Source organism: Eucalyptus grandis, chromosome 3 (genome assembly GCF_016545825.1).
Source record: "Eucalyptus grandis isolate ANBG69807.140 chromosome 3, ASM1654582v1, whole genome shotgun sequence".
NCBI classification, from domain to species: Eukaryota; Viridiplantae; Streptophyta; class Magnoliopsida; order Myrtales; family Myrtaceae; genus Eucalyptus; species Eucalyptus grandis.
The window spans coordinates 43,590,240-43,662,328 of NC_052614.1; the positions used below are offsets into that span (position 1 = coordinate 43,590,240).

Here is a 72,089-nt window from a genome sequence, read left to right on the forward strand (position 1 = left end):
AAAGTTCTCAATGGCACTTCCATTGTTGAAATCAAGAAGACGGCAACGGGCAACCATTTCGTAATTCCTCAACTGCGACCTGATCATTTTCTTTTCCCCATAAATACTGTTTTGGGTACATTGAACCCCTTGCTTCCTCTTTGAGGCAATCGTTTTCATTCTGTTGATTCCAGGATTTGTACAGCAGCAGCTGGCATTGAGCTGATTTTCATTAGGAAGAGAGTATTTAATTCCTTCATTTCTACTTTCTTCTGCTTATTCTCGCAGATTGTTATCCCATCAGGGAAAGAAGTTGAAGAATTTCAGCCCCAGTTTGATGAGATACAGAGATGTCCTGGGAGGGGTATTATCATCACAGGATCGGCTCAGCCAGACTCAGGATTCGATTTTGTCAGTCGATTCTTCGCCCCAAAACTTGGGGTGAATGAGGTATTAAAGTTCATACCTTGGAATGTTTCTTGAAGAATCAATCATAATTAGTTCATCAATTGTCTGATTAGTTGATCATCTGTCGAAAGCTGTTCTATCAACCAATTTTATGCTCTTACCACAAACCCCTGAATGAATGATCTACTTTCCAGGATCCTGTATGTGGCAGTGCACATTGTGCTTTGGCACCTTATTGGAGTGAAAAGCTGGGGAAAAATGATCTCGTTGCCTATGCTGTAACCTCTCTCTCTCTCTCTCTCTCTCTCTCTCTCTCTCTCTCTCTCTCTCTGTGTTCATCCACACATGCTTGTGCCCATGTCTCTGCCCTTGTGAATGCCCATGTGTTTTGCTTCTCTCGTCTCTCAAATGGTATGTAAATGAATGATTTTCGATGGCCTCATCATTTTCACGTCTTGTAGGCATCGCCCAGAGGTGGAGTAGTGAAGGTGCACTTGGACGAGCAGAACCAGAGAGTGATGCTGCGCGGCAAAGCTGTAACTGTAATGAAGGGCTCTCTTCTTGCTTGAATTTCTAGGCGCTTCTTCTCACTTTTGAACTTACAGCGCGTGAAATTCCTGTATGTGAGAAGGAACTGAAATAAGTGGGCTTATGTGGTGGGTTGGATGTTACCGATTGGAATAGGGTGAACTACCTGAGATCATATTTTCCTTTATGAGAGGTTCTCAATCTGCTTGCGTTGGAGAGTGAACTAAAAATTGTAGAATGAATCACATTGTTTCACGCTTAAAGGACTGTCTGTAGAAGAATGCGCATGTTTGATTGAAATAAGGGTTTATCGGCATGTCGGGGAAAATAAACAAGGGACTTAAAGCCTCCGTCGGATGAAGACATCAGCAGTGGACAGTTTCTGCTCGCATGGAAAACTAACTTCCTGCCAATTTTTCCTTCAAGGAGTAGGATGGCCATTCATTTCCTGTACTTGTTGTGGAGTTGGGTTGTGGATTGCAGCTACGCTATCTGTTATATTTCAATGGTACGTCAATGATGGGATGCGATTAAAATGCACTGATTTGTCTTAATGTGACATAATGGAGAGACATATTTTGAAAGAGTGTGAGAGAAGTTAACATTTGGTAGAAAGAATGTTCTAAAACAAAGGGTTCTCTCTTCTTCTCCTCTCTCCATAAAGAACAAAAGGTGTTTCATTTCTACTTCAAGAAGACAATCGGCATTAACTTTGTAGAACGTAATATTTTTCTTGCGATTGTATTCAGACCATTATGAAGCCATATCATTTGTCGTTCCTTCATGATTCAATATACCTTCTTAGGTAATTCATTTATTGCATATCAAAGAGATAAATTGTTTATTCTACCGACTTTCTTCCAACATTGGTATCAAAGCTTTTGTTATGATCTTTGCCTTATTTTTCCGTCAAATTTTCTCACTTGCTATTTGATATGAGGTTCAAGAGGATAAACTTCACATCGTCTAAATGTTCATTACTCAGAAATTGCAACATAAACCGTCAAAGCAAACCAGAAGTGAAGAACGGGTTTGGAAGTCGCGGACGGCAATACTGTTTTGGCAATTTTTCAGAATATTTTTTTGGTCAAAATCAATTTTTGAATAAATAGGATAAAAGTACTAGTCAAGACCATCACAACGGTTGGTATCACGCTGCTTGAAGACCACATGCTAGGCCAGAAGCTATAGCGCATGAGCGCCACACATGCATTAGCCAATCGACACATGTTGACGTTAGTGATGATGTCAACCAAAGGTCAATAACCGTCCCGCTAACGTCATCAATGACATTATCCACCGACACACATGCATTAGCCAATCGACACATGTTGACATTAGTGATGATGTCAACCAACGCAATAAGACTCGTCATCGATTTATCACAAGAGTTTTATATAATGAAAATTCTTGAACGTTTCAATATACAGCATTGTAATCTTATTGATATCTCTATTATGCAAGGCAAAGGCTACTAAGATGTGTTCACAAGAAAAGAAAGAAATGAAAACTATTTCTTATGCTAGTTTAATTTATTTTTTTCTTTTCTTTTTCCTTTTGTTTCTTCTTTTCCTTCTTTGCTGTTTTATTACTGTGGTCGACGAGAGTCACCCCCACCCTTACTGACCACTAGGCAAGGGCAGCAAAGCCCCTACCAGCCACAGTTGAGATGGTCGAGGTAAGACTAGCCTTGCCAACCACAATAAGAAAATAATGAGGAAGGAAAAGAGAAAAAGATTTTTAAAAAATCGAAATAATATTAAGATAATATTAAAAATTATTCATATCAACGATTTCTAGCCAAAATTGACAAGATTGACTCAATGAGTAAAATGTGAAAAGTTTAAGATTTTTTGGACAATTTTTTAATGTCTGCAAGTTCTTTTGAAGAGTTTCATTACTTATACTAAATTGATTCAAAAGGTATTATACTAATTTGATGAAAGTGATTACGATTGAGAGCTAATGAGTACAAGTCTTGTAACTCTAGCTTAAGCAAATGGTTTGGATAAAGATCTATTTTGAAAATTATTTATTAGAAGAATTTATTTTAGGAAAAAAATATTGTATACTTGTGCAACATGTACTAGCAACAATGCATTAGGATTCAGAAGGTATGCGATTAAAACTTCATGTGATGTCGATGTTGATGCCTTCTTTAATGATCCATCAGCGACTACGCGGTGTGAATTGTGACTCGTGACCGAGTTGGTCCCTAGTTGGTCCAGTCAATATTAAGTGTACTTGCAGGCGAGACTGGACCGGGCCCAGTTATAAATATATCCATGTTTACCTCATTGATGTTCTGAAATTATCTAAACAAACCCAAATGTTAGAATTTCTTCATTCTGTTTTTCTTTTTTTTTTTGGCTAAATTATTATTATTTTTTAAGTTGTCCCTAGCTTGTCGCCAACCCCGAAAAGAAATGAAATAGAATAACAATATAATTAATTTTGCAAACATCAATCGACGTGCATGAGATCGGAGGCCATGTGTGAATCTGCACAGTTCACACTAATGGATGGCATCTGCATAGCATATGATTTTCTATTGCTTTTTCTCACATTCTTTGTCCATTCCTCTTTTGCAATTATCAAGAAAAAGCACCCCACGTTGCTTTTGCAACCGCCTACGTTGGCATCTTAAAGAGAAGAAGTATATATCTCGACCAACATAATTTCGCCAAAACAAATAAAGAAGAAAAAGTAAGATGAAATTCGTAAAATTGATGTCCTAATATTTATACTTACTAGCCAACATTAACATTAATCGGGGTGCTTCTTGAAAAATTTATAAAAAAAAAAAAAAAGGAAAAATAATGGTTGGAACTGCAAGATCAATGTGTGCAAGTGGACCTTTTTATAAATAATAAAGACTTCAAGAAAAACAATTCTCGTGAGATGTGGATGGGTCCGTCAGCCTAAGTTGGCTTAATATGCACAAACTTGTTCTTTAATGTTTCCTTCTTCCATTATTTAATTGACCCATCATGTCTACATTACATTAAGATTTGTCCCATGAAAAAGATGTCCACTTCACAATTGTCTATGCCAACCTTACATTAGCGACAACACCACATGATGTGTGGGGGCAAAAAATTATCGAGACTCAAAATCTCGATCTCCAGAAATTGAAAAAATTGTATTACTTAACTCAAAAGGCAATCGACAGTGTATGAATTCAATCATGTATTTGACAAAATTGCTCCGGAGGACAAAAATGCTGACTGAGCTTGGATTGTCTATCCGGGAAAAATGTATTGAACATTTTTTATTGGTTAACATTTCACGGATTTATAAAGCTGACGTGCATATAAGGCAAAATAAATTACAAGTGCTTTTCTCATGCTTACTTGTTAGTCATTTTATAATTAAAATGAGTATATGTGAAGATTATACCATTTGACAATTGACATGGTAATGCAAACCAATTAAAAATGTGCTAATTAGCGTTATTTGTAATTTTACTATCGATTCTTAATTATCGAAAAACAGTGCATGGTTATAGCACTCCAAAGTTCATAGCGATTTTAACAATGTTACACCGCCCAGTAAACTTCATTGCGTTGTAGTTTTAAAGCATTCATTAGCAATCAAACATGTGGCAAGATTTCAAAACGCGACAATAACATAATTACAACTTCACCAAACGGGCTGTAAATAACTCCTAGATTCTTAATTTCCTTGGAAATACTATTCTTTTTTCAAAGAGCAAACCGGTTTCAGCCGTATATTCCCGTCCATTGGGGCGTTCAATTTGAAAAGGATTTTAGAAATCGTTGTTAGCGAAAATGGACCTCCGTTTTAAAAAATGAACTTTCTGCTCGTCTTTCATCAAATATAATCAAAAGAGACTTTTATTAGGAAGATAAAAAAAGTTCCTTGATTATGCTTGAAAAAAATTTTCATGATATTGTAAAATGCATTTTATAAACGGTTTCCATCTCCAAATGAAAATAAAATCGGAAGTCATGTTAAAAACAATAATCGAAGAGCTAACGCTAAACTCATGACTTCCGCCTTACTTTTAAATTTACGAGCTTTTGATTTTAGTTTTGACATTAAAGTGACTTTATCTACATAAAATATCTTCTTCTTTTTTCCTCAAAAAGGTAAAGGAAAAATGACATATGGTCCTCGAACTTTGGTTAAATATGCAATGGCATCCCAAATTTTGAATTTGCTCAATTTGATCTTAAACTTTAGCTTAATGTATAATGTCGCCATTGAACTTTTTACTTTTGGTACACATTTAATTTAGCTCATAAATTATATGAAATTATTCAATGTTGTCATTCCATTAATTTAAATAAACGAAATTTGTTGATTTGACTTCCAATCTGGTACGTTTTAAACAATGGACAAAAATAAAGTTACATAATTATCCAGACATTCAACTCAAATTGGAATGTAAATTTTAAATTCGTTTAGTTTGGAGAATTAATTATTTAGACTTAATATACTTGATTTGAGTTAAATATCTTACGTGGGTAAATCACATGATTTAAGCTAATCGGATTGAAAGCTAAATTCCCAAATTCCGTTATTTTGAAATATAATGATAATATTGGACATTTTCATATAGTCTAGTGAGTAAATTAAATAGATAGGAACCATATTCATCAAATTAAAAATTCAAAGACAATATAGCATATTGAAACAAAGTTTATGGACCATTTATGTAATTACCTCAATAATAAACCGTAGCATTTAGAATCACCTCACGTTTTTTCATAAATTTTTTTACAAATTAAAATAGTATCTCTATTGTTTGCCAACCAGTTCAACATATATACATTAAAATATAAATATCAGAACCCTCCAAAGAGGCATTTTATCAGTGGTTGACTTTGGAATTGAGCCTCATTCTTGTTGTCTGGCCTTGGAATCCAAAACCTATCTCATGGCCCAAATCTGCCGCGATTGGCATGACCTTATCCGACCTCATGTAGGAAAGGACAATGACAAAAAATTTGAAGTACAAAACGACATCATGTGCGTGTGTAAGCTTGAGTTCAGCACCATGCTTTAGGATTTATCTGCGTAAAAATTTGGCTTGATCGACACGTCTAAAGTACAAGGGAAGAAAGGAGAAGATACAAGTCTTCTCTTTGCTTGAATCACAATCTCGACAATACATGTCGTAATATACATTGTCGGTCTGTTTTTTTTTTTTTTCTTTTTCTTTTTTTTAGGTTCTGGGTTGTGAATATGACGAAGTCGATATCAAAAAACAAGTCGAGAGTTTGATCTTAACAGGCTTGTGCGCCACTTCTTTCGTGATGCTCTATTGTCGCTTGCCCTTCTTGTAATCATATATGGTTCAAATTACACATCAAGAGCACATTCAAAAGTTCTCTAAGTCATGGGTGAAGTCTTACGCTGAGCACATGGAAAAGAAAGGGCACAGTAACTCCCTGAAAATGAAGTTCGGTAAATTCATTTCTCTTTGGCAAATCGAAGGGACAGAAATGAATTTTTACTCGTTTTCCAGGAATGATTCAAACTTTCAAAGAAGCAAGGTGGGGTAACATTAGAATAGTGACAATCGAATGAAACCAAAAGGCGAGTTAGGTGGCACGTAATACAAAAACCAAGACAGTGGCCCTCAACTGTTCCTGCGAACTTATTAACATCGGCCATTAATGTCTGTAGCCCCTCGATGCTTTTGGTGATGACCATGACTCCATTCAATGGCCTCCTCTGCTTTTTGCCAACCCTGCTCTCCCTTCTTTTCATTCGGCAGCTGTTGTAAGCTTTCGAAATCAAGCCCAATTAAGAGCACTTCAATTTGAATTTGAATTCTTCTTCTCCCCATTTATTACGCCACATAACAGTGTGAGTAACTACAAGACCTAACACTTGTTGAGAATTTACTGAAGTTTAGTTCCCGAATGACTCGATTATATCGCGAAATTCGATCATTACTTGCCCACAAACGCGGGGCCAAACATACAGGGGTTGGCTTTGTCTAGTTCGCAATCAAAGCAGCTCGATGATCTCGGGTCAACTCATAAGCAACTTCGAAGAAACGTTTTGCTGCTGTAACATGCTTCTAAGCAAAAATGGAAGAGCTGAAATCGCCCTTTAATAACATTATTAATATCTGAAAGCAATTCTGATTATTCTAGTAAGCACATGGGAGCTCCGAGGTATCAGCCGGTGCTCCACTGATGGGATATATAGTATAGAGATGACGGACCTTTTAACGATATTGATGGGCAGTCTATATTATATATTTTCTACATTATTAAATGTTTCTGCAGATCTAATTACGTATTACGAAGACGGGAAGATGATGGCAACGATGCATAATAATAAAAAGAAGAAGAAGAATATTGTCAGATGCAAAAGGTTTGATTCTTCGTCCAATAGAATATATACCCCGTCTTCTAAAGCAGCTAGCTCCATCGTATGAATTCTCTAATGAATCTGGTTCAGCCTCAGAAAGGTTGATATTGTACACAAAGCTAGAGCAGAGGAATCAAAAAGCAAAGGATTTGAAACGAATCATATAGCCTGACAAACACCCTGTTTGAAGCGAAACTCTAAACTCTGTATTTAGGTTTTTTTAATGGAACGTTCTTCTTCTTCTTCTTCTTCTTCTGTTTAGCTCTTTTGAGACAAATTCCAGTTTTTCAGCCTCCCACAATGAAGAGATCAAAAGTGAAGCAAAGAAAAAAAAGAAAAAGAGCTAAAAGATCAGAAAAGTTTGAATGGGGAATTTGCAAGCAGACTAGACGTCTTGCGAGGAAGATGAGTGTCCAACCTTGTTCTGCCTTCCCATGAGCCAAAGCAGAGTCCTCCTTGTGAAAGATGGTGGATTGTGAGCCAAAGAATCCAAACTGTTGCAGCTCTCGATCTCCTCATCATGGCCCAACTCACTCCCTCCATTTTCCCACCTCCCAATTTCAGCCCCAGTTTCTTTTTTGTCTTTGGCATCACTCCCACCCACCACCACATTCCGGTTAATCGGAAACCGGAAAGAGACTGCCCGCCTCGACGAATCCTCAGCCCCCGGATGGTCCGCCTTCTCCCTCTTCCCTCGTAGCCAAATCTTCGATATGGAGAAGCTCTCTTTCCGGATGCTCGAGCCATCGTTCTCATTCCTCTCTTGAGGATTATTAACTTTGCCATTAGAGTTCAAATTCTTGATCGCTTCAAGGCCAATGAACTCTCTCCTTGACTCGGACCCGCATTCCGACATGGCCATCCGGTGCCCTGGAGTCAGCGGCAAGTGAGACTTCTTGCTGGGCTGCTTCTTCTTCGGGGTCGTGATCGGCACTCGCAATGTGGAAGCCTCATCCATCACGTAAGCAAAGGATCCCATGGAGAAGCACCTCCTAGAGTCCACATTGCTGCTTATGCTACTGCTACTCCCTTCACCACCCTCCACATTCCTGAACTTCCCAAGCTTCACCGGCACGACCCGCTCGCCCGAACCTGCCACCACCGATAGGCCCTCTTCGTCCTTCGAGTCGAATTCGCCCGATTTCTGCGGCAATTCAAAGCGGACCGAGCCCAATTCAGACCCTCCACGAAAACCCAGATGGGAATCGGTCCTCAACGCCGAATTAGCCCTTCCAAGGCCGGAATTCGCACGGCCGAGCTCCCTCGAGCTCTCACTCCCGGATTCAAGAAGGAGAACAATGGGGGAACCAATGTGAGCGGGAGAGAAATCAGACAGCAGATTGCCCCTGCACAGAGGGCAAGTGGAGTGGGACAAGAGCCATGTGTCTATGCACTCCATGTGAAAGGCATGGCTACACTTGGGGAGCAGTCTCAGCTTGTCCTCAGGCTCAAACTCACAGAGGCACACTGCACAGTCGAAGGGGTTCTTGAGCCCGATGATGGCTTTGTAGAAGAAGACAGGGAGGGTGTCGATGAAGGACTGGTCGACCCCTGCGTCGTGGAGGTGGAAGAGCTGCTGGAGCTGGCCTTGAAGGGCGGTGACGTCGTCCGGGTCCTCCGGGTCCCTGAGCGTACTCGGTGGCCGCATGAGGAACCTCACCAGGAGGTGAAGGAGGCCGGACAAGAAGAAGATGACGGCGAGGATGATGATGATCAGGAGGATGCTTGGGCTGACTCTGTTGCTCGAGCTCAGGTCATGAGGCAGCGGCGGTGGCTGCTGGAGAAGAGAGTAGGCCCGTTGAGGGGAAGAAGAAGATGATGATGATGATTCATGGAGTACCCAATCCATGATTTCTTAAGGTAAAACTTTCCAAGAAAATTTCTAGATTCCCATCAAAACTGCTGGGAAAATCTAATGAAAATTGGCAAAGGAAAAAAGGGAGTCTTTTTTCTCTCCCCCTCTATCTCTCTAAAAAAGGGTCTTTGCGCTTGTGTGGACATGGAAGAAATGAGGAGGGCTTGTGAGGCTGACTCTCCGTGATTTACCTCTCCCGGGGGGGAAGACCTGCAAGTCAAATAAGAAAGAGAGAGAGAGAGAGGAGAGAGAGAGAGAGAGAGAAATAAATGTGGGGGAGAAGTGGAAGAAATAAATGGTGACAGGGAGGGGAGATTTCAAAAAGAGTGACCAAAAATCTACAAAAACAGCAGAGAATAAATGAGGGAGATTTTTCTTGGCTGTTGCCCTTTATATAGCTCCTTTTCTAGATGAAATCTTTATAAGCATATTAAATTTCTGGGAAATGACTTTATGGGGATTTTCATCAAATGCAAATGCAAGGGCAAGGGATCTTGCTCAGGGTTGACTTCCAAGGGAAAAACCCTGCTCTGCATCAAGCCCCGGGTCCATTAATTTTATCCATGGATGCTCATCATAATGAACAAAGTTAAAATAAAAAGAAGAGCTGCATATCTGTTTGTGCTTGGAAATGTAAAAAACTTCATGTGGGGGCGATTCTCACCGCTTTTCTTTACGTTTGCCGTCCTCAGCGCTTGGGCGCCTCTGATCAAATCCCAAAGCTCCTTCTATTCCAACTCTGATGTGGTAGTATATTTAGGTAGGACAAGAAACACGGTTGGAAAGTCAAATCTCTCTCTCTCTCTCTGCTTGGGTTCTAGATAGAGAGAGGGAGATCTGGAACTGGTGGGAGTGGAAGCATCGGATGCTTTCTATCAGGAGACACATTTTTAAAAGAAGAGAAAAGCCTCTTTTGCTTTTCATCTTTTTTGGAGTCTTCTTTTCGACCTTTTTCCATAGATTTTTCTGCTTGCTTTTCGTGCTGCTTAAAGCAACGTCATGAACGGGGAGACACCCGCGTAAAGAAAAGGGGGGTCCTTTCTTCACCTTTTCGTGCCTCCCTTGTTCTGTAGAGAATGCTGGGAAAGCAGATGGAGTCAAATTTTCCCTTCAGTCAATGGAATGAGACATGATTAGGTTTCAGCCTCATGCTGCGTTTTCAATGGGGTTGGCGCGGATCCTGGCCTACGTGGGAGGCTTCTGTTTTGACAGAGACGATCTCCTCCAATCATTGCCGATGTCCAAAGGGGAAGTCCCTGGATCCTGTGTAGTCTTGTCAAGGACAAGCGCATGCTTCCTGTGTTGCTGTGGCTACATAGTCAAGAACAGTCTTCATTTTCCCTCGGATGAAGTTTATATCTTTATTTGCTCAATGCTGACATGAAATCTCTTTTTTTCTTAAGAAAATGACAAAAATAATTCTTAAACTTTAATTAAATGTGTGATGTATTATCTGAATTTTTTTATTTTTTTCATTGCGATTCCTGAATTTTAACCAATGTGTAATATTGTCTCTAAAATTTGTTCAATATAATTCTTTAACTTTTTGTACATATTCAATTTAATTTTTAGACTATACGAAAATATTTAATGTTGCTCTTCTATTAATTTAAGTTCAAAAACAACATTAAAAACTTTAACATAGTTCAGTGACTAATTGAACATAAACCAAAAGTTTATAGATAACATTAAATAAATTAAAAGTTCAGAGATAACATTACATGTTAAAATAAAGTTCAGAAACTACGTTGCACATGAACCAAAGTTCAATGACCGTTTATGTCATTTTCCCTTTCCTTTTTCTCTTGGTTACAAGAGATTCTGCTTAAGACTATATGCATATTTAGAGCGACTAATTGACAAAAGCTAAGCTGCTTGTGTATCTACACATTGTTTTAGCTTTGACAGATTACTGTTTGAATGCATGAATTGAGTTATGAATGTGAAATGGAGGGTACTCCGCTTCGACATTCATTTTGTCAAATTTGGGTTGTCTCTAAGACATCTGTACTATATGGCCTTTGCATCAATTTAGGAAAAAAAATCTCAAACCTATTGCAATTTTTCCAATTCAATTATAAATATATATTTTTTCAATTCAATCCTAAATCTTTTATAATTGTCTCAATTCAGTCCATCCGATCAATTTTGATTGGCTAATGCTAACATGGACACCGAGCACAATTGACACTAACATGAACAATATTTTGATAATATTTTTATGTTTTCGAATTTTTTTATTAATTTTTTAACATGGACGTCAAGTAACACTAGCTGTCTAGCTAATGTTGACATGGAAAATATTATAATAATATATTTTTCAATTTTTTTCTAATTTTTCCTTTTTTCTACTTTTCCTTTTCTTTTTTAATTTCCTCCCTTCCTCTGGCCGATGGCAATCAGCCACTAGCAAGGGCAAACCTCACCTAATGACAGCGAGGCCGCCCTCGCCATGGTTGAGCAAGGCTTCACTAGATCTGGCAAGGCTCAACCTTGCCTAGCCATAGTGAAGCTACAACCTACCCATGCTTGATGAGGCTTGCCCAAGCCAGAGATTGTGGGGTCACCTTCGACCTAGCGGCCTTTGGCAAAGTTGGGCATCGCCATGGCCGATGAGACTCAACCCTCGCCAAAGGCAACCCGAGGTTACGGTCTTCAACCTCGTAGCTTTTAGCGAGGTTAGGGCTCACCCATGGCCAGTGAGGCTTCATCCTTGCTAGCCTAGCAGGTGGCTTGGGCGAGGTCGCCCAGCCAGACTAGGCTTCCTCGAGGTTGATGAGGGACCCAACCATGACCAAGCTTCCTCAAGGCCGGCGAGGGACTCAGCCACGACCAAGCTTCCTTAAGGCTGGTGAGGGCCAGTTGGCGGAAGGAGGAGGAAGTGAAGAAAAAAAGAAAGACAAAGACAAAAAAGGAAAAAAGAAATTTTTTTATAAAAAAATAGAAAATTAAAATATTATTAAACTATTGTCCACGTATGCACCAAATAAGCACCGCATCTATAATTAAAAAAAAAAAGTAAGCAAAATATTAAAGAAAACCGTAGAGGGAAAAGGGAGGGACCGCCCCCTTAGCCCTAGCAAGAGTCCGGCGACCCTCATTAAGTGAAGAAGATGTATGACAACCACTGTCATGAGAGAGAGTACCAGCACGCCCACGGCAGAGGCGTCACCATTCATATAGCCCTCGACCAGAGTCCCCTGACCCTTGCTGGGGCGAGCAATGCCAATGTCCTGGGCGACCTTCACCTGCAAAAAGCGAGGATCTCGCGACCTTTGCCTTTTGTAAGCAGAGTTATGTGACCCTTGCTGAGCCATTGCCCATTTGTTGCGAGGGTCAAGCAATGCCAATCAACAATTGTGGGGGAAGCGACACTCTCCCTCCCTCCCTCCCCATCTTTTTTCTTTTTGCGCACTCCATCTTTTATACGCGGCATCACAGAGAATAACGCGTCCATTTTGTGTCACCTCCATGATGTTTCATCACCACTTCAGTAATGCTAGTAAAGATAATTGACGTGAGAACTTACTTGCACAAACAAAAGATATTGAGGATTTAAGTACATAGAAAAAAGAAGTTAAAAGGATCAAATTCCACCAATAATGAAACGCAGAGGGTAAAACTGTTCTTAGCCCCATTCTTTATTTCTACAACTACAACTTTGCCATCTCAAATTCTATATTGGTTTTTCATTTCATAAAAACCACATAAAATTTATAATCCAAAATCACCCATAACCTCCTGCAGCAATCAAACCTTAAGCTATCTTTGGTTGTCTACATTTCTAGTTGAGACAAGATTAGTGTGTCCCATCAATTGCCCGATGAATCACAATAATAAAGCAATATATCTTCATTGCTATTATGTCAATTATTTGGTATGAACTATATATATATAAATGCCCTTATATGCTACCCATGAAACAATACCATCATTATCATCATTACCTCCCAGATTCAATAAAAAGAAAAAATCAATGTTTCTTTTTTCTTTAAACTTCATTCTTGACATTAATAAGAAAACTATTTAAAAAGTCATAAACCTATTGTACGTTAGTCAATTAAGCCCTAAATTTTTCATTGTGCTACTTTTTTCCTAAACCTTTTAATAATTTACCAATTCAATCATAAGCCTTTTAATTGTATCAATTTAGTCTTAAGCTTTTTTAGGGATTGCTAATTTAGTTCTAAATTGTCCCAATAATAGTAATTCTCCCAATTAGTTAACTAAAATGATGGCCTAATTTTGTAAGAAAGAAAATTATCAGCTTTAGGTCCAATTCTAATTCTACGTTGAACTTTTTTTGTCTAAAAGAATCTCAAACTTCCATTGCAATGCCAAATCTGCTCATGTGTCCAAAAATCTTCACTAATTTCTTTAAGATTATCACCATCGGGAGGTTGTTGTTAGTCCATACAAAAGCGACGGCATGATGAAGATGCGGGTTCTGATAATGAACATCTAATTATCCCCGATGTTGATAATTTTGAAGAACTAGTGACTATTTTTATAAGCATTGACATGTTTGGGATTATAGTGAAGGTTAAGGATTTTTTTTAGATAAAAAAAGTTTGGGCCAAAATTGAAATTGGATATAAAATTGGGAGGGTTTTTAAGGAATTAGCCCCCATAATGATTAGAAAGAATAGTGTCCTTGAGAATGTAGTGAAGTTGTATTCTGTCCTTCTGAGAAACTGGCCGTTATTTAAGGCTATGGCAGTTAAATTCCCAAGTTCAGGGATAAAAGTGAAACTCCACTTTTATGATGGCGCAAACAGTATGGTCTTTTAAATTTGGTTTGAACATGAACCCCAAATTCAAAACTTGGAATAGAAAAGGGGGTCGGGAGACACCAAATACAAACTCCACAAAATTGATGCAAAAGGGAGGCAAGGCAATGGGGAACCCGCCTTCCTAGCGGTAATGTCTGAATGTTGGGCAACTTTCTCGATTCGAGGCGCAATTTCATGGACCATCAAGACCAAGAAAAGTTTCGATTGTTGAGATGTGGAGGATAACGTTAAGAGGCATTCATCAGCTAGACAACAGATGACATGAATCCCCACGCTCCAACTTTTTAAAATACCTTGGAGGACTTCTCCTGGATTTGACTTGAAGAGCTCATTGCTCGGGGAAGTAGAACTAGACATTCACACATGACTTCCCTTCCCAAATTTGAAAATGAAAAAAAAAAAAAAAAATGGTAGATTGTGAAAAACTATGAAACAAATTATACACAATTCTTCATGTTGACTTTAACGACTTTCTAAAGATTTTCCGATGTTTCGTATTTAATAAAAGTCAAAGTGGGTTTGCCACAAAATTTATAGAGAAATCTAAAGTAAAGAGAGAAGTTGTACCAAATAGTATGAATAAAAGTGTCTTGACTCGTGCACTTATCTAGCCGAGACCATTAGTCGATTCAAGTAGAGCCAGAAGTGGTCAGAATTATTGACAAATTTGCTTTGAAGTGGTCGGAGTTGCTGACATTGTTCTGGTCCTATAGCTGACGAGGAGGATTTTGGGGTCGTCGGCAGTGTAGAGATGTCAACAATTGCTTGTGTTGTTTATGTTGTTCTTGGCTAAAAGGTTTGAGACTTGAGTGTTGTTTGAATAAAGTAACTTGGACAAAAATCCTCTAGAGCAGGCCTAGTTGGTTGAGGAACGAGAGAATTCCTTACTCACAAACTGAATGTCTATTCAAATCCCTGTCAATTGTGCGCAAATTATACAGGGCAAAGTGACATTTATAGGCTAAAGAACTGGACTTAAATGATTATGAGGTTTGTGAGATCATGAACTTCCAAGTAATTTATTTTTTACGATCGCGTCCCTAGATTATAGGGGAAAAAAAATCACTCTAACCAATATAGGCCTTCTGTCTATGGGAAGTAGTTTGTTCAATTGATAGCAATTTCTTATCTTATTCTCGAGGTTGACTAGTTTTGCTAAGATGTGTATTATGCTAGGTGAAGTGTATCGGTGTGAGTTTTAGCCGGTTCTAAGATGAAAGAATTAATTTTTTTGATTGATTCTCTGATTTTTGTAATTAGCGCAAACTCAGTCTTTTAATATCTTAGTAGAGCACCGACACATGATTAATCGATATTCGCTTTAACCAATGGCAATGCCCGCATCTCTTAGTCCATCCGATTCGCATTACAAAATGCCTGTAATCACGGATCTAGTCAACATTTATCATAACAAAAAAAAATTGGCATGTTTATTTCTCCAAGACGAAGCTATTTTGACTTTTAACCATTAATTCTCCCATGCATTAGGGATCCGTGCGTCTTCTTCATCCCCCACATTTATGGTCACATTTCCCCAACAGTTTATCAAGTAAAATGCAAAGGGCTTTCTTAAAAAAATTAGATATTTAACAATCAATTAAATAAAGAAGTATTGTAATCTGTAGCACTGCATTGTTCTTGTAATATGTCCATCAATACTTTGAAAATAGAATATTTACTCTTTAAAGTATGCTTGATAAGTGACCTAGAATGCATGTTAACAAGACCCGATGCAAAAAGAACAGACCGATATCTTACTTTTGATCCTTTAACCAAACGCATCTCTGAATATATTTGGTCACAAAGAAAATCTTAAGAAACAGGAACGACTAATCAGCTTTTACGTTTGTGTTCTAACCTCTTAGATATGTAAAGCTTAGGCAAAACGAGCTAGGGTTTGACAATCTTGTGCCCTGGCTCAGTAACCGAGAAGAGTGTACGTTTCAAGTACCTAACCACGACCTCCAGTCTTGTCTTTGCCAAAACACGTGGAAATTTCAAGGTATGAGGTGGTGTAGACGACGACCCAACAAAGAGCTGTCGTCGGTAGCGGTGGGAACAGTATTTGCCAACCAAGACTTCAGGATCCGGCGGGACATTAGAGACAATATATGGTTTTTCAAAGGGGCAAAGTCTTGATTAGTGCATGCAAGAGATTGACTAGCGTGATTTCTTTCTTTGAAAAAGAGCGTGGACGATTGAGATCTCCAATGCCCCTTTTTGATCCGGATTTACTTGCAAAATATTATTAAAAAACTTTAGGACTACTACTTACAAGGGACACTACATTTAAGGAAGGATAATAGTGTCATAACTTTACCATCAAATAGTTCACTAAACCTTATCGTTGTTAACACAAGAGTTGGCCACCATTGACGTCCTCGAGCCTCCAAATTAGGGGAGAGCATGATTTCAAAGCAGAACCAAAAACCCAACGATCGAACTTGTGGGAACTGGTCTGGTTCCCTGTTCTAGGAACCTATGGGAACTAATTCAGTTCCCTGTTCCAAATTCCAAAAACTGGAGAACTTGGATCTAGGTGGAATCGGAAACCTGAAACCTATAATCTAAAACAAGTCTTTGTATTTTTCTTGTTCTAGGTCTTTGCGCGATCCTGCACATTTCATGGGTTCAATGATTGAGTATATAATTTATAACCACTAGTTTAAACTGCAATTTTCAATAATATTCATAACTGAGATTTTTACTATTTTTGTATGTCTAAATATGAGCTGTGATTAGTGAATTAGATTGTAGCAAATTGTAGTCATTAGATGTAATGATACACTGCAATTGTTCAATTATAATTATACGTAGAACCTAAATAGATCCTAAAATTAATCTTGGAACCTGTGACAAAATAGATTTTAAATTCTAAAAATTAAAGAACTTGCTCCAATTGGTATGTTTTAGATTTCAAACGAAATATAAGACCGCTCTCCTCTGCTCCAATCCCAATCCCATCTCTTTGAGTTGATGTAAAATGAGTTATTTTAGGAAGAACGGAATATGGAGAGGCCGGCGTAGGCCCAGATCAACACAAATGAGTCGTCCAATTAAAGCTAAGAAAGTAGGTAATAGTGAATAAGTTTTAATAAAGCGACACCTGCCATCATGGTACAAAGGAGAGAGGCATGATTTGACATGTTTTGAAAGTGTCGTATGTAGTGTGAATTTGAGCTATTCGGAAGTCGCAATCTTCAATACACTTATAAGAGGAATGAGGAAACGCCTCCTAACAGGAAAAATGAAAATGAAGGCAAACAAGAAATGTAAACTCATCTCCTAAGTTCAGATGATAGTCCCATGAAAATTCGTTTATAATTCGTCAGAACTCAGAGTTCGATGTTGCGCTACCAAAGAAAAAGAGAGTAATTTAACAATTCAAATTGATTTTGATTTCTTTTTACTTTTATTATGCTTTGGTTTTTGCTCGAGTGACCCAAGAGGATTAGAAATTTCTATGCCTTCGGCCGTATTACTTAGTGGATCTAAACCTAGTAACCTACGAATTTAAGTAGCCAATAAAATCTTGTCCACGCATGTTCTACTTGTAGACAGACAAAAGTAATTAATTTGGCCAGATATTATATCTTTAAGGAGATGGTCACAAAATAAATTATTAGGAAATTATAATCTTCTGTTTATAATTTATAATTGTATTATTGGAACAAATCTTGGATCCTTCCACTAAACATACTGCATGTAATTAATTATTTGCTATTGCATGATAGTTGTCTACATCTCATCGCCTCTTTGTGTAGAAAGCTAAAGAAGATTTTAGACAGACCCTAAGTTTTAAACTTACGTGCAGGTTAAATAAGCAAATAAATTGAAATGAAAAGCATATTATAATAAGAATATTTTAAAAATCTTGTAAATTTTGAAATGAATAAAATGGGAGGGTTATATTATAATAAGAATATAAAATCTTTAACAAACAATTTTTTACCGAAAGATGCATTTGATTTTTCCGGAAATAAAAAATGAATAGAAACATGTTTGGTAAATTTTATTCTTTTTTGTTTCTTTTAATTTTTTAATATTCTAATTTTATTTTTCTTTATTTTTTTATAAAATGGAGGGTGAGGTTCGTGTACTTTGGACCCTAAATGAATTGGACAAAAAAACAAAAAAAGAACAAAAACGCAACCAAACGCGTTTCTATTCTTTTTTTTGTTGCACTTTACTCTTTACTCTCTCATATTTTGAATTGTTTGGAATGCAGCTCCTCCTGATAATACAATTTTCAGTTAAATTAGGAAGATGGGTAACATTTTTCCCTGTGAACTTTCCAATTTGCAAGGCATTTTGATGAGAAACCTGAATGTTACACAATGGGAAAGTTGAGGGGAGTGAAGCGCAAGATCTTAAAAGTTTATGGAGAGAAGAGTATTCGCATTCCCATTAAAAAGTCTAGCTAATTAGACATTATTATTACCATTTTAGAGGTAGAGATAATTATACAAATAGTATATAAACTTTGATACAATGTGCAATTTTGCTTCTAAAGTATTTGTAAATGTTCAATCTAGTCTCTAAAATATATAAAAATATTCAATATCTTCTTTTGTTAATTTAAGTTAATGAAATTTGTTGATGTGAGTTTCAATTCATTAAATTTGTATGTTGGACAACAAAATAAGTGAATTACATGTGGATTATTAAATGAGATATTCATCTCAAATCAATACATGATAATCCATGACATCAAAAATAACAATGGACAAAAAGATGACACATTAACTCATCAATTTTAAAATCCACTTTGGCATATAATAATTTACATCATCAAATAATATTTAATTTGTCATTTAAGCAAATAGAATAATTACATTGAATTTTTACCAATAGTTAAGATGGGTTCTTGTTGTAAAATTAAGGGAAAAGACCACCAAAAACTCCAAACTTTGTCTAAAGTGACAAATGTACCAAAAACTTTTTTTTTGTGAGATGAAAAACCCCAAATTTTGCCAACCGTGACACATTTACCCTAAAAATTTTCTCATAATACAAAAAACCCTAAGCTTGTATCCGTGTGATATATTTATCCTAAACTATAGGGCATTTTTTTCTTTTACTTTTTCTTTTTTTTCTTCTTCTTTCTTTCCTCCGCCAACCATGGCAGAGGGAAGCCGGACTCAGGTGAGGGCTGCCCTTGCCGACATCGGGCAAAGGTCGCCCTTGCCTGGGTTGGCTAGGATCGCCCTCGCTAGCATCGGGTGAGGGCTACCCTCGGTTGGGTCGGGCGAGGCACCCGCCCAACCGTTGAGCAAGGGTAGTCCTTGCGAGGGCAACCCTCCCTCCGCCATGGCCAACGGAGGAAAGAGAGAAGAAGAAAAAATGAAAAAAAAAAAAAAAAAAAAAATGACAAAAATATTTTAATGGTGTAAATGTGTCACAGTTAGCAAAGTTTGGAGTTTTTCATATCACAAAAAAAGGTTTGGGACAAATTTGCACTTTGAGCAAAAGTTTGGGTTTTTGGTGGTTTTTCCCTAAAATTAAAAGTGTTTTTGGTTTTATGATCGGCGGCTTATCTATCTCCAAATACTCTAGGACTTACATTAAATTAATTAAAAATTTAGGGGCAACATTGCACATTAGGCTAAGTTCAAGGACCGTTTGTGTCATTTTCCCTCAAATGTACACATGAATTAATCACACATGTGCATGTACATATATTAGTATGATTATTCTAACGAGCTAAACAAAAGCCAAGAAACTAACAAATTTGAAAGAAGCAAGGGTGGCCTACTCTAATGATCTTTGTACATATTTATGGGATGGAACATACAAGCACATATCTCAATTTAGTGGCAATCTTATGCTTCCAACAAAAATACATTCTAGGCAAAATTTTACTAGGCTTTTATACTAGGTGTAAATCACCAGGCAAAAGGCCAAGCTATTTAAGCCAAAGATGCAAATCCATTTTCATTGCTAAAAAAGAAAGGGCACCAAGGCAGCTTTATTCACCAGACATATGTCAGATTACCCATCATGATGTAGACCTGCATCTATCGACCGTAGTGGCACCCCATCTCTTCCAACAGGCCCTTCCAATAACGTTCAGACGGTCATACATACATCCTTACGCATGCATGCATGAATACATACATACATTGAGATGTGTAGATTTAAAGAATATATTGCAAACTCATAACTTACATTCCTTCACAACACAGCTACTGTTCAGCCTCAATCATACTAAATAGGCTTGTAATCTGCATGGTTTATCGTGCAAAATACGTGCTATTATACGAATTACACAAAGATCGCTATGAATTCATATTATGTATCTAATCCTCTTATGATCTTCATTTACTACGTTTCCATACATATATACACATTGACATAAACTAGAAAAGGAGCGTAACATCAATTGTGAAGATAATAGTGAAAAAATTAACCTAAAAAAAAAAAGAGATATGAAATATTTTGGTTTATTTATTTTAATATAGTTTCACTTAGCAGAAAAGGAAAAACGAGAAATTTATGGGGTACTTGACAATCATCATAACTATTGTGAAATATGACTTTGTCCATTTATGTTAAGTGGATAAAAAAAACTGTGATCAAGGGTTATCTCAAAAATATGTACCAACCATTTATGAATTTTATTTATATGAGCTCGAAATTGAGGTGTCCACTGAGTTTGCTTAAATAATAATATAGATAAAAAAAAAAATGGAAGTTTCATTCTAGTTCTCTATATATGGTAATTTACATAAACTAAGAAGCTGATAAAAAAGAGCACTTCCAGTTTCAAGCCCAAAAGAACAGTGTGAAAGGAAAGCAACACATCCTACCCACGAGTCAAAAGCAAACCCCAAGTTAATCGTCCAGGCACGCAAGGATTAGGTAAAACAACCCAATTTGAACGAGAAATATTGACTTAAACTTAAAGTACTTTGTCTCTAATCAACCCCCTTGACAGAAACCCTGAGAGAAGTTCAAACGAACTGTTTCCAAGACAAGAATAATCGAGACAGATCAAGCCCCGCCAACGGCTCCTTTTGTCCCTTCTGTTCACATGATTGGAAACTATCCAGGGGGACCCGCGCCGTAACTTCGACGAGAGGCAAAAAGACAGGAACCTGATCACCAGCAGCGGACTCTGACAATGCGGTGGAGCGAAGACAGGTGGAATGGGGATGAGGAGGTTAGTACAGGCGACGACTTTCAATGATGCCCCCATGTGCGGGGTGCAGCTGTGGAGGTTGACTTGTTCCTGGGCCAGCGGTTTGCGGGTCGAGGAGAGATCTGTCAACCCCCCCGACGCCTTCGATCATTCCAATGACATGACGGTTGAGGCACCAAACCCTTTCCAAAGTTTTGGCCTTTTCACGAACTCCCCGCATTGTCTGTATCTCAAGAGGGGAGAGTCTGCAGTCTTCTAGCTAGCAACAAGAACGAGATGAAGTCAACCCAGGACCCACGTTTCAGCTTAGGAAAAGGAGCTCACATGTTTAAATCAGTTATATGATCGATGGAACGAGTCTGTTTTGTAAAGATTAGTTTATTTTTACTAGAGCATTTGGATGTTTGTCGACTTCTTATGCCGCTAACTATATAGTTTTTGGCTTTTTCTCCATTTTTCTTATGTGTGAGTTTTTATCAAATATCTGATAACGTTAGGATATGGGTAAAATGTATTGCGATCTCTAGTGATTAATAGATGAGCTTGTGCACAGAAGTGGCGATTTTTTATCCATCCAAGTCGCTCACCCAATCCACCCACCCTAACCAACCTGAGCGTCTAAAAATAAATGAGCAATCCGAAACTAATCTAATTCAAATTCAAACCAATCTATATCGCAAAGGACATAAGATTGGTCTAACTCAAAGAGAAGGTGACTGAATGTGATATCAACCCAGACCAAAAGCATCCAACGCACCCAATGGTGTAGCGAAAGGAAAGCAATTGGAACAAAAAGCATATCCGTCTCAAAGCTCGGTAGCAAAGCGGTTGGATTGAATCCTATAAAAAGAAAGAAAATTAAAATAGAAAATTATATATGTAAATGAGTAATTGGCCATGAAACGTTGACTAATAAAAGTCTTTTCATAGCTAATCATTGTGTTTCGAAAGATCTGTTCGTCAGCCCTATGTAAGAAAAACATAGCTATTGATACAAAAGTGTGTTTAGATCAGGGGTCGTGCTATCTCAAAGGATAGAATCTAGCCATTGACAGACTCTCAACTCCTTTCAATGTAAGGATACACTTAGATTCGATTTTGCTTCAACTAGAGCTGAGATCAATCGATCCTGAGTTATTTGGAATTCGAGTTAATCCGCAATTGAGCACTATCCGAAGTGGATCTAACTTGCATTCGACTAGAGCAGACAGAACACAAACGCAGCTCACGAACGTGAATTGAAGTTCACATGATTTAATCCAAGATCCACCGAGATACCCCGTGAATTTGAGATTTATCTATCTAAGAGGGAAAATAGAAGATGAAAGATTAATGATATGTATGGAGGGAGATGCACGTGTTTAACCGCCGTCACAAGTTGGGTTATGTCTTAGAACAAGGCCCAGTGGCCATGTGGAGAAGAGATCTTCTCCACACTTAGCTGGGTGCTATCTGGGCTATATTATAGACTTGGCCCAAGGAAGTACCGACTGTCTATCATGTAAATCCAGAGCTAAATCTGAGAGAATGTTGGTCCATATGTTCGTCATGTAACACTTCACTTTACCTCTAGATTCGATAAGTGGCCTCATATTTGCCTGATAATAAGTAATCTGTCGATTTGTCATCCCTATACTGCTATCTTTATTGAGCTAAATTTAACAAAAAGAAGGATGATAAATTTACCAAATGTTTAATCCGAAATCGAGGGAATGTTTGTTCTCGTGCTGATCACGTGGCACTTTACTTTGCCTCTGAAACTGCCATTCAGCAAAGCACGTGTTATAGCTTTGCCACCTATTGGTCTAGTAACTTTTCATCCACAAACTTTTGTCTGTAAATAGGTTCAAATTAAGGAAAAAGCGATGAGGATAAAATATTTTTAATTTCTAATTATATTTCCAAACGATATACTTTGTTAGTTAAAATGATATCCGTCGAATGGCATAGCTTATTCATTCTTATTTCCACCCCTATATAACTAAATTCACTCAATTTTCACTAAAAGATAAAGTTGCCCTCAATAATTCAATTGCAATTTAAGTGGTGGCCCCAAATTTATTAGCTTTCATTTTTTTTTTAGTTTTTTTTTTATGTAGGATCTAGTTACCATAATTAAGAATTCCACATGTTTATTTTTATTTATTTATTTTAGGTATCTCAAATATATTAAAGACACTATATTCTTTTTTCATTGTTAAATTTACTTCCATAAAAATTCGTATATCGAAAAAAGAAATTTTCAAGAAACCTAGTACTAACCAAAATTAGGAACCCTTTTCTATTATATAGGGCTGATACGCCTAAACTTAGTTCGAGGACTTGGACGGTTTGTCCATATCGCTAAGATTTGGGTTCGGGTTGTTGAACCTGCGGAGAGGTCCTATCCACATGTACTCATATCACCTATACTAGGCTTTGAAATGCATTGGGACAAGCTCACCCGGCCCCTTTTCTATCCATACAATGGATGACACTTTACATAAGTAATATCGGTTTCTACATCTATCACGTCTGCTGTAGTAGTATCTATCTTTACAGGGCAACCAAAATGCATAGTAGCCATGATTCTAAGTACTTGTAAAAGAAACAGGGGTGAGTACTTGGAATACTCGGTAAGTATACCCTTTGGCCTTCGAATAGAACATCGATCCATCATCAATACTAGTCAATCATTTCATGCAAACCGTATCGAAAGCAAATCAATTGCAAGATGCAATCGGGCTTTAAGCACAAATGAATGATAATTCTCGCAATCATTCGTGCACATAATGCATGCCTTGAGCTTATGCACTCTAGCCTTTCTTTCTTGCTCATGCATGTCGTGCTTATTTAGCTTTTCTCTTGTGCTCGGGACTCAAATCCAAGTCTTTCTGGAGCCATCTTGGGACTCGAACCCAATTCAATTCAGGTTTATCGGAGTCATCTTGGGACTTGAACCCACTTCAATTTAGGTTTCTTGACCAGGCTTCCGGGACTCAAATCCAGTAATATGCTCAAGACTCGAACCCAAGTCTTATGCCAGCCTCTAGGACTTGAATCCAGTTCTTGCTAGGAATTTGAGGACTCAAACCCCATTCTTATCTTTTCTTATCTTGCTCAAGCACTAATCCCTTCTCGAGGGTGTACTCAAGCCTTGTACTCAAGCCTTATACACGTGCCATGAACCATGCACTTTATGCTCAAACATGATGCACGTGCCATGAAAGCATGAATTTCTTCATCAATAATAGCACGAACGAGCTTAAGCCCAAAGCTTCGCTCGAGTAGCAAGCAAAGGAACCTTGCACCAATCCAAGACATGAACTCGGTACGTCTCAATACCAAATCACATCTTATGGTTATGGGCAAATCTCGACTTGTACGGAACAAAAACTATGAACCATGACTTCGTTCTAGTCATACAAGAAATTCAAGTAGATGAACAAGTCATAGAAATACATCAAACATCCAAGAATCAATTGACCTACCCTCGGCTTGTTTGCAAGAGGATTTCCTAGGGTCGAAGACGTCTCGAACATTACTAAAGAAGGGAGAAACTACACTTACCTGGATGAACCTCGAACTAAAGCTTGAACTACACTAGATGGGGCGGCTCGTTTTGATCATCGAAAGAGAGAGCGACGTAAGAGGAGGAGGGAGGAGGAAATGGGAGCAAGGTGGTGGAAATGAAGAGGGCTCCTCCTATTTATAGCCTTTGATGTCATCATTACTAAGCCAAGCGGTCCATTCCGGTGATCCCAAGTGTCCCGCCTAATTTCCTTAGGTGGCAAGTCTACTTTGCCTCATGATTATACCTAGAAAGTGAGTTGGCATGGCTAAAAACCTTACTTGGCAATCTAAGCTCCTAGGCGTCATCAACGATGACCCACTTTTTGCCCTTCCATTGGTCCACCTATATGCCGCATTTAATGGATATTTAATGAAATTTTATAATAATTGTACCAGAGTTGCCAACTTGGCAATTCTAGAACATTCGATCATTAATGATGGCTCATGTATCGTTCTCTTATTGGTTCACTTGTGTGCCGCATTTTTAGAATCTTCAAAGATATTTTGGTTGCCATTATGATTTTTGACTATTTCAAGAACAACTCACCCCTTCATTTAATGAGGGTTTCTAGAATTTTCCATACTTTTGTCTTTTTCTTCATTAATAAGGTGGTTTAAAGAATTCTATCATCCAAGTTGGTTCCGGGGCTAAAGAATGGATCATTAGATACACCTCAAAAAATTGTATCACGGACACCCGAGATTTGGCCATCATGCCCCATATTCGCTCAAATTGGTTCAATTGGTTGGTTGGTTGACCAATAGGGTCAGTTGCCCTTTGATCAGTCCGAAACCAATTCTAAGGATACCCATGGCTTAGGACTAAGCTAAAGGCACTTATAGATCTTAGAATTAGTGATGGAATAGCCGGGTCTACCCTTGAACTCATTCTGGTCGGCACCCGATCCACCGGTAGGGTTCATGGTCGGTGCATTACCGATCCATGATTGGACATCACAAATTCGAGATTCCATTTTGATCACTAAGAATTAAATAGGGGATGATGCAATTTTGGTCGGAAGATGGCCACATTTGATCAATTTGGATCGTCCGTGTATTGGTGCATAACCGGGTGGAATCACTTGCGACTAGAAACTACGACTGGTTGGATCGACCCATGACCATCCACCTATCTAAAATCATCCCGTGACCAATTCTTGTGATAAAAAAAGTCATCATATGAGCTGGTGATCCTATCCTATCGGTATTGTCAATAGAAATTCATGGTCAACACCTCAACAAATTCATGATAGGTCGTTCGATCAGTCGATCGATCGGTCATGACCAATCCGTGATTTATTACCGATCGATCCATGGCCAATGGCCTATGATTGATCCTTTTAGGACCTTATGGCCAATCCTTACGGAATCGGAATTGAGAATGTTACAAAGAGAGAGGGAGAGAGAGGGAGATGATGATTGGACGAAGGGAAAAAAAAAAAACTCTTTAAAGATTTTCCAAAACAAAATCACAATTTTTATTTTCCAATAAAAGATTTAAATGATGAAATTTAATTAAATAAAAAATTGCATATAATAAGAAAAGTTTCAGAAATACTAACGAAATTTGATTGAGAGAGGGGGGAGATGATTGGACGAACGAAAAAAACTTCTTTAAAGATTTTCCAAAACAAAATCACAATTTTAATTTTCCAATGAAAGATTTGATTGACGAAATCTAATTAAATAAAAAAAATGCATATAATAAGAAACGTTTTAGAAATACTAACAAAATTTGATTGTTGAATTGACAGTGATTAATATTACTCACGTAGTGTGTATGAAAAAATGTCAAGATCCTTCATTGTGTATAATGTTTCTCGTTTATTTCTAGATATTCAGTAATGCTTTACATCTGTATAAAGCATATCACCAATGTAAGGGCAAAATAAGTATTATGAGAAAATTAAAAGATAGTCAATTTATCACAGATACATTAGTTTGAGATATTTAATAGTCAAAAAATTAATTTGGAATAAATTTATTATAGATATATCGATTTTAGTTTCTTCATAATATTAACCCAGATCGAATTATCTAGATTTCGCACCACTCGAGTTTTAGTCCGGCCCCAAATTCCCGAGTTCAACTCAAGACTTTTTAGTCACGAGCTTGTCAACCTCATATCTTCTCACCCGTCTCTCAAAAAAGAGAAAAACAGATGGAAGCAAAAGATTCAAATCGAACAGCCTAAATATGGAACTGCCTAACTTCGTATAATTAGGGGATGGAAGAATGTGAGGGTGACAATGAAACTGTCGATGGGGACGAGAGAAAGGAAGCAAGCGCCGAAGTTGACCGGCCGGCCTATCAATGCACAATCGTCATGGCTGCACGCTTTTCCCCGCACAACTATTGTTGCCCGCTCATGGACCTGCAGTCCAAATGTCGCTGTCCCCCTTTTCTCATAAAATACTCACCGCCCTCCATCTTTTTCCTTCGAATTTCCCATTTTCTTTCCGTTCTTTTGGCACCATAATTTCGTTTTCCTGTTTCTGATGACGCATTTCCCGATTCGAGCACGTTCATCCCATTAATCCCGACATTATTTTGTTGCCCAGATCCTTCTTTTTATTGTTAGGTCAGGTGCCCTGTAAAGTTAATCTTTCCTCCTCTTTTTCCGGGAAGAAGAATGTCTGGGCTCGGTGTCGGAGAATGTTTCGGCTGTTTCTGGGTTTTGACTTCTGGCTAAGAACCGTTCTGAGGGATCGTCTGCGAACTTTTCAGTCGTGGGTTTGAAGAAGGATGGAGGCATTTGGGTGGTGATGTGATCAATTCGTGAACTTGGGGGGCGTCTGGATCAAGAATCGTGCTCTGAGAGAGAGACAGAGAGAGAGGTATTTGGGTGGTGATGTGATCAATTCGTGAACTTGGGGGGCGTCTGGATCAAGAAGCGTGCTCTGAGAGAGAGAGAGAGAGAGAGAGAGAGAGAGAGAGAGCAATTTGGAGCTTTTTATTTGGTTGCTAATCGGGTGGGTGTTCACGAATTCCTGATGTGATTGTCAAGAGGCTCACATCAAAGCTCAATTTTGCTTTTCTTGTTTTCAATCTCTTGTTTTGTGTAAAGTAGTAGGTTGAGCTTCATTCGCCCAGAATTAAGGTTGTCCCCAATCGGAACCAACCCTTTGATCTCTCGCTTTCTCTCTCGTGGGAATCACCACCAAGTGAGATTCTTTCGTTACAACCAATTCTCGCCTTTGATTGTGATCTCTGTGAGAGGCTCTGTCGTTGGTGGTTGTTAGTTTGGTGAAGTTGAAGGGATTTTTCTTTTTCGCTTTTCTTTAACCCGGTAAGCACGGTTTTCCCATTTCTCCGAGTACTTTTAACTTTTTATCAGCTCACTTGTACAGACCATTTATGATCATCAGACCTCTTTCGGTAGTATCCTTCTCTAAGTGAAATTCTTGGTAAAATCAAGAAAGAGTTCACCCTTAACAAAGACCCTTTGTCTTTGGGGGGTTTGCTCAATCTAAAACGATCATGAGGCTATTGAACCTCGTGGGCAATTCCTTTGGATGCTCGGCATCGGGGGAACGCCTAGTTTCGGCAGCAAGAGATGGCGATCTCCAAGAAGCGAAGGCTCTATTGGAGTATAATCCTCGTCTCGTGAGATATTCAACTTTCGGGGTTCGTAATTCACCTCTCCATTATTCTGCAGCCCAAGGCCACCATGAGGTATTATCCTGTCTAATTACCGGGTCAATCCTTGGTGTCATCATTAATGTCATCTGTCCTTATCTAGATTTGACAATTGACAGACTTCGGGGTGTCTTTTTCCTGTATTCAGATAGTTTCATTGCTGCTTGAGTCTGGAGTGGATATCAATCTCAGGAATTACCGTGGTCAGGTGCTGAATTACTTGTTGCTCGAAGCATGTGATTTTTAATTGTCTATCAGATGTATTTTGTTTTGAGGAATTGTTTTCATTCTTGTGTAACAGACTGCTTTGATGCAAGCTTGTCAGCATGGCCACTGGGAAGTTGTTCAGACTCTTATTCTTTTTAAAGCTAATGTAAGATTGTTGTGCTACTGCTTCTGAGCTTAATAAAGTGGTCAGTAATTTTGCATACATGAATGGTGATGTTATATGTTGGAATATAGATTCACAGATCAGACTATCTAAATGGGGGTACTGCCCTTCACTTGGCTGCTTTGAATGGCCATACCCGGTGCATCCGACTCCTCCTAGCTGATTATATTCCTAGCAAACCTGATGTGTGGAATATTCTAAGAAGAAGAAGCAACAGTGAGGAGCCTATTGCAGAATTTGATGAACGGTATGCTCAGCTTTCTCTGGGTCTCTGTAATCTTCCTGTGCTCTTTCTTCTACTTGGCATTTAATATCTCGTGTATACAATGTCTATTTGCATGCATCAGTGCTCTTTCTCAGGTAATTAACAGACCTTCTGATGGAGGCATTACTGCACTTCACATGGCTGCACTGAATGGGCATGTTGAGAGTGTGCAGTTACTCTTGAACCTGGGAGCATCTGTTTCTGAGGTTACTGTGGAAGATGGGACTACAATTGATCTGATAGGTTTGCTGGATGCACTCTATTCATTGTTTGATCACTAGTAAATTTACTGTCTTGTTCATCTGGGAATTAGGCAGCTTCTGCTGAAATTATCTCTGGTTTTATCATGTTTGCTTTAACCTCCTTTGCTTTTGTTGTCTCTGTTTTTTCTCTCTTTTGCCTATTCTCCTTTTGGCTCTGCTATAGCTTGTAGCATCCGAATATATTTTACTCGTATTCCTACAAATGAAAAGAGTCAACAAATGCTTAGGTCTGCGTTTGGTAACTTTTCTGTTCCCAATAACATTTTCTATTATGAAATAGTTTTTTCCATTTCCGTTCTTGGGAACAAAGGAGTAGATCTTTTTCACTTACTGTTTCTGTTCTAAATTTATTCCCTGGCCATTTTTTTATTCCAGGGAACGGAAAATTAACTGTTTTTACCAAACAGATTTTTGTTCTTTTTCTATTCTGGGAAACAAAAGAGTAGAGAAATAGAAAAACAAGATGGTACCAATAGGCCCTTAGAAGCAAATATGATTGATATCTTAAGCTATATTGGTATATTGTACTGAGATACATAGCATATAGCTGGGTCATAGCTAATGTGATTGGTTCAATCTTTTTCCTTTCCTTGCTTTTAGTCATGGGGCTTGGGTTTTTGAGTATGGGAATGAATGGGCGATCAAGAGTCCAGAACCCCTCTTTTGTCTTCTGGTCTTGGGAGTTGCACTCGGTATTATTTTCTTTTTTTACAATATACCTGGGTTGAATTCTGCTGTTATGTGAAAAACGTGAAGTTTTTTCCGATTAATAGCTACGTTATCCTTTTCCTTCTATCGCTTCATTTCCTGAGAAGAGATTGTAATGTCTGCAGAGGTGTGTTTTCTGAGAAATTATAGCTTTATTCAAAATGATGGATTGTTTGAATGCAGTGATACCTGCTTAGAATTGTGCGATTGTGAAAAGTCATGCAATTCTTTGCACGTTGCAGGTGCTGGAAGCACTCCACTTCATTATGCTGCTTGTGGTGGAAGTGCGCAGTGTTGTCAGGTATTTTGTGGTAGCTAAAAGATAAAAAGCATCTAATATCATTCTAATTTTGTTCATTTGACTTACAAAAATGTTCTCTTTATACTTCAGATTCTGATTGCCAATGGTGCAAGTCTGTCTGTCGAAAATGTCAATGGGTATGTGTCATATGATCCGTTTCTCCTAATCAATGTTGGGATTGAAAAAAGAGAAGTTGTGCATGAAATATCAAAGCATAACAAATGGTTCTTTGCTAAATGATCTTGATGCTAATTTCTGAGAGTTCAATGAAATATGCGTTGCACCTTTTGTTTTTGGAAGTTGTGGTAACTCTTTTCTCGTTATGGTAATCTGAAGTGAAAGCTTTTTCCCTCCAGGTCACAAGGTTAGTCTGGTGGAGCATTTTTCTGTCTGTTACATTAGTGAATTGACTTGTGACTCTGGATGCACATTCTATGGTTAATTTGGGGCTCTGCATCTAAACTTTTCTGTCCTAGAGAGTAAATTGTTGGGCTTATTTAAATGTTTTGAGAATCTCTGTCTTGTTGAGCCATGAAGGATCTTGTTGTACGTTCAAGTGATATAAGCCCAACATCATCACTTTATTATCATTGGAAAATCTCCCAAAAGACAGTTGAATTATGAACATGAGTGGAAGTTTACTGTTTGGTCAACAGAGAGATCTTGATGGGGGGTGAAACTTAGCCTTTCAAGTTATATGTGATCTAATACAGTTCTCTGGAAAAGGACTCGTGACTGCCAAATGATGATGTCTTCAGGCAGTACATTAAGTTAAAAAGTTACATGCTGAGTCAAGAAACAGGCAACTCTGTCTGAACCTTATCTATTAGTTTGTAATGGAGAACTTCTGCAGTTATTTGTTTTTCTTTTTGTTCCTAAAATGAGGTTCAGTATTAATTAAGGAGGAAGTAAAAGCAAGTTTAATTGGACAAGTCTGGAGCAGTAGTAACATTTATGCAGCTAACACTTCTTTCATTGGAGGAGACTGTGGAGCACTACAATTTGGGTTGTAGATTTTAGTTTCTGTGTTCTCTAGTTGTTTTTTATTTCTTTCTGGCTCTCAGCACCTCCTTTATTTTATTTTCAATATTAAATAATATGAGGAAACTGTATTGTTGTCCTTATCTCCTATAACTCTATGCAGGTGGACCCCCTTAATGGTTGCTCGTTCATGGCACAGAAATTGGCTTGAGGAGATTCTCAGCACACCACCAGAGGGCCGGATTCGAATTCTTCCCTCTCCATATATATCCCTTCCTCTTATGAGTATTGTTAGAATTGCCAGGTGAGCAGTGTTCAGTTTAGCTAACATTATTGCAGACAGTTTCTTTACACTGGTGAGCCTCGACCAATAATTTTGTGTTGGCTTCTTTGTGTTTCTTGTGCTTATCCCCTCTGTTTCTCCATTTTTTTTTTTTTGTTTGTTAAATTCAAGGATCTTGTTATGCTTCAAGTAAAATAGTGTTTTATTGCATCCATAAGGGGTACGGCTGTCAATTGTGTCATCTTCATTTTGGATATCTGCATCATTTCCTGTTGCGACAGAAATTTTTGATGTGATGAGAAAAGAATGGGTCAAGACATATAAATCATGTCAATTTCAAGTTGATCACGTTCATATCAAGTTTAATTCTAGTTCGCTAGTGTTGTATTTGAGTCATGTTTTCTTGTTGTGTCAAGAATCGATAACTCTAATTGTGGCAGCTATTGGTTTCGGCTTTAGTTGTAGCTTTACTTCATGATTCACTGTGACTTAGTATTAATAGTTTTACAAGTTTGCTTCCTTAATGGCAGTTTACACTATGTTAAAGCAATGCTTTCTTTGTCCTTGATGGCATTTCACCCACTAGGAAATAATGTATGGAACATAACTATAATTGGTTGGAAAAATACTGTTAAATTGTGACTCAGAATGACATTGACATATGAGAACAGAGGTTAGACTTATGTTGCTGTTGCCTTCCCTTTTTCGAGTTTTAAGAAAAGATTCTGTAACTACTAAATGTGAGAAATCAAATTTCCCTCTGCATTTGGGACTTGTACAGCATCTGGCTCCTTTTGCCGATGCTCGTACCTAGAAACACATTTCGGCCTTCTATACTCGTCTTGCATAACTATTTAGAGTAATGTACAAAAGAGGTGGTAATTGCAAATTTTTCTTCGTAAACCCATTAAATGTAGAGCATGGTGCCACAAAACCATCCATATGGAATAACTATTTGGAGTAATGTACAAATGAGGTTAGACTTATTGGCTTTGAGCTGTGTTGAAGACTAGAAATATGATATTTAGAGCAAAATGATGTTTTGTAATGAATGGTCCCTGCCAACAATATCATCATTCACACTAAATCAAGATGAAAATTTCACTCAAAACAGAAAAAAAGTTGAAAATATTCAGAAGGAAAAAACTATGGTGCCTAATACAATGCACCCAAGAACTGGGTATCAGAGACAAAAGAAAGGCATAGCACACTCATATTTGAGACGTCAGCTTCTCTTCTATTTTGTTTACTTGGATGTATATCTGCATATTTGTGTTTTTCATTGTGGCTAGTATAATTTTCTGTATGAGTTTGCCTGTATGTGGGTCTGCCGGCATTGGGGTGATTTGTGTTGTGGTAGAAAACAGGTCCGCTATTGATGATAAATATCCAGTTACTGTTGTGACTGAATTCAAACCCTTAATTCTTTTTGATTCTTTGGCAGAGAATGTGGATGGAGAGGCAGTGACCTATCGCCGGCATGCCAAGATCCGTGTGTTGTTTGTTTAGAAAGGAAATGCACTGTGGCGGCAAAAGGTACACTCAGAAACTATGATTTCCAATGGAACGCACTTTTTTAATTTCACTTTTTGAGCAACAGATAGTATCAGAATGGGAAATTTCAAGCCCATGAGCAATATGATTCGAACTTGACTTGTTCTTTCACCTGATTAAGTGACAAGCATGGACCAAATCCTGCATGTTGTAGCTGACGTCAATATATAAATTCTTACTAAAAACCAATCTACTTTGTTGTGAACATTCACTTAAAATGATGGTTTTAGGCCCTGTGAAGACTTCTCCGGATTCCAAGGCTACATAATTATCTAGACACCCACTAGCAACAACTCTTCTGTGCTGATTTATATTTGAACTTCCTCTTAAAATTCATTAATCCCCAAAGTGCCTAAACCTGCTTTATTTGCTTATGCATGGAAATGATTCTGCGGCAGGTTGTGAGCACGAGTTCTGCACAAGATGTGCCCTATACCTCTGTTCCACTTCTAGTTCCTCGACGGTTCATGGTCCTCCTGGCTCTATTGCATGCCCTCTTTGTCGGCACGGCATTGTCTCATTTGCGAAGCTTCCTGGGACAAGACCAGTGGTTAATAAGGAGATTGCACGGACGAGTCTTTCCCTTACGTTCTGCACATGCTCTGGGGAAGCTTCGGAGACTGCCCCTTTGACAACCCCATTGTGCAAGCCTGCATTCCAGTGCACGCGGATTTCGCCGTTAGGATCGTCCTTCCGGAGCTTGAGCTGCCAGAAATTTCCATCAATGAAAATTAACACCAGCCTCTGCATGGGGACCCCGGACACGAGTCCCTCTCTGGTTCCTTGCAGTGTCAAACGGAACTTGAGGACCCAACTGGTTCGATGCTCAAGATCTGGCTTAAGACGGTCGGTGTCTCACTCCGAGAGCAGAGGATCATGGTTCTCAGCGCTCAATCAGTATGTAACGACGGGAAGCGGATGCTGAAAGGTGCATTATTCTTGTTCTCTCTCCATGTACATTTGGAGTATCATCACTTTGCCCTTCCATTCTTTTGTCATCATTTTGATCTGTATGTATAGAATCTGTCGAAATTTCTGTCCTTTTGGTTTGATAATGTTTTACCCAGCATTCTGGGTACCCCAAGTTTCGAACCCGGGTCTTGTATATACTGAAGCCGATACACTGATATCATGCCTATAGTATACCCTTTTTCTCCTCACCCAAGATTTTGGTTGATTACAATGTGGAGTTGGCGACTTGGTTGACCTAAGACGCCTCCGAGCTTTCATATGTTAACTTGCAAGCATCTGTTGTCGTCATGTCATATCATATGAGATGATTAGTGGGTTTGGGGAAGCAGGACTGGTCGGGGTCAATTGTTAACAAACTTCTCAAAGTACTTACAAAAATTTGTGACCACTCAGGACCAGATGAAGTATAACATAACACCTTTCAACAGCGGCCACGATCACAAGCCTAGCTTGATGCTTTTAGATCATAGACTTTTATGATCACTGACATTAAATTCTTTCAGTCTTATGTTTTGGGACTCCGAAAATATCTAATTGCAAATTCACATTGCATGATCTTCGAATAAATAATCATGTTTGCAAGTTTGAGGTTGTTTATCATCATACATTTTACATAAGAATATTGTTCATTAATAATAGGCACGGCCTCAAACCCATCTGGCTTCCATCCCTAAATTCAATCCTAGTTATTTCGACCGAACTCGCTACAAAGCGACTTTACACAAAAGTCAATGCTTAGTTTGGATGGGGTGGTTAGGATGGGATGGTAAGTATTCGGATGGTAATCATAGGCTACATTTGGTAGTCGGGATAAAATTTGGGATATAATATAATTTATCATATCCTATATTTGGTGCTTATTCAGGACAGAATATAGTCGGATATAAAAGGATATAGACAGGATAAAATTATCCTATGGAGAAGGTGGGGTAAATGTGGATAGGATTTCTAATATCCATAACAGAAAGTTATTTTTCTCGAATAACAAACTTATTAAATTAACAAAATTGAAATTATATTACAAAATAAATAATGTTTGAATTCTAATTTAAGAAATTTAAAATAAAAAATAAAATAAAAATAATTTTTAATTAATCCTATTTTAATTTATATATTCAACTTTAATTCTATCTTATAACAAATATTCAATCTATAAGTCAAATATTTATATTTATTATATATTTTAGGTATTTTTGTATTTTAGGTATGTTAGTACGGTTTAGTATTTGATAAAATTGTATTAAAGAATGATGAAAGGATAAAAAATAAATAATATAAAAAAGAGGATAAATAAAATAAAAATAAATTAAGGAATAGTGTTCCAAGAGATTTTCACCATCTCTATTTATGAATTTAGGTTCATTTATAATGATATGCCGTTTATATAAAAAAAAATGTACATGATATGATGTGAGCATATCCGACTTTAATATTATGATTCACCAAACAATTGATAGGATATAAAAAAAAATCATAGGATTTTATATCCTATTCTATCAAGACCTATCCCGATTAGAAATTCGGACGACCGAACGTAGCCTTAGAGAGAAAAAAGAAAAGAAGGGAAAGAATTTGACTTTATTATTGTTTTCAACGAAAATTAGCTTTTAAAAAGAGGCCTTTAAGCTTGTTAAAGGTTCAGTGTCATTTCTTGGCAGGATGGCCCAGCCCTCTTGGGCTTGTGCTAGGTTGGGCCCGTTAGCACAAATGGGGCGTACCTAATGGGGGTAAGTATGGTTTGAATGGATGGTTTTCACTCTAGAACTAAAAACTGTCCACTAAAGACCAATTCCAAAAAATTAGAACCGAAAACTGCCCGTTAGTTTCATGGATCTGCCTAAGAACCGAACCGATCCTACCAAATTTCACGCACTTAGTGCACTATTTTTTAGTAACCTAAAGTAAAGTAAAAAACCAAGAACTTTCATATTTTTAATTGCAATATCAATAAAAAGATTGAACTCATATCAAAAGTTATGAGTCAAGGCCATGAGTCGATGGGTCTTAAAATTGAGAGTGACGGCCGTGAGTGAGAGATAGTAAGATAACTCAAACAAAGTAAGAGTGAGATGAGACGAACACTCAGTTAATGGGTGTTGAGCTCCAAGTCAAGGGTTTTAGAATTTTCATTTTTCTTAAATTGCTTTTTGGTCAGAAATTATTTTTAAATTAAATATATTTTTATATATTGCCGATCTAGTCCAAATGGGTGGGTGGATACTTCCACACCTAGAACTGAGAACAAGACCAGTACCCATAAGTTCCAATAAATTAGAATCAAGAACTAGACTCGCTCCCTTGGGAACCGTGGTTCCGGTCAATCCAATTCTAGGCGGTCTGGGCGATTCCTAATTCTTTTGCACACCCACAGTACCTACGCTGACCTAGGCCTAAATCCATTTTAGCTTTTAACCACATGGGCCCAGTCTATTAGTAAATGGGTCTCAAAGGTCGATAAATTGTAATTGTCGCCCAGCGGTGGTCGACCATTGGGTTGAAAAGAGAACTCACAAGTTTCGCCTGTCATTGCTCTCTCGTAAATTCTCACTGACTACATACAAATCACTTGCTTTTTTCCAACTCGTGACAGACCCCAACCGCTTCCCCCACCCACTTCCTAAATGGCGAAGAAGTACCTCCAGGCTGGGAGGTGGCACTTCATATCATTCGTAGATCTCAAGAACACATCATACTCCCTATGTGCCTGATCCACCAGAGCAACAAGAATTCCATGACAACAACAACGACGAGCAAGCAGATGATTATGCAAAAATGTAGAGTGACATGGGAAAATCATTTTCCTCGACAACAACCCTCCCCTATGTGAATCCCCTATCCTTGTCCAGAAGATCAACAGACCGTGATCGATATCATGCAATCTTCATGGCGAAGAACGCTCGATATCTAGGGGATGTTCAAAATCAAGGTCGGGCATGATGGTAAGAAGAAGGCTGTGTGCACGTATGTCACAAGCACTGATCCCTCTAAGAACTTGAGGTAGGACGAGCCATTTGAAGAGGCACGGAGTGAAATTATAAGGTTAAAATGGTGGAGGTTGCAAAAATGTAAAACCGTATTGTATTTTTTTAGATGATTTTTTCTCTATTTACAACTTCTATTTATAAGAAATGATACAATATTCCTAGGGCTCTTGATATGGAAGGCATATACAAAAATAAGAGTAGCTAAAGGTAGGGATATAAATAAATCAAGAATAAATCAGAACAAATCAAGGAGTGATTGCTAGAGATCTACTAAATATCAAGAGTGATTGCAAGAGGTTTGTTGAATATCAAGTTCCAGTCAAGGAATGATTGTTAGAGATTTACTGAATATCATGTCCCAAATTTGGTATCCGTTGACATCCCCCCGCAAGCTAATGTGAGGGATCTCACAGTAAGCTTGTGCTGCAGTAGATGAAAGCGAGTGGTAGATAAGGCTATGGTGAAGATGTCTGCAGGTTGATCCATGGAAGAGATGTATTGAATATGGAGTTGCTTTTGGCCCACCCGTTCTCAAATAAAATGGTAGTCAATCTCAACATGCTTCATTCGGGTGTGAGAAACAAGATTACTAGTGAGGTAAATGGCCAAAATATTGTTGAAATGGCTAGTATGAACACCTAGAGGGGGGTGAATAGGTATGAAGACAATTTTTCACAACTAACAGTAGAAATAACTTGCTTTTGGAAAATGACAAACTATGAACAAATTTAGATTATAGCAGTTAGCTAAAAATATGAACAAAATAAAAGAGTTCATGGAAGATAATAAGAACACAAGGTTTATAATGGTTCGGCTTAGATTAAGCCTACGTCTACTCTCCTGTGCTGATAGCTCACTGGCTAGATTTCACTAAGAAACAAAAGAGATTTTACAGTCTTGCTATTTCAACTTCACAGTAAAGAGTATTTATTGATCTCTCACAAAGTCTCACTATGAGTTTCTCTCTTTTATATACAACTTTGAGCTTAGTGAATGAAATAATAAGGAACTAGGAAGTTTCAAACTTTGAAATTTTTTCTTTCATGCACTCTATCGAACAACAAGAGAGTTCACCTTAAATACCCCATCATGCCTTCTCAACCATTGGTACCTTTCAAAGGAATTTTTCCAATCTATCCGTTGGACAAAATTAATCAAGGGGATCTTAAGTCGTTTGAAGATTGTGATGAAAGCCTGTTAGTCATGTTCGCCCATACAATTAGGATATTGGTTTTCATAAGTAGATACTTTCCAAGTTTACTTGCAATCCAAAAAGATTGAAGTATCTAATTGATTCATTTAAAGATAGCCAATCATGTGGGTGCTAAATCCAACCAGAAGGTCATCCATACGCCATATGAATCGAATCATTGAAGAAATAAAGATAATCTTGCATCTGGATAAGTCTTCATTCTTCAGCATCTGGAATCAATCAATGTGGGCAGACTTTGAACCTAAAGTTTGGTGGTCTTTAGACTTTGAAACTAAAGTTTGGAAGTCTTCAGACTAGATTTTGGATAAGTTTTGTCAACTTCAAACAATTTAGAAGTTTTCTCCAACAATTGTCACGCCATAAGACAGGAGGACTCGGCAAGGAGACATGGAGGTTGCATAATAAGGCTTCTATACATATGAACTCGGATGTTATGCCAGCTAGACACTTGAATTCTGCTTTGCTGCTAGAGTGAGCTATAGTCCGTTACTTATGGGAGCTCTAGGAAATGAAATTACATCCAAGAAGGACACTATAATCATAAACAAACCTTCCAGTGTCATGGTCACCAACCTAACCTACGTTGGAGAAAGCATGTAGTTGACAAGTAGAGCTACAAATAAGTAGAATGCCGTAATTAGTAGTATTGTGTAGAATATGCAAAATACGCTTGACAAACTACCAATGTACATTTGTGGGAGCATGCATAAATTGACACACGGTATTGACCACATAGGCAAGATCCACCGAGTGACGGTAAGATACTGGAAGGCGCCGACAGTACTACGATACAAGGTAGGATCATGAAACAAAGCTCCCTGCTAAATTGAAGGTGGGTCGGTACCGGTAACACAAGGAATAGTGATTGGTCATGCATCTTGCATATTGGCATGCTGAAGAATGTTGTGAGCATACTTACCTTGATGGTGTGGTAGACCTTTGTTAGTTCTTTGTAATTCAATAACGAGAAAATAATGGAGCTCGTCGAGATCTTTAATAGCCAATTCCTGCTACAGGGATTTGATGAGAGCAGATAAAGGAGTCGAGGGTGACCTAGTTAAAATCATATCACCCACATATACTAAGAGGAAGACACTATATGCTGCCGAGTGTAGCACAAATAAAGAGTCAGCATGAGATACTTGAAACCCGAGAGAGAGAGAGAAAAAAAGAACTTAGTTTTTGGTGTCATGCACGCGGTGCCTGCTTCAACCCATAAAGCGAAATTTGACGATGACATACATAGTGAGTATGAGCAGAGTCGATGATGCCTAGAGGCTATTGCATATAAATTTCCTATTGAAGATGACCACGAAGAAAAATGTTCTTGACGTCCAGTTGTCGAAGCTACCATCCCTAACTAAAGGCAAGAGAAATAATGGTAAGTTGATGAGGTGTAGAGATAATAAATGAGTGATTGTCAGAGACTTGCTAAATATCAAGTTCCAAATTTGATATCATTTGACAGAGGTTGTGGAGAAGAGTTATGCTAGCGCAAGAGAGAAAAAATTATGCATTTTCCCAAAATCCCTCAAAAAAATCCCCTCAAATCACTCAATATTTTTTAAAAAAGGGCAAATTTAAGATTATAATTGCTTCAAATTTCCTACTACCAAAATAAAATTATATATATATATATATATATATATATATATTTTTTTTTTTTTTTTTTTGGTGAACCTCTCTTTGACTCATCCCACGGGGATGCCTTTAGACACAGAATCCAAAGACCGAGCGCCTCTCCTCTTTCAGATTCTCCGACAATGGCCACGACTTCCGCTGCGCTCCCGTCCATGGCCGCCCTGTCTCTCTCTCCTCCTCCTTTGCTATCTGCTTCTTCCTCCTCCTGCTCTCGTCAATGCTTACACCCGCCTCGCCCGCGTCGAAACCTCGTCTGGGTCCTCAACCCCGGCGCCCCCGGCGGTCCCGTATGTTCCACCCAAGTCCTGAAAGAAGGGACTCGCGACGACAGGGTCGTCGTCGACAGATCGCTCCTCGAGTTCGAAGAAGCGTCCTCCGATGACGAGCTCTGGGCCGCCTCCTGCCTCCGCGTTCGTACCTTCAATCAGTTCAACCCCTCCACCTATGCCGTCGAGGTGAGCAAGTGTACGCTTAATCTGCTAGCTTTTTCTCTCTTTCATTTTCTTTTTTTTTGGGTTGATGGTTTTTACGTATGTGGGTTTACTGGGAATTAGGAAATGTGGGTTTACTTTTGTTTCTTGAAAGTGTCATTTGCGTTGCTTCGTCGCTGCCGGTGGAGGAGTTTGTTGGGTTTTTGAACTTGCGTGAGCACTGATGGAATGCGCTTTGTGTGAATGAGTGCTCAAATTTTTGCCTTATGAACTGGCATTTTTTCTGATGTTGTATAGACTGGAGCTTAATTCACATTTTTGCCTTCATTGTTCGTTCATGTTTGATAAAACTTTTAATTTCTTGTTTCAATTGGCAAATTCTGATGAAGACACATGGTAATTGTGAGGGATGCCTTGTGTGGCTTATGTTCGTGGGTTGGAACTTGCGCATTGGGCTATGGAAGCATCGCACGACAATCACAAAAAGAGTCTTAACCTTGGTTATGATAGTGCTTCTTCATGTCAAGGACATGCATATAAGTTACTTGAAAACTCATTCATGATATTGGGGAAAAAGAGCATGGGTTTAGTTACCTTGGATGTTGGTTCTGGAACCACTTACTGAAGAAGCGGAGGAATTGAATTTCTATAATGATGATGTGAATAAGCTATTGTTTAGTTTCTCCCATGTCAATTTGTGTAACTATGCCAGAATCATCTCAGGTCCAGCTACATAGTTACTCTTTTAGTCTTTGTGAAAGGATGCATTGTTCTTTCCATTCTTCTTAAATCACTGATCTTTGTCATGTGTGACTGGTCTAGTGCTGTTACCTCTTATTTTATTCAACTTGTACAAAGATATGAGGCAGTGGACTACTCTATTCAATTTTCCTTCTTAAATACGCAAGACATTTTCGGCAGTTTGTGTTGGGGGAAATAGCACTAATAATGGCTAAACAATTTGTTTACTGCTTTGTGGCAAAAGTTCAAGGTTAGTGCAATTATTCTGGAAGAGATATGTTGCAAGACATTCGATGCTTTTACAGTTCGTGCGGTGTGCTTGCTTTTGACCCTTTTTATAGAAATTGCCATGTGATGGGTTTGTGTCCTTGAGAGATTATATCCTGTCATGGATTGGTTGTTATATAAAATGTCAGATAAGGATAGTTTGGCTATTGGGAGGATTTGTTGTAGCCATCTGTGAATTGAGGAAAAGCACCATGTGAAATCAAACTACTGTAAGATTGCCTGACGTCAGAAGACAATGCTAATTTTCTAATGTTTACATGAATGCCTATTTCTGTTTTGCATGACATTGAGCTTTCACTGGCATTGTTGTAGGTTTTACCTTCACGTTGGATGAACTTGCATCTTGAACATTGTAAAATATAATCTAATGGCTTCTTACCTCCCTTTGTCTTTTTTTCCTTTCTCTCCTGTTTTCTGAAGTCTGTTTTTCTTGTCAAGTTCTGTTAGGATCTTAAAAGAAGCTTGGCTGAGCGTGAATTCGAAGCATTGAAGGAGCGTATTGCTGGGAAGAGGGAGAGCTTTAGGAGAGTTTCTTGCATTAATGCCACCCTCCCAATGTCACAAATTATGATTGGTTCAAATGATTTATTATCAACATGTAAGGTTTGTGTCGCTCTCTCCTTTACTTAATTCTGCATTGTAGGTTCTTAATGATGTGTTGATTTAATTCTTCCAAATGCTTTCAGGCTCTCTTATTTTTCTTTTGATGATGTCTAAACTCACGATTGATTTCTAAGTCTCAATTAATAGAACTGCACTCTTTCCAAAAGAGTTCACTCTTTCTTAATTCTTTGTTTTTGTCCCCTTTGGCAGTGCACCATCTCCCAGTTGGATGTCGTTTTTCTGTATATGTAGGGGCATCCACAATGCTATTTCTGCCCATGGAGATGGAAAAGCAAAGAACTAATTAGAACGAACAGTGCCCTTAGTTGTTGATTAATAGGGTTCTATCTCTAATGATGTACTACTATACAAATCATGATGTGCATTAACAGAAATGGGGTTCCATTGCTGTCGTCCTTAATGCACAAGTGTGTCAAAAGGGTGACGTATGCGGTATAGGATTTTGAGGCATGGACCTATAATCTAGTGGCTATGACCTTGTCATCTTATGCTTCACGAGAGATATGCTTGATTAGGCAGCTTAAGCTGCCACAGGTCAATGCCTCAGATGTCATGGCTCGGCTAATACCATTTGGATTGTGAAAATGAACTGCTCGAGTGTGTCCGTTTGGGTGAATATAGCAACCTGTATTATGTATACAGAACACCATATGTTCATGCAGAAAAGAAATTGAATCTTCGACAAATTCTAGATAATACTCAAGACAACAACTTTAAATAGTATATCAAAATGTAAAAGAGATAATGAGATCTCTTAATCTTGAGATAAACATAGCCCTCTTTAGGTGAAAACAACTCTCAAGGGACTCTTAGGTGTTGATTGAATAAGTGTTGAAAATCAAAGTTTTCAGAACTTAGTGACATCATGCATGTAATAAGTCTCAAACTTTTTGCAACTTACATTAGCAAGTTAAGTGACAAAAAATTGACAGCACATTTGGTTACACTAGTGACTATTACTTTACAAGCCAGGTATGTTACACATTATATTGTTTATTTGCAATAGAAAAGCAATTATGACTTAATTTCCGACGCAATAGTAACAGCTGTTTCACAACCCCTAGGTAATAGCTACAACAACCAACACTATAATATGTATTGTCAAAGTTTCCTCTGTTTTCTCTCTGACTTTATCATTGTTGAAGGATAGACCTTAGGTAACTTAATTTTAATGTTAATTATGTTCCCCATCTGAAAAAAAATATTAATTAATGTTGATGAAAGAGTTAAAGAATTAAAACTACAAATGGAGGATTACAAATTAAGCACAAGTTGAAACGTCAAAGTGAAGTATGTTTCAGCCAAAATCAAGTTTATGAAGTTCATCCCCCACAACAAATGCCTGACTATGTGTGTAACTAATGGATTCATGGAATGCTTGGTATGTGCTAAAATAACAAAACCAAAAAAGGGTAGTAAAAATGCACTAGTGGATTCATGCATGTGGTGTGGTGTTGGATTTGCATAATGCTCAACTAGAAATGTAAGTGGACATGAAATGACGCAAGGTTTCAAGATCTTTGCTTCTGCAGTTGCAGTTTACAAAAAGAAATATAAATAACACTTTTCTGATGATCTATGAGAGTCAGAAAAATATGCAAAACAAATGATTATAATCAGAAAATTCTATTCAAGTATTGGCAATCAGTCTATGCCAACAAAACAATCAAACTGCCGACAGCAAGTTTAAGGAACGAAAGAATTCTTTACTGATGATCCACGAGAGTTGGAAAAAAATGCAACCACTTACAAAAGTCCAATTCTAGACCTTGAAAACCTGATTCGTACTTTCCAACAAACAGATTATGATACTGATTTGGTGCATGTTGTGTCCCATTGAGAGTTTTTAGAACTTCGCAGTGTTTAAGGATTTAATGAGCAGCGCATTCAACAGACAGTGCAGAGAGAGCTGATAAAGAAGTTCAGGTTGTTTTTAGATAAAATGGCAGTTGAACTGTTTTTTGTCTTTTGAGGCAAGGGCTTTTCTGTCATACTACTGAAATAGCTCTATCTGCAGCCAAAATCGCTGTTGAAATAAAGCCAACTATATCAAGAGTTTTAACTCTATTTTTATCAACCAAGTATTAGGGTTCAACTCTGAATTAGTTCATGCCATGTCTAGCTTACCTTTTTGTTAACCAAGTGCTAGTGAAGAAGGCTATGTACTTTTCCTCTTGAATGCCCCTTATGCGTACATTTTTGTTATTTTAAAAGCATAATAAAGAAAAGCAAATTAGTACTTTCAGCTATTCACGAAGTAGATATAGTTGGCATTGGACGGAATTATTGTACTCGCATGACTTCAATTGGTGAATTTTGGACATTTGAGGGGTGTCTAGCTTTTCTCTTTACTGCTATTATTGGCTTCTGATTTTGTTCATTCCTGTTTTTCACTAAACACTACATATACATTATACATGCTTGCTATGGCCTACCGACAAGAAGTGCAACAGTTTTCTCCAATTTTCTGTTACCTTTTGTAGTTCTCAAAAAGTGGAAAAGATCGAGTAGTTGTGGCTACCCTTGATCTTAATCAGTGCCTCTGGCTTCCAGATGAAATTGTTGGAACAAAACCGCAGGTATCTGTCGTATCTCTATACCTTTCCTGGTGACTTGTGTACTTATACTCATCTTTAAATAGCAGGCAAAATTGCGTTATGAATTCTTAATCAATTTATATGTTTTCTGCATTGTTGCATTATGGAAGGATAAAAAAATATAAGTCACTCAGCTGATCCATGAGACCATTGGAAATAGAAGTAGAAAATGGAATCCCGATACTGAAGGCTGCAAGTTGGCCCTTAAATCACTCGAACCTGAGTTGGTTCCAGGTTAAATTTTATGGATTGGCCATTCTATGTATATATAGTTGCAACAATTCTTTGAATTGATTTCACAGCCATTCAGGGGAAATGAAGTTTTGACTCAAAATACAAACCTTCTGGTGCTTGTGTGACTCGTCTAGTCTGGGACTCAATCTATTTAGCTAGCTCTGTGTTCTTTGAGATGCAACTTAATGAACATTTTGTCATGGATTCGTTTTTCCCCAGTTTGGCTTGAATGAGATAGTTGCTTGAATCCTTTTCTATAGCAGGACATTGGAGCAGATTTTGCTAGGGCATACCTGAGCAATGTATGTGTTGCTGAGGAACTACAAAGAAATGGACTGGGTTATGCACTCATTGCAAAGTCAAAGATTGTTGCTCAAGAATGGGGTAACAAATTCAGATACTTCACATACTGAATGTATAAATGCTGTTATTGTATAACTGCCATTCGGAATGTGCCAACATTGAAATAGACCTTTCTGTTTTCAGGCATAACTGATTTGTATGTCCATGTTGCTGTTGACAATGAAGCAGCAAAGAAATTGTACATGAAAAGTGGGTTCGAGTACGAAAGCGAGGAACCTGCATGGCAAGCCAGATTTCTTGACCGTCCTCGAAGGATTCTTTTGTGGACCAGCATCGCTGCCTCCTGCGATTTGTGATGTTACAATGTTCCCCATTATTGCATGTTGTGGTCTTGCATTATAGGGCTGACCCAATAGACTAGATAATGGATTTGATTTTTTTTTTTTTTTTTTTTTGGGTGTAAATGTTGAAGTCTCAGCTTCTTTGTTCATAGTTTATTGCCTGCATTACCTTAGTGCATCATTTTTTCATGCACGATTCTTTGCGAATTGAAGACAGTGCTATTTTGAAAATGAAGACTCGAACATCCCCATGCTCTGTCCGAAAGCTACGCTTTGCCGCTTCCTCTTTTAGCAGTGCAGGAAGAAAGGAGAGCCCCATTTACATGTGGTGGAGAACTGCATATATATCTTCTCTATTGGGTCATTTATACTTGTAATCCACGTATCTTGTGTTGCTTTCAACTCAGTCCATGATGCATTCAGCTTGTGCAGCACTTGGCCCCTACACTTCAATTTCTTCGTGCTATGCAGACTTCCTGGGTAATTCTGCTGCCGTGCCTACGATAATTGCCCAATTTGCACAAGAACTTACTGATTGTTGTTGACATGGATGTTCGGCCTGATGAAAACTTATGAAATGTGTTAGTTCTGTTTTGGGGAGTCAAATCGCTTGGTGTAAACCGTGTATTTTAGGAGTTGAGGTAAAACATCGGCATGATTTGTCTCTGATTCAAGACGTAGTAGGAAACAGAGGTAAGTTGTAACGATTGTGCATGCTTGCTTTGACAGTTTGGCATACATGGCCAAGATTTTAAATAGGAGGGATGTCATCGTCAAAATTAAAAGTACAATGACAATGCTAGAACAAATTGGCCCCAAAATTCAGGCACTATGCGTTTAATTAGAATATATTTATTTCGTGAAAAATGAATTATTTAAAAATATTTTCTTAAAAATGATCAACAAAAAGTTATGTCTAAATATTTTTATAGAAAATAAAAATATCTTTTGTTAATTCATTTTGGTGTATGATATAAGTGATTATTTTTTATAAAAAAAAATATTTTCTAAATAATTCATTTTTCAGGAAATAAATGTAACTTAAGTCTTTCTTTTTTTGTTTTCATTTCTTATGATATCATATTTCAGTTAGACTAAGTCAAGTTTCGATCCATTTATGTTTTTTCAAAATCTAATGCGGCGTATTTCTCTAAGTCCTCCTGGAACGAATTCTCAAGCTCTTGAACATGAGCAAATATTGAGTGGTTTGGCCGCCACGTCAACGGCCGACGTGGCATGCACTTATTTACTATTAACCAATTACAAGTTGACACACGACATATCCACCTGGACTCTCCTTTCCCCTAATCAAGTAAGACTTGCGGCTGAGCAACCACGTTTCTTTCACGCGTTTTAGAAGTTAACAGTAACATGGACATGACAATTCATTGCGTAGATGGGATGATGGTAATACAACCCGACGCAGGGCTCGAATTCGGTTGCAAGGGCTCGGCGTGCGTGAGTGGACCCTTTCCCCCGTCTCTCTTGGATGGTGTTCGACGGTGTGCTGCTGCTGCGGTTGCTGCTGTTGTCCTCGCGGTCCTAGCAAGTGACCCTCTCGTCCTGTCTCAAGCATTCATTCTTCATGACCAGTCACCAATGAAAACAAATTCATGCCGTGATTTTGCCGCCTTTTCTTTCTGGTTGTCCACAACCGTTTACAATAATGTCTCGGCAGGCATTGTGGTGGTGGTTGCACTATCTGTAGTGTCAATCTTTTGCCCATGCCCTTTTAAGCGTGAAGACAAGAGGTATTGGTATATCCATGCTTTTGTCATGTGGGATTATGATTTTCTAGCTTATGCTCGAAATGGCGTAGTTTTTCCTAAATTATCAACAGTGTATTAAGATTGAATGCATCGGTCTTCCATGGGACTTTCACTAAGTAATTTTTTAGGGTCTAGTTAGCAAGTGTCCCTAAGGCTGGTTAACCTAACTGGAAGACAGGACTCACACTTTTCAAGACATTTTGAGATGAATGTACACATTTTAACAAACCGCTTCCTTAAAAGTTGCAAAGCATATTTAATAGTGGTTGACAAGTGCCTAAGGAACATGCTTTAATATTTTCTGATTTCGAATGCATCACTCTTCCATGGTAATTTCACTGACTGAAAAAGACTTCATGGTGAAAGAATCTCTACGACAAGCAGTTGAATGAAGTCTAAGCCTGCATTAAGTTAGGGCTCCACAAAATGATCCTGTAACACTTGAGAAAGCAAAAACATTGCACCGGTCCGTGCCTTATGTCTTATTGTCATTCATAGCCCAAGGAACTTCTTGTCCTCTCCCTTGGTTACTGCTTTTAACATGTACAAGTTTATGATTATGACTGAAGTAATGGATTTTCATTTGTGATTGGTAATTTTTAAGAAGCAATGGCAATTTGTCAAAAGTGTTAGTAAACTCTGAAGGAAAAAGTGAGTTCCGTATACTTATGAGATGTATATGGAACTTCCTGATTGCCTTCAAACGTTCTGTTGCTTTTGTAGTTTCTACTTGCAGGCTTCTCCCCATTGCCTTCAAACATTCTGTTGCTTTTATAGTCTCTACTAACAGGCTATTCTACACTACTAAGTAGACTCGAGTCAATTTGGAGTCCCTTCGAACGCTAGCATATGAATTGTTATATAGCTTTGGTTAAAAGTTTAATTCTGTTGTAGAAGCTCATCCAAAAGAAAAAGAAACCGAGCCAAATTGTTTTCTCTAGTACTTCCATTACTTAGTTGACAAGTTGCACTCTGTTTGGTTTACCAGGAATGGACGTTGCACATTTCTACCTAGACAGAAACACAGATGCAGTTGAATTTTGTCCACACAATCCCTACAGCCATGTTCTAGCGGCTTCACCTTACATGCTGCAAGAAGGCGATAATCCTTCTCGATCTGGCAGCATAGTACTCTTCACCGTTGATGCTGGTTCATGCCAACTTGATTTATTTCACTGTCTGGAATCCAATGGTATATTTGATATCAAATGGAGACCTGTTGAAGCTAATATAGGACGTCCCTTGTTAGCACAAGCTGACTCGGATGGTTGTGTCAAAGTTCATGGCCTGGAGTGTTCTTCGGATGGACAGCAAGAAAAAGGTACCCGCTATCTTCCCTTCCCTTTGCTTTTGCTCTGGTATCAGAAGTGTTCTTAACCCGTACAAGAACAGGCACACAATTATTTGATAGCATTCGCGTACTTATTATTAGTCCAGCAAAGGAGTACTAGTGCAATAATATATGAATGTGTGCCATTGTCCTGCCAGAGTAAATGCTCTTCTAAATAATGATGATATCGAGGATTGTTAAAATTTAGTATGGTTGTACTTCTCTTTTGCAAGTGATAGATGTGTTTGACACAATTTCTCAGTGTCTTTGATGTTCCTACTGTATTAATTACTTGGAGATGGCTGGAGGTAGGTCTTGTGTTGAGAGAGGGCAACAGTGAAAAAGTCAGTTCATCTATGTGCCTGTCCCTTGAATAGAGTCCTTCAGCTTCATCGATCATAGTGGGGCTTTCTGATGGCTCTGTCTCAGTATTATCTCGCTCTGAGAGTGAACTTGAAATCGAGCAAGAATGGAAAGCACATGATTTCGAGACGTGGGCAGCTTCCTTCGATGTGCACCAACCCCACTTGTTATACAGGGGCTCTGATGATTGTAAATTCAGTTGTTGGGATGTTTGCAACTGTCCCTCAAAATCAGTGTTCCGTAATGCCAAGGAACATAAAATGGGTGTTTGCTGCATCATGAAGAGTATAACTGACCCTAATGTCGTCCTCACTGGTAGCTATGATGACCACATTAGAGTTTGGGATATCAGATCAATCTCAAAACCTGTAAATCAGAGTTCAATCTGCTTGTGGGGAGGAGTTTGGAGAATCAAGCAACATCCTCATGTACCCAGTTTAGTCTTGGCAGCTTGTATGCACAATGGATTTGCCCTTGTTGATCTACGGGGCGAGGAGATTAAAATTGTAGAGACATACAATAGGCACAGCTCACTTGCATATGTGTGGATTGGCAAAAAGGTATGCTGATAGAGGGAAAAAGGGAGAATATGGTGATCGCTACTTGTTCCTTTTATGATAGACTTGTCCGGATATGGACACCACAGAGTAATATATTTGCATGACTTCATACATTCTTGAGAATTTAGGATGATAATTGAAGGGTTTTTCTCTTCCTAATCTATTGTGGGGAGGCTTTGAAATTTAATTTTGGTAGGTCATTACTGGACAAACTAGAAGTTGGCAATGATGCTTGTCTTCAGCTTTAATATGTCGTCGCTTGATGTTTCTGCCTTTCTTTTTGTTCAACTTCATATGCTTGAGCCCTAAAGAAATGTTCCCTCAATTAATTATATGGGGGTGGAAACTCTGCACGTTTTCTTTTCGCTTATTTAGGACAAAATGGAAGGCTTTTTATGGTTCGCTCATGGTTTCTGAGGCACAGATCAAGATGTAATCAAGTGCAAAGTTATTTGCAGTTTGAGCATATGTGACTGAGCCGGGAAAAGAGGATTGTCCAAAGCCCGCCAAAATCTCATTCTTGCTTCGAAATTTGCGAGAACCTCGTCAAAGCCTTGTCATCGATCACCTACCCAACTTAAATGAGTGGAATTGAATTCAATTATTCGAAACTGTTCGACTCAAATCAGTTCTCGATGCATTTTTGAATCTCCATCGTGACAGGGAGAGGGAGAGGGAGAGAGAGGGCTCATTGCAGTGCTTTTGCATCAATTGGGCTGAGGAAATAGACACAGCCTGAGAGGATCTCTCAAGATCAGAAGTCAAAACTGCAACTTAAAAAGGAATGATACCATCTCTGTTGCTGTAGGGCCAAAACTCAAAAGCTCCTTATGGTCCGTTTTCCCAGCACTTCGAACCCTTTTATGCTATTGGTTTGGCATTGGTCCATTTCAAATTGGGATAGCAACGGTAAGAGTCCTAAAACCTGTGCAAGTTCTGCACTTTACTTACGAAACTCTATTTCAGTGCGATTCAGTACGAAAAGTTGTTATGGTTGGCACGTTAGTCATTCCGTTAACTCGATTCATTTTTTGTGGATGAAAAATTTACATGGCATTTTCTTTTTAAGATATCGCAATGAAAAATCATAGTAACTAGTTTTCAATTAAACACCAAAAAAATATAAAGGTGGCGCTGATGTGACAAATGAAGAAAAACTACAAAAATGGTCCCCATACCATTGACAATATCTAATTTTACTCCTTGCACATTTGACTGGTGATAGATTTGGTTGGTAACTAATTTTCGATCCCGATTTCAGATATTTCTGTTTGAATGCAGATAGGAATTGCTGAGTAAGTGCCAAAGATCAACATATTGCGTCAATGAACAACAATGGAAAACTGATGAAAACGATCTCTCTCACAAAGCCAAGGACCTATTGAGAAGTGGAAGTTATCGATAGAAACTTAGCTAGATCCAGGTTGGGAGAATGGCGCTCATTACTAACCAGTTCCAAAATGATTCGGGAGCATCGTCGCTTAGTTATAGGTTTGCTAGTTCATGCAAACGCAAAGGGAAAGTTGCACGTATGGTTCTAGTCGGTTTTTTTTTAGGTATCAATTGTTTCTACTTTGTTGTTTAGTGCACCTATCCTTACTATTGACCATGTATTACGGAATATCTATTTTAGGAAGGACAATTTGGCCTAGAGTTGGATGCTTCCAACGGTTCCCTTGGGCAAAATTCCTCAAAATGATACTCGAGTGGTGAACATTTAGAGACAACCGAGATTGAATCAACCCCTATTTGGTAAAGTACAAGAAGAGGGCGAGAATGACCAACTACAACATCAAATATAAAAAAAAAATCAATATCGATCCAACTAACTATTATATGTGCTTGTACAGTCACATAATTTAATTGTAAGTATGTACATTTTTGGATAAATTTAATATAGGGGTAACGAAATTGTTACTTAAGTATGTAAAAAGTTTGTTTATATACACTATATAAAGGAAGATTGTTTCCTCCTAAAGTAAGCTTGGAGAGCAATTAATTTTTCGGACTGTTTGTGAATGATGTTGACCATTCGTCCATCTTGGAGCAACCAATCCCATCTCGGAGAGCCCCAAAATATAAAAATTCCCTTGAGCGCACGCTCACACACGCACAGATATAAATTTAATTGTTCATTTTTCATCCTGATCATGAAAAAAAACAAGTACGAGCTCGAGTGAAAATACACAACACATCAAGAGAGATCTAATAAGATTGACCTGTACATGGGATTATTCTCACTCTCTCTTTATTCATGCTCTTTCACTACGACTGCCTCTTCTTCCTCCACAGAGAGAGAGAGAGAGAGAGAGAGAGAGAGAGAGTTTTGCGAGAATTACAAGAGCACTGGCGGTTCTTCTTCGTCTTTCTTGTTAGACTCCATTTAGACTCCATAGGAGGAGGAGACAGTGGTGAGGATGTTTACTTTGAGCTCCAGAAGGAGGATATAAGTGGCGATTGTGTGGAACAAGTTTTGGGGGTGAGTTTGATGGCAGCCTGGGACGATGGAGAGGAGCTGGTGAAGCTTCCTTCTTGTGGACATCATGCTCTTCACTCTTATCTTCCTCCTTCTCACTTGTCTCCGTGGTGAAGAAGATGCAGAAGAAGACATTGATCTCATTATTCACAGAGAGAGAGAGAGAGAGAGAGAGAGAGAGAGAGAGAGAGGGTTTCTCAATCTTTGCGAGCGAGGGTAATAAGAGAGGCTTGAGCTTCCCCTTTTATAGGAAGATTGAATAGCTTTTATATTATTTTATGGATCTTTTGTTTTGTTTTTAGGAGAATAGTTTCCACCAACAGTACTAGATGCAAGATGCTACTTTTCTCTTTTTAAATAATGCCAAGTACCCAAAAAAAAAAACTCATATTTTTTCTACCCTAAATTGCAAAATTTCTAAAACAATGCACCTACATCATGGGATTTTTAGTCGTAACCTTTAATATCCGGAAAAGAAAAGGCACTTACGCGCGCCATTTTATGTGTAGGATCATCGATGAATGAATATTAAAACATTTGGCTCACCAGAAATTGATTCCGGCTTATGCTATTGACAAGTATAATTAACAGAACTCCATTTTATTCATTGTGAGTTCTTCTCTGATAGATAGATAAATAATTTAAATGCCATTTATGAAAAACCCAGAAAAAAGCATGCCAAAATTGTCTTACGAGCTAAGATAATTTAATATGTGCCTTGTTTTTGGGATCTTTAATGTTTGAGCTAAGATTATTTTATTCTTTATCCTTTTTCGGTATTTTGTACTCTTTTTAATATCTACTTAATACCTAAAATAAGTCATTAGGGTCGAATAAGATTAGACAATCAAGGCAATAATTACATAAAAGAATATGGTCCACGTGCTAGGAACTAAAAGAGAATCTGGAGCCGCACTATTGCTATAATCTAAGGTTAAATCTAGCACATGCTGCCGGGGGATGGATAACATTCTTATAACTAGCATTTAAAATTTTCTTTTAGCTAAGGTTATTGAAGCACTAACAGAAAAGTAAAAGCCACGGGTTTTCTAAATGAAATTTCTCAGTTAGGTTAGATAAAGCATGAATATAATGATGCACTTCAACATCTTAAGGAACAAAAATAAGAGATGGCCATCGATAATGGTGGGGTCAAGTTAAATTAATAGCTAAAGAACAAAAATTTCAAAACGTTTGGCAATTTGATACATGTGACGGCTAAATAAAATAAAATAAAATGTGCACCTGAAATATTTTTTTATTAAAGAAATAAGAATGGGAAAATAAATTTCAAAGAAAGAAAAGGATAGAAATGATTGATGCTTAGGGAATCATCCTCACGTGGAAGCGCCTCTAACCACCAATTGGGTAGTCATATAGCCAATTGTTGCACGACTTTGGCCACTTGAATTAGTTTGTGTCTTTATTCTGTTGTCCACCATTTATCGCAGGTGGACTAGAGAGGAAGTGGAGAAGGTATTGAATAAATTTAGTTTAGTGATGCTAAGATAGTAGAAGGTTTAACACAAAAAGGACATAATTTTTTTTTTTTTTTTTTTTTTTTTTTTTATGTTTTTCGGTAGGATCTATAGTAGATTTCCCAAAATTTTGAAATATATATCATTTAAGATGCTCAAAATTATGTCAAAGTCTGATTTTTTGGGGGGCAACCCACTTAAAATCGATCAAAGCAGATTTCGAGAGGATATGGAATTTTTTTGATATAAAGTAAATTGTATTCATTACTCAAAATGATTAATGAGAAGTACATAAAATTTCATAATAAAGAAAAAAATAAGAAAAAAATAAGAAAATTAAAAAAATAAATAAAAAGAGAGGGAGGGGAGGGTGAGATTAGCTCAAAATCGAACCCTCCCCATTGCTCAAAGTTGGAGAAGCCAATGGAGAGAAAAGAGTGAAGGAGAGAAAGACTTTTCGACAAATTGTTGAATTGTGAAGGTACGTTTGTGAGGGTATAAAGCATAGGAAAATGGAGTATAGAGTAAAACGGCAAAAGAGTGGTCCACAATATTTTTGTTAGGCCTTTGCAAAAAATCATGGACAAATAATGTTCAATTTTGGTAATTGTCCAAAAAGTTATAAATCTATTATATGACTACTCATACAATCCAAAACATTTCAATTTTGCTAATTTAATCATAGACATTTTGACTATGTTTCAACGTAGTTCATTTAGTTAATTTTTAGTCAAAAATCGCTGATATGATAGTCCAATCAATATTGACCATTTATGTGGCATGGTTAGTATTGACAGGACAGCAAACACTAATATATACGATCATTGCATTTTTTTTTTAATCCATTTTCATGTTTCTCCACCAGTCAGTTGCCACATGCTAAGGCCATGACACCATGGCATAGATATGACGACAGCCACAACTCCCTCGCATAGATACGGCAAGGGCCACACACCTTAGCCCCTGCCCTCGCCCATATCTCTATTGGGAACATTCGGCAAGGGCATCATGTCCCTTGCCTATGGTTGGCGACCATCATAGAAACACGTAAAAAGGAAGAAAAGAAAAGACAAAAAAAAATTGAGAATATTTAAAAAGGATTGCAAATATCATGCACGTAATTGATTTTTAGTCAAAATTGATCAAATGTGTTACATTAGAAAATTGTCAAAAGATTTAAAATTAAATTGGCAAAATTGAAAAGTTTAGGAGTGAATTGGCTATTATTTGATAGGTTTAGAAATTTTTTGACAAATTTCCATTTCCACTTCCTTTATGATTTTTCGTAAATTGAATCTACTCGCTGTTGGCACTCTCCCAATAAGTCATTAAAGCAACTTAAAAATGCAATCAATGTTAATATATAGAATTTTTTTCCCTTTTTTTGGTCGGTGAGAACATTTTCCCATTTATTCCCTACAAATTCAACCTATTTGTTTACAAAAAAGATATCATACAATTAAGGAAAAAGCTCAATCTAATATATAAGTTGATCGACACGGTTCAAAATTGTAAAAAGTTCAATCAGCTACAGAGTGCTAGTTTGTAGAGAAGATACATTCAATAGCATACTATTGAAAGTACAATGAATTTTACTAAAACTGCAAGAGGAAGCTTGATGTCAAAATGGGGAAATCTTCACACTCGCCTTTCAACCACTAAGGGAATTCTTCCCATTATACTTTTTAGAGAAGAAAATTGCACATTCAATTTTATCTAGCTATATTATTTCATCTGTAAATACATTGGTCAGATTCGATCCCTTAGGGGTGTCTTCATAACCTAAAATCATTTCATAATAAGCTCAAGAACTACATTGGAGTTTTGCATAAAAATTTATGACTAAATTGATAATATTGGAAAATTTAGTATTATATTAGAGTTTCAAATAAAAATTTACAACTAAATTGGTAATATTGAAAAATTTAATATTATATTGCCATCCGTACAATTTGTTTATAATTGATTGGACAATTTTCTTAGACGTACTTCCATACGAACTTATACAATGCCTTGATCCAATTTCTTGGTAATAAAAATTAGGGGTGTGCAACGGAACCCCCCGAACCGAGAACCGGCCGGTTTTGGGCTGTTCCCACGGTCGGTGGTCCGGTCCCCAGTTCCTAATCTTGGAACCGGTGGCCGGTTGGTCCGATTCTTGGTTCCAAGGTGGGAACCAGATCGAACTGAACCGATCGGACCGAACCAAATTTTTTTATATATAATTTATATACATATAATTAATAAAATATATAAACATGATAACTTATTGCAACCAAAATTGCAATTTGAGGTAGCAACCTCCTATGTGACCAAGAGACCATTAAAACCTTTTTTGTTACTCTTTTATTTATAGAAAAAGTCTCATTATTAGTTTCATCTTCTACTCGATGTGGGACTAAGGCTCCAAGAGACCCACAAGGCACTTCAAGCCTCCAAGAGTCCCATATCGACCAAACATTCAAAGAGTAGAAGATAGATTGTCTATTAAATCTAAGCCAAGCACAACCTTTAGCCAAATTGTTCATGACCTTCATGGTTAAAGATAAGTGTGAAACACACGAAGTGTGAATCACACACGTGAAGTTTGAATATTTTGCACGTGGAAACATGTGTGATTAGTTTTGTTGAATAGCCTGAGAACTGAATTAAATTGATCGGTCTGGAGTGCAGTTACTCTTTAGTGCAAAAAAATAGAGCCGATTTTGTTGGACGGACCAGACCAAAACTGATGGTCCTATCGGTTCGCAATTTTGGGAACCAGTGCTCCCAGTCTAGTTCCCAATTCCAAGGTGGAATCGGACTAAACCGTGGGAACTAGTGCTCCCAATCCAGTTCCTAGTTCCAAGATGGAACCGGACCAAACCGGGAACCGATCACCCCTAATAAAAATAGGGTTGTGATGTTCGACTATTCATAGGATGTGTTGGGCATTGAAAACCACTTTCTTGAGAAAATTGAGAAAAAAAAAAAAGAGGCCATTTTCATACATGCACCCACGTGACGCTGGCCTTATCAGTCACTCAAATTAATCAAGTTGTGTCCGAACATACAAACAACATGACAGCTTCGCCGAAAAATGCATGTACATATGGACACACAACATGACAAATGAAACCCTAACTATCCCACGTTCTTTGTACTTCATGATCCTCCATTTTCTTACGAGATAAATGCATTGAAAATCTAAAAACTTATTATAAAAGTGTAAATAAATTTTAAAACTTCCAAAAAATGCAATCAAATCCTAACATTTATCACGAAATTACAATCAAATCCTAAAACTTATCACGAAAATATAATCCAACTCTAAAACTTTTTATGGAAGTGTAAATAAGTCATAAAACTTTCAAAAAGAACATTTAATAAAGTGTAGTCAATAAAAGAACTTAATTTGAGACTTAATTGCAGATTTTGAAAGTTTTAAGACTCAGTTGTATTTTCATGATAAGTTTTCATAACTTCTAATGCACTTATTTCTTTTCTTATTTGCATTAAATTATTCTTTGTTTAAGTGCTCTCTCAAATCTAGAGGTGTTAAATGGGTTGTGCAACCCATTTATAAACCAATTTATGGTTAAAGGGGTCATTAATGGGTTAAGCTTTATTTCATAAAACATCCATAATGGGTTTTAATGGGTCAAGACTAAGATATATGGGTTTTAAGTGGGTCTCCCGTTTATGACCCATTTATCAACCCATTAAAAATGAATCCATTTATTTTCACTCAAAACCTTACTATCTCTCTCTCTTCTCTTTAACTTTACAATTTTTTTATTTATAAAAACCGAAATTATAATTTTTTTTCTTTCTTTTTTTTTTTTTTTTTTCCTCCTAGGTTTGCCAAAGACGGCAATAGCCGGCAACCGGCCAAGCGAGCCTCGAGCTCGAGCTCATCGAATCTAGCGAGGTGGAGGCCTCACCGACGCTCGGTGAGGCTCGAGCCTCGTCGATCTGGCGAGACGCGAACTCGCCGGCGTTGGGCAAGGCTCCAGCCTCGCCAGATTTGGCGAGGGGCGAGCTCAAGCTCGCCCGACACCGGCAAGCCTCAAGCTCACCAGATCTGGCGAGGCGGAGGCCTCGCCGACATCCGGCGAGGCTCGAGCCTCAAGCTCACCGACGTCCGCTAGGCCCGAGCCTCGCCGATCAAGTGAGACTCGAACTCGCCGGTGTCGGGTGAGGCTCCGCCCTCGCCGATCCGGTGAGGGGCGAGCTCGGCGTCGGCGAGCCGGGCGAGCTAGCTCACTTGTGGCCGCTGCCGGCCGTCGTCGTGGCCGGCGGCCGGCCAAAGAAGAGGAAGAAGAAAGAAAAAGAAAAAAAAAAATTTTAAAAAAATAATTATTTTAAAATTATAAAAATTATCCATTAAATTTGTATCGTATAAAATCATGTTATAAATACCATTTTAATATATATATATATAAGCTTTTTTAGGTTTTGTCAAATGGGTCGGATATGAATTGGGTATGGGTCGAGTCGGGTATGGGTCAAAAAATTTACGCTACAATAAATGGGTCATAAACGGGTTAAATGGATCGATTTAGATCGGACCATTTATGACCCAACCCAAACCCGACCCGACCCACCCGTTTAATGGGTCTACTCAAATCTTACATTAATTGAGGGTGATATTTGGGAGGCTAAGTTCTCATCCGTAGTAGAAGCAGTGGATAGTGCGCCCTTGAATTGGGGGGATGCATGTCCTTAAACAGTGAATTTCGGTACCGAATATCCAGCCCGCCGGATTCCACGGAAGCTGTTTCAGCAATTATGGTGGAAAAGAGATGAACCTAATATCTGCTTGGACCTTTGCAGCATGATCAATTTGGCGAATCTGACCCGGCGGAGATTAGACGGGAGGGCGCTTCTGTTTGAGAGGACACATCAAGGTGGTCACAAGAAATGAGATAATTGGAACTGACAAGTTCAATGCATATTTCATGACTATCTTGTTTTTCCTATTCTTTCATTTTTTTTTTTTTTTTTTTTTTTTTTGGTAAAATCTATTCTTTCATTATTTTGTTCTTTCGAAACAAAGAAAGAACAAAAATCAATTTAATAATGTTGATTAATATATCTATTTTCTGGAATAGAAAATTGGTTAGTGAATAGATTTAGAACATAAATAAAAAGTAAAAATATATACACTTCTTTTTCAGGGATTAGAAATGAAAAAAAAAAGTATTTTTGAACAAAAATTATTCATAGGAAAAGAATATTATCAAACACACCCTTAATTGCAACCGAGCAATAATGTTCATGATGTTGTCTAAACACCTATGGTCGGAAAATTTTGATGATAACAAAACTTAATTCAAGTATTTTGATGGGTTCATTTAAGTGTTTAGAGGCTCGTATTTAAATCATGCAGAAGTTAGGATAGTATATCAAAGTCTGAAAGCCGCAAAAGGAGGGTGGGTATAATCAAAATCTCGATTTTGCAAAACAATCAGACTAAATCCTTGGGTACTTTTCATGTATAAATTTGGTGCCGTTGGAGTTAAACTGAAGACCTTGCTCATTGTATAAAAGTATGTTATTCCAAGAATATTTATGCCAAAACTCACGGACTACTCCACTAGAAAGATTGGTGAGATGGCATGATCAAAACTTGCCCTCAATAGAAGATAACTAACCAATAAAAAATCTGATTGGCAGGTAAGATTGAGGAAAGGTTCCATACGTAATTTTTCGAGCAATTTTGTTGAGATTTTTGTTCACAAAGAATTGGATAGACAAAACATCTACATGATCCGAGTGCAATGTTTGAATTTGGAGCTGTATAAATTGGAGAAAACTCGGCTAGACATCACACGGTCGGAAAGGGCAAAAAAGAAAAGAAATTGAGCATTCTTAAGATGTTTTTTCAGTCTCTCTTTTGTAAGCTTGTAATACTCATTTGAGTGTTGTTTCTCAAATTTAGCAAGAGTGAAGAACCTATATGCAAACACACGAAAGAAGTATTTGTATTTAAAGTGAAGGCATATGGCTATAGGACAGACCAAGCGTGTGAGGGACTTTTTGTAAAAATTTAGAAGTCTGGGGTATGATTATAATTAAGGGAGAAGATTCGTTGTGGCTGTGTACACCGGGTGTGACAATGACCATCGGAGGGCCAAGATTCACTTAATCTACAGTTTAGGTGTCGTCAAAAAAGTCACGTTCTGCACAACATCAGATTGTACTACACTTATAACATGGTAGTATTTGACTCCCGGGGTAACTAGTGGAATTCAGCCTATCTTGACTGATGGAACAGGAAGAGATGATTAAGCCCACCCAAGCCGAGTCTCTATAAAGTCTTATTTGCAAATTCCTTTTTCTTTAAAGCCGTTCTTTCCCGCTGCTTACTTCGCGCATAGAAATGATGTTTTTCTTGGGGTTGATTCTACAAAATCAGTTTATGTGTTATTCAAAAATCAATTTACCCCTATCTCGGTTGCTCATTTGAACCTAACACTTATCACCCATTTGTTGACTCTTTGTTCATCCAAATGTTCACTTCACATCCAAAGAAAAATTGTCACCAAAGAAACCCTATCAGTTTCACTGTCGACTTTCCCATTGATGGGGACAAGCTCTACAGGAGGTGCCTCCAAATTTGGAGGGCGCACCCCCTAGATTTGGGCAATGGGGGAAGAGAGAGAGAGAGAGATAGAGAGAGAGGACTATGCTGAAGATTAGGAGTGACTTGGAGGTGCAGCCTGTGGATAGCACTGTAGCGCGATTGATGGCATCTTTGTGGGAAGCGTAGGAGGTTGAGGGCCTAGATAATTACATAAATTTCACATAAACTTTTCAAACTTTCTAACTTATGATGTGTTGTCCGACTAAAAATATTTTCCACATATTTACTTAACAAACATTCACTATTTTAGTTTACTGAAAATGATTAGTCAACGAAAGACCATTTACACTATGTTTAATAGTCAGGATAAAAGTTGAGATATGACAAAATATATATATCCTATCCTATTTCTGAGTTCTACCCAAGATATAATAAATTTAGATATAAATAGGATAAGCCAAAATAAAAATGTCCCATGTGGGAGGTGAGATAAAGGTTAATAGGATTTTTTACATTTATGTTATGAAAGTTATTTTTCTTTAATAACAAGTTTCTTAAAGTAAAATAATATTTGGATTCTAATATATAAAATTTCAAAAAAAAAAAAAAAAGTAATGGACAATTTTTTTCTTTTATTTCTTCCAATTTTTATTTATACATTTGAATTTCTTTCTATTCTATAATATAAATCTAATATATATACATATTTAGTATCTATGTTTATTACATAAATAATTTTTAAAATAATTTTTTTATTGAGGAATGATGTAATCGAATTAAAAAGAACCAAAACAAAGAGAGGAAAAGCAATTAAAAAAAGAATAAAAAAGAAGTAGAAGAACTCTAATTTTAAATAAACAAATTCAAACTTGAAACGAATATTTCTAATCGTCTCCATCTCCTTCTCCTTTGTATCTCTGGCTTATGTTGAAGCTTCACAACTCCTTTGTAATTCTTTATATATGTCAAAGCTTCAAGAAAACAATAGTAGGCAAAGCTTCTCCTCCTCTATAGCTATCTAGTTCATGTCAAAAGTTCACAAAAACAACAAAAGAGCCGAAACTCCTTTAATGTAACTTTGTGGTTTATGTTGAAATTTCACAATAGTAGTAAGAGAGTCAAAGTATCATACTTTTTGGAAACGTGAAGGTAAATAATTATGTTTTCTCCCATTTACTATATTTGACGTTCGTTGGTTGATCTAACTTATGATGTTGTAATCCAATCATATTTCTTGTCACAGTCAAACCTATGGCTCCAGAATTCTGCAGTGAGTTTCTTTTCTATTTAAGACGTGATTCATATAATAAATATGAAATGATTGATGAAGGTTATCTTCATTTTTACATTTGTGATTTCTTTAACAGCAAATCATGAGAGATCCTTTCAATTTTTGTTTGTGCATTTTATGTTCATTTACATTAATATGCTATTCTAACCAAACAATGCTTATGATAGGATGTGAAAATATTCGGTTTTATCATTGCGATTCACTAAATAGTGGAAATGATATAACAAAATCTATAAAATTCATATCTTGATTATAAAACCAGACAACCAAACGTGGCCTTATATTAAAAAAGAAAATATTTATGTTCAAAATTGAGAAAATGAATTTGCTAATTTGAAAGCGAGAATACATTATTCGAAACGTCTTAACAAAAGCTCTTTTTCACTTTCTTCACTTTTCTTCCCGTCACTTTTGCACCTTCTTCAATGTGCGCTCTTCTTCCGTTCTTCTTTCCTTTCTTCAAGGTTCGCTCTTCTTCACCAACACCCTACCATTTTCCCTAAAGGTTCAGCTCTTCTTCATCGATGCTCGGCGGTTCCCCATCTACAGCTTTCCATCTCTATCTCCGGAACCTCGCAAGAAGTCCAATGAATGTCTCAAAAATCACGAACCCTAGTTAGTTCCAAATCAAACGGGATTGATATCGAGCCATAATCAACTGCCCGCTCTCACGGCGGCTTAACCACATCAATTCAAGGTGGCGTTAGACTTATGTACTCATCCTAACGCAGTAATTCATTCATGCGCGATGCGAAGCGGAGAGAAACATCCGACCCCAACACAATCAAAACCATGAGCAAAACCATGAGCGAGCCGCTCGCACCAGCAGGCAGCAGCCACAATGTTTGACTAGTACATGTCCAAGACATGGGCATCGATAATTGATGCACTGCGTAGGGACGTAATTGTCTCGTTTGTTTAGAGTTCCGAAAGCGCCAGGCGCGCGGGCTTGCAATATCGACGCTTGAGGTCTATATCTTGAATCGCGAAACGTGGGAGCGAATGGCAAAAGAGGCCAAATCAGCAACTGCTCACAGACGAAAATTGAGGTGACAATGCATCATTGTCGACTGTTCCATTTCGAGACAAGCATCGACACAGCAATCGTCGTACAATTATTCCGCACGAGACATGTTATCGAGCATCCTCGAAGAGAAAAGTGTTTCGGGGAGTTGTCACATGTCGTCGAGTGTCTTCAAAGAGGTGATTTCTTATGTTTCAACTATTAGAAAACCTATGCATATTCACTTCTGGAGGGGGACCCCAAAGCTTATATATCATTCCCTTTCTTCCATACTTTATGGGGCACTGGCCCCCTTCATCCTCACACGTTTCTTGCTACACGTGTATACAACAGTGAGCATAGAAATCACAACGCAATTATTTTATTTTACAGGGGTCATGCCCTGAGGGCACGAATCGTGTAGTTACGGAAAAGAAAATAACATTTGTTGTTTTCAGGAACTTAATTTACATGTCACGAGAATAATAGCACAATTAGAATTGCGAAGTGTTTTATTTAATATTTTTACGTGAGGAGTTTAACATGATTTGAAAATCCTACAAAAGCTGATGTCAAATTGACAAACCATGTTTTCGTCAAATCTTGCTATTTCTTGATCTATTTGCTTCCTACCTAAGTTAGGATATGAAGGTCCATTTTCACAGGGGAAATTTTTTTGAACGTGCCAGATTTATATAAATTAATTGCATCATAATTATTCACTTTAGTATATCCCGCAGGAATTCACATGAAGAGTAGATAAATTAAAGGCGTTTGTAATAAAAATAAACAAAAGAGATTGCAAGGCAAATGCAATGCAAGGTCAAACGATGACGGTGGTGCCCTTGGCCACCCATACCCAAATTTATGCAGATTATAGGTTATATTGCATTGATATTTATGATCCATGCACATATAATATGTCATCCCTTCTATCAATAAGCAAGCTGGATCCAGTGCATCATAAGAGCTTTTACTTGTCTATGGATTCTTATGTAGTGGATCAAAAACAATTCTTCAATAAGGTATTCAAAGATTGTTTTAGGGATTTTGATCTACGTTAGGAGTGCGCAATTTTAAGATGAGGGGTCCTCACTTTTGGAATTGAGAACTGTCGATTAGTTCCGTGGACCCACTAGGGAACCCGACCGTTGGTCCGGTTCAATTCATTAGTGGATCCATGAAACCCATCCACTTCACAGTAGGAATTATTCGGTGATTTTTTAGAGGTGTTTTATACCGAAAAGGTCGGCTAAATCAGCCCATCTTCTATTCTCTGAAACATTAGCTTTAATACAATCCACATCAGCTTTGTCTTGTATTTCTAGAATATGCTCAACATGATCGACAATATAAATCAAGGAGCAACATAACATCAATGAGGGCTGACCTTAAACTGAAATTAAAAGGAACTCCCAATCAACCAAACAAAGACAAACAACAATGAGAATTACGAGAAAGAAAAACATCAAGCAACAGGAGGGAGGCGAGAGACTTGTGAGTCTGGGCGAGATTGTTAGAGGGAGGTGAGGTCGACTACAAGGGCCGAAAGTGAGATTGAGAGCTTAGCTAACTCATTGAGAGACAAGGCGGCCGATGGACAGTGAGGCAAGAGCGAGAAAGTTGAGAGGGCTAGGGTTTCTTTCTTTTGTCAGAGAGATCATGCGTGAAGAGGTGGAGGACTAAGGTGAGGAGTATGAGGATCCAACATTCAAAGAACTAAGTGTTGAGGGCCTGGGTTTCTTTTACTAAAAGGTGTGACAGAGCTAAAATTAAATATATATATACGCACACAATTGATCCCTTCCGGGTGGACAATTTCACATTTGAAATCAAAAATCTAACTGGTACTCGCTAATTTTAATTTATTGAAAGGGAACCGTTTGAGTCGATCTTGGACGGCACGTTCCTGATCCACACAAATGATTCTGTTGTGATTTGACCGCAAGGACGGTACAAACAGCAGAAAAAACGCAATACGACAGTCATTGACGTTACAAGCAGATAATTTCTTATCCTGAGAGTCTCTCAAGCTAAATGCACAATCCCGTTCACGAGGGTCTATCGTCGAGTCAAATCCATCATATCAAGTTGGCTTCTCAGTCGGATCACACGTCCCTCATGATCAAAACCCAACTTTTCGCCCGCATTAAAAAGCTATGATTCCCCCACGAGTGGCTTTTCATGTCAAGTTCGCTGCTCAGTCGAATCGCACGTCCTTCATTATCAAAACTCAACTTCTCGTCCTCAATAAAAAGAAATGATTCCCCCACGGGTGGTTGTCAACGCATGCGTATACTGAATTGATTGAAATGGACTACATGTACATCCACCGTGATACTGACACACACTTTCGTGAGATTCATGCTGGTTGAAACATCTACAGCACATTAGACAGTATCAACCGACGGATCCGGGATGACAAACTTTGGACAACATCACATGGTTTCCCATACCAACGCGAGAGTGTTACAATCACAATAGGAACAAGTGAACTCGGCTTATGAATTCGATACATAGAAAAAAGGAAGAAATAAAAAAGAAAAGAAAAGGTCAACAAGTGTTGCTTTATATGGATATATAAAAACATCTCTAGCCCATCCAAATAAATTGGGGGTTTATTAGTGAATATGTTTGATAAGCTGTGGGCTCTCTTGCACATCTGAACTTGAAAACTTCCAATGGGCTCATGAGGGGATTTGAAATTTTCAATTAGCATCAAAAACATAAAATGGGCTCTTACGGGCTTTTGGGTTTTTATTACATAGAAGAGAAAATAGAAAATGGGAGAAAATTAAAAATAATTAAAGATTGCAAAATTAGTCAACGTTAGTTATTTTCGGCCATAATTGGCTAAAAAAACTACATTGAAAATTCATCAAAATGTTAAGAATTAAATTGATCAAATTGAAAATTTTAGGATTGAATTAGCTTCCATATAATAAATTTATGGCTCTTTAGACATTTCTCCTCACTCGAAAGCTATCATCGTCACCAAGCTCACTCACCATTAGCACCAACACCCGAGTCAGCACCACCGCCATCCTCTTGTAGGGCCTTTTATTTGAGGCGACACAACTTCGACCTAATCTTGTGCCTCAAATCTGAGGTCGTCCCTTAGACTTAGGTCCTCTCTTGTCATTGAGTTTCACATAATTCAACTAGAAGGGAAAATTAAAGGCCTTTCTAGATCTTCATGTGAACTCAACAAGCATGTTATACATGTCAAGACTAAATTGATGTACATTGAGTTTGTGAGAATGTTGAACATGCTAAATTTGTACGAGGGAAATTGACTTTGGAAAAGAAAAGTTCACCACTAAGGCATAAAAGAATATTTTACTAATGAAGGATGAAAAGGTTAAGATTCACCACCACTGAATAGGATTAAAAAATCGAAGGACTTTGAGGCTCATATAAACAAATTTGATAAAGAACCAAAGAAATCACCCCTTGAAAGGAATTCTCATAAATTGTCTATTATATTTTTATGATACGTCCATGATGGGATGCGATTAAGGCACTGGTACATCTTGATGTGATGTGATTAAGAAGACATCCTTTGAAGGGATATGAGTAGTTATCTTTTAAAAAAGTATAAATAAGATAAATTCATAAGATGATGGCGTATTTAGTAACATTTCTGTTTCGGTAAACAATTTTTTAACATAAATAGTTTTTTTTTTCTATTCTAGGGAACAATATCCGAATATAAGAACACGCTTGGTAACTCCAAAAAATTTATACTCTAGGAACAAAAATGTGTTTGGTAAACTTATATAATTTTTTTGTTTCTTTTAACTTTTCAATATTTTTATTATATTTTTTTCTTCCTTTTGGCCAGTCGCCAGCCATGGCCGAGGCTAAGCGACTGACCAAAAGGAAGAAGAAGAAAAAAAGTGTTTCTTGGAATTGTTTCTGGAATAAGAAACAATTTTTTTTTTTTAAATTTCTTGTTTCTATTCCAAATTTGTTCTTAAGAACAAAAAATAGATTTTTTGTTCCTGAGAATAAAAATGTAAACAAACGTGTTTTTATTCTTTTTTTGTTCCTCAAACAAAAGAACAAAATTTGTGTTCAGGGAACAAAAACAAAAATAAACAAACAGGCCCTAATCGACTAATGATAATAGAACGTTTCAGAAAAATAACACTCTTCCTTTCTATCTCTCGCTCCATCAAAGATGAACAAACAAAAGTTTTATATTTCTACTTTGAGAAGACAATTGACATTAATGTTGTAAAACGTGAATACTTTCCTTGTGATTGTATTTGGACCATTGTGAAGTCGTATTGTCTATTGTTCGCTCATAGTTCAACATACATTCTTGGGTAATTCGTTTATTGCATATGAAGAGATTAGTTGTTTCTTCTGTCGACTTTCTTCCAACATTAGTACCAAGGCCTTTATTATGATCTCCATTTTGTTTTTCCATCAATTTTTTTTTTGTTTGCTATTCGATATGGGGATTAAGAGGATGAACTTCATATCGTCTAGATATTCATTGCTTGGAAATTGCAACTTGAATGTTGAAAAATGAACCAAAGCAAAAACAAGTTTGGAGGTCGCGAACAATTGTTTGGTTTTGGCCATTTTCGAAATATTTTTTTGGCCAAAATTAATTTTTGAATATATGTGGCAAAAGTACTAGTCAAGATGGCACGTTGCCAGATGACGCTAGATGAGCCCACACGAGTGCCCAAAAGCTGCTGCGTGTGAGTGCCAGGCGCCCCACGCACTGGGACGAACCAACACGTGCTAATATCATCGATTATGTCAACAATGGTCGGTAATTCCCTGTGTGACTCATCAATGATGTCACCCACCGGCCATTCGTCGATTAGTAACTAACCGGCGACCCGACCTAACTGCCAACCTAACCTAGTTGATTGGTCAACTGGCTAAACCGGTTGATTGATTGGGCAGTAGAACAGGTTAGATTGGTTGCTGGTTGGACTGGTAGGATTAATCAAACCCGCTAGGAGCTTTGTGGCTCACTTGCGCGTGCAGCACACACGTTGCGCTCATAGGCGGCATGTGTGGGAGCATGTGGGCTCCGACAGATGCGTGGTTGATGGCATTTGATTCATGAACGTGTTCTACATTGTGGTATGATTATTTTACATGTTTGAGGCTTTCAAAAGTATAAAAATGCATACGGAACCTTAATTATGTGTATTTTTGGGATACAAATGCATTGTTTATTCCCTTTAACCTATATTTCACTACGGTTTTGGAAATACATAAGCTAGCCTATCTATAAATGACCACATATATATTGTATAGAGTTTATTGTAATGATCACATGAACATGATTTAATGTGCTAACAATTCCCTGATTCCAAGCGAGTTTGAACAATGACTAGAGATCCTTGATTTTTTTACTATGTTATGAATTCTCTTTTAATTATAGTTGCTACAGGAATGTTTTGTACGTTGGTTCATATCATGCTATGCATTTTGATATTAATAGAAAATGTAGAAATTACATGAGGTCATAAAATTATTTTTTTAGTGGGAGTTCGTAAGTTGGTAGAATTCGAAGAAGTTCTCACCTAGAACTTGAAATTTGTACAAATTAAACTAATTAATGATAATAAAATGATCGTACACAAAAGCTGATTGGGAACATAGTGAACTTTTGTTTTGATTTTTTTTTTAATTATCATTAATTTAATTTGTCTTTACTGTAAATTAAATAGGTGTGTTAATGTGAAAAATGTGCTATTATTGATTCTACATTTATTATATCAATGTGACTATTGCAATTGATTATAACTTTGACATCCAAGACCATTGTGTCTAACTTCAATAATGGTGAAAACTAACTGGTGATAATTATGATATTTGATATCAAAGGTTCCGTACATCATTGAGGAGTAAGAGGTTTTGAAAACCTTCAACCACACCATGGATAAACTTGAGTATGGGACCTCAACTCAACAAGAAAAAATCAAGAAATTTATCAAGTTTGGAAAAAATAAATAGCATTCTCGCATCACGTTGCTAAGTTGTACGAAAGATGATCTCATATGTGAGTTTAAATGTTATAATTGTTGGAAAAAAACTCCTTTATTGTTTTGAAGTTGACAAAATCTTTCCAAGATCTAGTCTGAAGACTTCTAGACTTTAGTGTCAAAGTTTAAAGACCGCTAGACTTTAGGTTCAAAATTTTCCCACACTAACAAATTCTAGACTGAACGCTACTAAAGAATGAAGAATTATCTAGACACAAGATTATCTTTATTTCTTCAAGAGTTCGATTCTTATCACTTATGGATGGCTTTCTAATTGAATATAGCACCTACGTGTTTGACTATCTTTATTGGAATCAATTATGATAATCAAATCTTTTGGAAGGCAAGCAAACTTGGAAAGTTCTACTTATGGAAACCAAGATCCTAATTATATGGGCGAACATGATTGACGGGTTTTCATCACAAATCATCAAGCGACCTGAGATCTCCTTGATTGATTCTGTCCAAAGGGTAGATTGGAAGAACTCCTTTGGAAAGTGCCAACGATTGAGAAATCATGAAGGAGTATTTAAGGCGAACTCTCCAGTTGTTCGATAGAGTGCGTGAAAGAAAATTTTCAAAGTCTGAAGTTTCCTTGTGCCTTACTATTTCATTCATTGAGCTCAAATTTTTACTCAAAAGAGAGAAAAACTTATAATGTGACTTCATGAAAGAGAAGCAAACTCTTCACTGAGAAGTTAAAATCATCAAGTTGTAAAATCTCTTTCGTTTCTTAGTGAAATCCAGCCAATGGGCTGTCAACGTGAGAGAGTGGGTGTAGACTTGATTTAAGCCGAACCACTATAACTTATGTGTTCTTATTCTCTTCCCTAAACTCATTTACTTTGTTTGTAATTTTATTTAACTGCTAAAGGACTGAATTTGCTCAAAGTCTGTTGTTCTTAAAACTTTGTTTTAGTAGCAAAATATTTCTACTATTTCTTGCAAGAAATTTTCTTCACACCTATTCACCCCCCTTCTAAGTGTTCATACTAGCACTAATAACAATAAAACTTAAGTAATGTGGGTTGCCTTGAAAGATAAGTTTGGGGATACGTCTGTCACTAAGTTGATGAGACTCATCATCAAGTTTGGTACATATTAAAACGTCCAAATTAACGATGAGGCAATATTTTCAGAGATATCAAATATGATTCGTAAGCTAAAGTCGGCATGTCACACTCTTACTGATAAACAGCAAGTTCAAACTATTATAATGTATCTTTTTAACAGTTTGGAGCATATGAAAATTATTGTCACTTTTAACGATATAAAATGTCATTTGGAATCAGAGAACAAGTGCCTAGAGGCTGCAAGATCTTCTACCCATGCTTATATTACTGAATTGAGTTCGTGCAAAATTTTGGGCTTCAAGCACAAAAACCATAAATTCAAAGGGAATGAGACCGATCAGAAATCTAAGAGAGTTAAAACCCTCCGACATAAGAAGTGTGATGAGAAGAAGGATAATATCAATATGAAGTGCTATAATTGTGGTAAATTATGTCACTTCGCTTGTAAGTGTATTAAGCCGAAAGAAGTACCCCATTACTCTATTACTTTAAGTAATGCTTTTATTTCTTTTGCTGAATTTTATCCAATGTGGACTATAGGCTTATGAGCAATAGACCACGTAACTAGAAACCAATGAGCATTTGTGGAGTATCGTCGAATACAATTTGAAAGAATATGGATATATATTAAGAATAACTCAAAAATTGAAGTGAATGATATCGGCATGTGTAAATTAATCTTACGTGATGGTCAAAGCCTATTCCTCCACATATTTGATGGAACTTGATTTCCGTAGTTATTCTTCTTAACTTAGGTTATGTATTTAATTTTCATAGTAATTGTGTTGACATTTTATTTGGAACAATATAGTTCTGGTCATGTATTGAAAGGTTATAGTGTTAGACATTAGCTATGATGTGTATAATGTTAACGTCGAGCTTTTTTTTTTTTTATTACATCTTCTAGTAATATTGATATTGATGCAAATACTTAGCATACTAGACTAGATCACATTGGATTACAAAGAATGCAAATATTAGTTAGAAAATGCATTTTAGGGTTACTTGCTAATATTAATCATTGTCTAGCAGGAAAAGCAATTAAAAAATCATTTGGTAAAAGAATTGGAGCTGAAACTTCCATTGCAGCTCATACATTTTGACATTTGTGGTCCATTGAACATAAAAGTGAGGCATGAAGCCTCATATTTTATCACATTTATAGATGACTTTATGCATTTCGGTTATGTTTTTCTGATTTCCCATAAGTCAGAAGCATTAGACTGCTTTAGACAATATATAGCACTGGTTTAGAATCAATTGAATAAAATAATAAATGTATTGAGAACTGATTGTGGACATGAGTATCTATCTAGTAATTTAAGACTCTTTGTGACAAAAATGGAATCATAAAACAATTGACTATATCTGGTACTTCGCAACAAAATGAGGTTGTTGAAAGAATGAATAAAAATTTATTGGAAATGGTTAGATTTATGATAGCGCAAACAAATCTACCTATCTCATATTAGGGAGATGTGTTAATGATTATTGCTTATATACTTAACCGTATGCCCTCTAAGTCAGTTACTTACACCTTTTATGAATTATGGACTAATAAGAAACTAGATATAAGTAATCTACGACCTTGGGGTGTGTAATTAATGTTTATGATTTTTCCTATAAATATGGTAAATTAGGTTATTGATGGAAGAAATATATTTTTATAAGATATTCTAAACACTCCAAATGGTATGTGTTCATATGTGAACAAGCTAATAGAAATGTGACTGAAATAGAGTCATGAGATGTCATATTTTTGGAGAACAATTTTTCTAATATAGGTAAGATTAACAAGGATTTCCAATAAATGAGATGGAAGATCTTGATAGCATATTCATTAATGTTGCCTGGGGAGATGAAGATTTACCTTAACATGCAAGATTTAGTGAGAGTGTTGCACACCTAATGAAGTAACTTTAGAAGAAATTTAGTTACGTAAAATCATAAAAGTATTCATCGTCATTGTTTTAAGATTGAAGAGAAAGCATTTATAATTGCTCCATAGGACAATACGGAGTTTACGACTATTCAAGAGACTTTCTCATCTTCTGACAAAAAGAATGGAGAAAAGATTTGGAAAATGAAATTGAGTCAATTAGGGCAAACTACGTTTGAAACTTAATTGATCTACCATCCAATCACAAAATTATTAGAAACAAATGAGTTTTTAGGATTAAGTGAATGGCAGGATCAATTTAAAAGTATAAAACTCATCTTGCGACGAAAGGCTATACTCAATAAGAGGGTATAAACTATGAGGAAACATTTTCACTAGTTATAAGGTTTCTTTATATGCTTTATTCTAGTCATTATCGCACATTTGAACCTAGAATTACATCAAATAGATGTAAAGACAACATTTATCAATGGAGAACTAGATTAGGAAATTTATATGAAACAACTAATATGTTTTATAACCGAAGGTTAAGAGTGTAAAGTTTGCAAACTTCATCGCTCAATATATGGCATTGAACAATCATTTAGACAGTGATACCTTCATTTTCATTAAGCCATAACATCTTTTTGGTTCACGATGATCGAAAAAGATCACCGTGTATATGTCAAATGGTCTGAAAATAAATTTGTGATTTTATTACTTTATGTGAACAATATACTATTGGGTAAAAATGACAATGATTGGTTATCACCATAAAAGAATGGTTGTCCTCTAATTTTAAAATGAATGATATGGGAGAAGCAACTTATATATTGAGAGTTAAGATTGAAAGGATGAATTAAAAAAAACTCCTTACTTTGTCACAAGAGTCTAATATAACAAAAATTCATGAGTATTTCA

At 37.3% G+C, this 72,089-nt stretch overlaps 4 protein-coding genes and 1 pseudogene across 6 annotated transcripts in view; 4 read left to right on the plus strand and 1 right to left on the minus strand.

Moving 5' to 3' along the window:
• Positions 1 to 1,421, plus strand: part of LOC104437468 (uncharacterized isomerase BH0283) — a 2,854-nt gene extending 1,433 nt beyond the window's left edge. Inside the window, exons 3-6 of the mRNA XM_010050427.3 lie at positions 1 to 60; positions 268 to 429; positions 582 to 665; positions 849 to 1,421. The exon at positions 1 to 60 is cut by the window's left edge and continues 246 nt beyond it. Coding sequence (XP_010048729.2) covers positions 1 to 60; positions 268 to 429; positions 582 to 665; positions 849 to 956 — 414 coding nt within the window. The 3' untranslated portion in view covers positions 957 to 1,421. The remainder of the gene's footprint in view (positions 61 to 267; positions 430 to 581; positions 666 to 848) is intronic.
• Positions 1,422 to 7,386: 5,965 nt separating this feature from the next.
• LOC104436725 (RING-H2 finger protein ATL13) lies at positions 7,387 to 10,098 on the minus strand. 2 transcript variants are annotated; one of them, XM_010049587.3, is made up of 2 exons: positions 9,786 to 10,098; positions 7,387 to 9,331 (listed from the first exon to the last, which is right to left on the minus strand). In XM_010049587.3, exon 2 carries the CDS (start codon positions 9,113 to 9,115, stop codon positions 7,652 to 7,654), a length of 1,464 nt encoding a protein of 487 aa, XP_010047889.2. In that variant the 5' UTR covers positions 9,116 to 9,331; positions 9,786 to 10,098; the 3' UTR covers positions 7,387 to 7,651. The 2 variants fall into 2 exon arrangements, with proteins under 2 accessions (XP_010047889.2, XP_018726001.2); XM_018870456.2 differs by having other exon boundaries at positions 7,387 to 9,651.
• A 16,816-nt stretch (positions 10,099 to 26,914) lies between these two features.
• LOC104436724 (probable E3 ubiquitin-protein ligase XBOS32) lies at positions 26,915 to 34,157 on the plus strand. Its single transcript, XM_010049585.3, has 10 exons — positions 26,915 to 28,282; positions 28,395 to 28,454; positions 28,548 to 28,619; positions 28,709 to 28,884; positions 28,985 to 29,145; positions 30,116 to 30,174; positions 30,265 to 30,311; positions 31,319 to 31,459; positions 32,883 to 32,974; positions 33,391 to 34,157. The coding sequence occupies exons 1-10, from the start codon at positions 28,088 to 28,090 to the stop codon at positions 33,915 to 33,917; spliced, it is 1,530 nt and encodes a 509-aa protein (XP_010047887.1). The 5' UTR covers positions 26,915 to 28,087; the 3' UTR covers positions 33,918 to 34,157.
• A 5,700-nt stretch (positions 34,158 to 39,857) lies between these two features.
• On the plus strand, positions 39,858 to 45,792 carry LOC104436722. Of its 2 annotated transcripts, none has more exons than XM_010049584.3 (5): positions 39,858 to 40,257; positions 41,710 to 41,865; positions 44,370 to 44,465; positions 44,981 to 45,101; positions 45,204 to 45,792. In XM_010049584.3, the coding sequence occupies exons 1-5, from the start codon at positions 39,925 to 39,927 to the stop codon at positions 45,374 to 45,376; spliced, it is 879 nt and encodes a 292-aa protein (XP_010047886.2). In that variant the 5' UTR covers positions 39,858 to 39,924; the 3' UTR covers positions 45,377 to 45,792. The 2 variants fall into 2 exon arrangements, with proteins under 2 accessions (XP_010047886.2, XP_039164124.1); XM_039308190.1 differs by having other exon boundaries at positions 39,859 to 40,257; positions 44,978 to 45,101.
• Positions 45,793 to 48,120: 2,328 nt separating this feature from the next.
• On the plus strand, positions 48,121 to 49,487 carry LOC104439153 (annotated as a pseudogene).
• The last annotated feature ends 22,602 nt before the right edge of the window (positions 49,488 to 72,089 follow it).

Excerpts from the sequence above, each read along its gene's own strand:
- LOC104436725 (XM_010049587.3), bottom strand. The coding sequence starts at position 9,115 with ATGGATTGGGTACTCCATGAATCATCATCATCATCTTCTTCTTCCCCT.
- LOC104436724 (XM_010049585.3), top strand. The coding sequence starts at position 28,088 with ATGAGGCTATTGAACCTCGTGGGCAATTCCTTTGGATGCTCGGCATCG. Across the intron at positions 28,885-28,984 it reads ATTGCAGAATTTGATGAACG|TGCTCTTTCTCAGGTAATTA; the intron begins GTATGCTCAGCT and ends TGCATGCATCAG. Across the intron at positions 32,975-33,390 it reads ATGCACTGTGGCGGCAAAAG|GTTGTGAGCACGAGTTCTGC; the intron begins GTACACTCAGAA and ends ATTCTGCGGCAG.
- LOC104436722 (XM_039308190.1), top strand. The coding sequence starts at position 39,925 with ATGGCCACGACTTCCGCTGCGCTCCCGTCCATGGCCGCCCTGTCTCTC. Across the intron at positions 40,258-41,709 it reads CCTCCACCTATGCCGTCGAG|GATCTTAAAAGAAGCTTGGC; the intron begins GTGAGCAAGTGT and ends AAGTTCTGTTAG. Across the intron at positions 41,866-44,369 it reads ATTTATTATCAACATGTAAG|TTCTCAAAAAGTGGAAAAGA; the intron begins GTTTGTGTCGCT and ends TACCTTTTGTAG.